The sequence below is a fragment of the Lycium barbarum genome, chromosome 7, assembly GCF_019175385.1.
Source record: "Lycium barbarum isolate Lr01 chromosome 7, ASM1917538v2, whole genome shotgun sequence".
Lineage (NCBI taxonomy): Eukaryota > Viridiplantae > Streptophyta > Magnoliopsida > Solanales > Solanaceae > Lycium > Lycium barbarum.
The window spans coordinates 67,844,932-67,917,020 of record NC_083343.1 but is presented as its reverse complement, the minus strand read 5'-3'; the positions used below and the strand labels follow the sequence as shown (position 1 = coordinate 67,917,020).

The window sequence follows — 72,089 nt, the reverse complement described above, 5'->3', positions numbered from 1 at the left end:
ACCTTAGCCATGCCGGGAATTCCTAGATTGAAGTGGAAGGATGCTCTTAGTCAGTATCCGAAGAGGGTTGTTGTCATACCCCAAACCTGAATGGGACAGGCCCTGTTCTATATGTAACTACTATGAACCTGTAACAGACTGTATGATGTACTATGAAAGTTAAATGAGAACTGTAAACAATTTCAATAAAAATGTGGCCTCAGGCCTATGATATGCAACTAATATACAACTGAATACAAGTAGACCCACCAACACTGTCTATGAAGCCTCTACAAGTACCTACAACTAGACAATTGTTAGAGATTTCGGGACAAGGCCCTGACCTACAATTAATCTCTATACATAAAGATACTCGACTTGACTCGGATCTAGATAGAAGTGGAGCTTACAAATATTCCGCTGAATGTTTGTACTATCTAGCGAGAAAGACTGCCAACCTATAAATCTGGACATGCAATGTGGAAAATAACAAATGTAGTGTTCCCGATAAAAGAGACATCAGCACAAAAAGATTGTACCGAGTATGTAAGGCAGACAGGAAAGCTTATTCAAATGCTAAAACTAATATATATACACATGAAAAATAATCAAGATGTACACATCAGGAGGCCAAAGAATACCCTGTGAATGTTACATGACACATCTTACTGCACTGATGTTATTCTGAACATTCTTCTGAGTCATTGTGATGGTATCTTAGGGTTGTTATATGTAGCAACTTTTTGGGATCGTTCATTGAAGCACTTGGGGTCATTGTACATTAGATTTCTTTGTTACTTCCTTTAGAACAAGTGAGCCATATATGCCGTGTGAGAGATTCAACATACAATATGAATGAAACCATGTACATCTGAAATACCACGAGATGGTACCTATGTGTATCATAGATCATCCAGAGGAATCACTTTACTTGGGTTGAACTATGTGTTTCATCATTTGACTGTCCATAGTCAACTTTTACTACGCACTATTATTCATATGTTGCATGCCCTATGGACGGACCATATATGTGCACATTTAAGGTTGAATTGTCACGACCAACCCCGTGGCCGTGACTAGTGCCCGAGCTGGACACTCATGCATATTCGGCATATCAATGACTTATCCATATCCAACATATATTAATTTATACAGATACTGAGAACAGATGTCGTCTTAAGCGGTCACATGTAACATACATATCATACAAAAGCCACCAAGGCTGTCTAGAACATATCGTCCAAAACATATATATACGTATATACACATACAAGCCGTTAAGGCTGTCATAGCAAATGGAACCGCTTAGACGCAAGCCACACAGACATAACTGAACCATAATGACCCATGACCCACATACATGTCTACAGGCCTCTAACAAACACAACAGAATCATATGACGGGACAGGGCCCCGCCGTACCCTTAAATAGCCATATATGCATAAACATGTACCACAGAAAGATCTGTACAAAAAGTATAGGCTCCGGAACGAGGGAGCTCTTCAACACAGCAGAATGAATGTCCTAAGCTGACGGACCACTCACGTGCGCGTCTGTACCTGCGGGCATGAAACGCAGCCCCCGAAGAAAGGGGGTCAGTACGGAGTATGTACTGAGTATGTAAGGCATGGAATACAGAAAACAGAGACATAACCAGAACAACGGTACAAAAAGTAAGTAGATTAGTCAGAATACCAAGGTGCTTATTTTCCGAACGTAAATCATGCTTACCGATGTCATATGTCAGAAAAAGTACCGAAATTGAGTAAAACATCCAGAGTACCAAAATACTTACTTTCCAAACACAGATCATACGTGCCGACATCATATGTCACCATATACATATACATCTAATCGATCCCTATGTAATATGAGAGTGCCGAGGAATGTACGGCCCGATCCATATATAACATATTAGTGCCGAGGAACGTACGGCCCGATCCATATATATAACATATTAGTGCCGAGGAACGTACGGCCCGATCCATATATATAACATATTAGTGCCGAGGAACGTTCGGCCCGATCCATAAATATATTGCTGCGGAACGTGCAACCCAATCCATAAATACATATATTATATTGCTGCGGAACGTGCAGCCGATCCATATATACATATATTATATCGCTGGGGAACGTGCAGCCTGATCCATATATACATATATTATACTGTTGCGGAACGTGCAGCTCGATCCATATATACATATATTATATTGCTGCGGAACGTGCAGCCCGATCCACATATACATATATCATACTGCTGCGGAACGTACATCCCGATCCATTTATCAATTCTAAGACTCGATGGACAAGTATACTTACCGACACCTGAAGGCTCAGAAATAAGTTTCGGGTCAATCCGATTTAGTATAAGAAAGTTATGAGCGTTTGAAGTACAGAACCTTCTACGAATGTTTCAGAAGCCGTTTTTGGAAAATCAAAGCAACAATCATATCAAGTACCTTTCGGATATCGTTATGGATCAAATCAAATATAACTTTTGGAACCATATGTACATATCAAAGACTCAATGGAATAATCGAACGTGCTTGCATTTGAGGGTCAACACTTTAGTCATATCAATTATATTTCGAATGCCATTCGGAAACATATCAAACAAAACTTTAGACATCATCGATACGCATCAAAACCATGTGAAACAGCTTATGGAAATCAAGAACGTTAGCCATCCTAGTAGCTCTAAGAATGGGAGTTTCTTTGAAATCATACATATACGTCATTTGCTCGTTTCATAAAGATCATGCCAAAAGAAAGAAAGGGTAAGCCTTACATACCTTGCCCGCTTCCTTAGCTAATCCAACTTAGGTCTTGGCCTTTCCAAAATCTATAACAACGTTAGTGAATAACAAACATTAGCTATAGATATCCAAGAATCTCATCCTAAACTAACACTTTGTCTACAAAAATTTCGGCAGCATTTCCCCTGTAAATACACCATCCCCGAGAATCCAACTCGGCCATATCATCAACAACAAATCCGAGAATTTAACTTGGCCAAATTATCAACAACAATATCAACAGTCATTCTAACAATATCCACAATCAATTCAAAACGCATACTAACGTTAGCAACTTCTTTCTACAAACTTTGACGACTTTCCATTTACGTTCAATTCATAATTGCTTACATATTCAAGTACTAATCCGCAACCATTTAAACAATGTTCAAGAATACTTCAAACAATCCGTACAATATTCAAACAATTCAACCAATACTCTACTTCATCCGAAACCTTCCAAATGCAAGTAGAACAATAACAACACATTTCCTTCCTTCAAATTCATAAACTATACTAACAATTCACACACTAACAACATTGTTTTCCATAAATACAAGAAATGGCTTTTAACGTCACATTAGCTTCAAAACAACTCTCCAACGCTTACAACTTCAACTAGAATCATTAAACTTTCATTTTCATCATAGATTCCATTACAACAACAACCAAAATGCTAGATAAAATTGATTCATTCTCTTCTATACCACATAACCACCCCACGGCCACAACACTACATCCATATTTTCATGAATTTCACTCATTTCTACGCACTACAACATACACAACCATCCATAACATATAAAAGAAGATTAATTCTTACCTTTTTCCCTTAACTTCTCACTTGGCTATGATTATGAACTTGCAACAAAGAGAGGTATTCTTGCTCTTACAATTATACCATGTTAAAGAGGACCTTCAAATTAGTAGGAATGCTAGAAGAAAATATTTTTTTGATTAAGATTTCCAAGGGGTCAAATTTTTGCTCTATGGCCGAATGGCCTCTTGTTCCTTTTCTCTTCTCCAAATTTCTTGAATCTTCTTAAGTTGAAGATGAAAATGATAAATGGGTCATCTTTTTATTTACTTATTTTAAGCCTCCATATGGGCCTTGGCCCATACCCCTTTGGACGGCCACACTTGGCCCTTTTATTTCCCAGCCCATTTTTTTTTTGGTCTTGCAATTCATGAAAAATTATTTTCCAAATCCCGAATTTGCCCTTAGCCTTCCTCCATATTTCTATGAGTCATCTTGCGAATTTTCCTTTCTACCCCTAGCCATTCTTAATATTTCCACATCAAAAATTTTATAAACAACTTATGTACCAAACAAGATAAAAAATATAGCCTTGCTCTTAACTTCCCGCAATTATCTTGAATTATCCGAATGTACAAAATGCGGGATATAACATCCTCCCTCCTTTAGAACATTCGTCCTCAAATGTTGAATTAGTCTTATGGAGTATTATAATACTTCGGGGAGGTCTCCTCTATAGTTGTCACATACGATCATTTAACATATCCGTTTTAGAAGCTTAGATTGCCTGTGACGTAGAAAACAATTAGAGATACTTCCTCTTCATTTCTTCTTTCGGCTTCCCAGATCGTCTCCTCTTTATTATTGTTTGGCCGCAATACTTTAACCGGAACCACGTCTTTGGCATATAACTTTCTCACCTGACCATCCGTTATGGACACAGACTATTCCTTATAGGGTAGCCTCTCTGTTACCTGGATATCATTTATAAGGGTATCCATTTCCAGCACTTACTTCTTCCTAACCACTTTCTTTTTCCTTCGATCAAGCCATCAATATCCTTAATCTTTCTTAGGGAGTAACTTTCTCCTCTTGTTGGTTTAGCATTGACTCCGAAGTTCGCAAGGTATTCTTTTATACGCGCGAATCGGTTCCACTCTTAAGTCACCCTCCAGAAGGCTTCCCTATGTTCAAAACAACTATACCATTATGGCTACGCAATTATCCTTTTGTAACTATATCCTTCCACAATAGAGGATTCGGCCAAGCTGTCCTTTTCTTCATGCCCGTTCCTTATCTTTCGTCCTGTTTTCTTTGTATAATCGAACCTCTCGGTCTTCACATGAATTCTTATTCCATGTCATGGGTTTTCTAGTCGACTGCGTCAACTTATTATCTTAGTCCTTCCTTTGATAAGTAATCAGTTAGCTATCACCAACTTATTAAAGTATCCTCCGTACTCCCATATACTTGTCCTATTTTCACCGTTAACCTTCCCCAAGCTTGTTTCTCTTTTTGTCCTATACTATCACATTCTAGTTCTTTTATAGAATTGTCCCTTAAATTTCTTCTAGTTAATGTCTTCCATACGTCGCAACACTGGTTGCTAGGTTTCATCTATCGATCGATACAGTCATAAGTGAAATGTCATATGCATACATATACATTCACTACCACCTCGCTTACAAAACATCTTCAAACGTTATTCAAACTTACTCTGATTCCAGAGCTGTGTTGCGCTTTCTTCCTTTACACAATCTTTTTTTCCGGGCCTCGCGCCACTTCAAAAGTCAAAAGAGAGGATTTTTAGCTCTCTCTCCGAATCCTGGACCTGGTTCACGCTTGAAAGCAGCAATTCCCCCATCTTTACATAAGTAATTTCTTGAACGGAAAAAATAGATGCTTTCATGGACTACTTTGAGGCTCATGACATGGATGTAAATTCTGTGCAATGGAACACTGGGGTAAGTCAATGGAATACCGCAATGCTCGGATTTTTGAATTTTACATGTTCATCTATCATTGCTTTAACTCTGCATTAGTCTGCTTCAAGATGATTTGTGGACGGGTGCGGAGAAAAGATAAGGCCTGCCAACTAAGCTCACAACAAAAAATAATCATTATCTCTATTTTTTTTCTTAACCAATTTAAGTTATGTATAACCAGGGAGTCTCTGACTTCCTTCCCCTATTTTTTTGATGCATTTCATTCTCTATTTGGCCCGCTTCAAACAATCTAGTCCGTCTTAGCCTACGCGACCTCTTTAAGGTTTCTAACCACTCCACATATTCTAATTGCCTTTAGATTACCCTAATTCCACATTTGTCTCTTATATCTACATTTGTGGGAATTTTGGTACACTTCCCAGGGGGTCACCCATCCTAAAATTTCTCTCACCCTAGCACGCTTAACCTCGAAACTTTAATACATTTCGATGCGTTAATGCTGGTATAATTGCATCCACTACCCCGCACGACCTTTATCACGTAATCTAAGGCAAGTCGGGGTATTAACAATTTCCAAAAGGTCCTCATAACGGGTCCCACTCCGATCTAGAGAGGATCCTTTTTACTTTTCTGACCATACAATTACTGTGTTGCCCTTTTGAATCCTCAATATTCACTTCCATCTGTACATATGATTACCTTTCATCCGGGGTTCCTAGATTCCCACTGGTGGCGGAGAGATCTCAGTCGCCGTTACTTATAACCACTGGGTCATCAGCCCTTTTTAATTTCCATTCGCCGTTATCAAATGGTACTTTACAGAAGTTACACATACATAGAAGATTCCAAAGAGAACTCATATACCTGTAGCCGATCGGTCTCGGGTCTGATCTGGGGAGCTGCCATGTGAAGTGTGCTCCTTATCATCGTCTGTCCGCCATCCGCTCGTCTGACTCCCGTCATTGCTCGCATCTGAATCGGAGGAGTATAGATAACCAGACAATTCCTGGTTTACTGACGGCCAGGATAAGGGACTGGAGTAGTCCGTAACACTCACCGGGGAGGCCTGTCTAACATAGTGCTCCACCACAGGAGCAACCAGCATGGCCCCGGAAAGCTCCTCCTCCAGTGTCCCAGAGAAATGCTCGGATAGATATGTATCATAACTATCCTCCTCCCTAGAGGTGAGAAACTGTTACACCTCGGAAAATTTCCGTTGGTACGCAAGTAAATGAACTAATGACGTGTGCGAGGAGTGCGAGTGTATAATGTTTCATGGGAAATGTATGTAAAGGGATGTGGATGATTAGTCGACGAGAACAAGTCTCGGATAGCTGGACATATACGGCTAGACATACTGGCCGTAAAAAATACACGGACCGTATGTCCAGCCGTAGGTTCAGCCCAGAATGGAACACTTCACTGGACCAAACATACGGTCCAGACATATGGTCAGTGAAAAATATACGGACCGTATGTTTGTCCGTATGTTCTGGTCGGGACAAATTGTGAATTAATATAAGGGACCTCTCTCTCATTTCATTTTCATTTCATTTTCACCCCACAAGTCAAGAAACCTCTAGAATATTCTCTCCACTCTTCATCCACAAAAATCCAAAGGAAATTGATGATCAACTTCATCAAACCAACAAGAATCAAGAGTGTGAAACCCATTAAAGTCATCCAAGCCAAGAAATCCCAAGAGAAGTGAAATAGGGTTTTGGTGCTAGAAGAGTATCTCCATTCAAGGCTTGTTTCTACACTATCTAAGGTAATTTTCATGGTATTTTCATGATGTTTGAAGTATTGATAAGTTGAAACACTTGGATTGTAGAAGAGTATAGAAAATGGGTCATAAATGAGTGAATAGTGTCATTGTTGAACAATAGTTAGATTGAATTATGAATATTGGTATGTTGTGATTGTAAACATGTTATGAATGACCTATAGACCATGGAATAAGTATTATATATGAGACAACGCGATAATGAGCTATGACCATAATTGTGGAGAAATTGAAGGGAAATGGTGAATTGTGGTAAATGTAAATAAATGATGAATGTTGTTATGAACGTTTGGGAGTTAATATAAAATATGGGGAAAGTAGTATAAACAAGGGAAATGTTGCCCAATTTTCCCTAGAAATAGTAACACATTCTTATAGTCGATTAACTAACGTTAATGCGAATTCTCTTGAAGGTAGAAGCGTATATATTTGAGTGGAACGTTCAAGCGATAGAGTAGCTAGACGAAAAGGTATGTGAGGCTAGTCCTTTATTTCTATGGCATGAATCTTATGGTATGAATTTCCTCCTTCTTCAAGAATTTCCTATCTTCAAGAAAACTAATAGTCTATGTTCATGAATAGCTATATGAGATGAGAGATACATTATGAGTCCAATGATGATGATGATAAACTTGAGTCTAAAGACTCTAGAGTGCATGATATGACGTTCCTATAGCGCTAATGATGTCGTATGTTGTATACACTCACCTCATACATTATTCCCTTCGAGGTGAGGCAGAATACCATTAAGTTAAATAGGTCATGTATTGTATACACTCACCTTATGTATTGTTCCTTCAAGGTGAGGCAGAGTACCATAAAGTCGATGATGTTATGCATTGTACACACTCACCTTATATACTACTTCCTTTAAGGTGAGGCAGAATGCTTGTGAATGCGTCATAATGAAATCGGGGGATCACGACCTTACGTCACTCCGATAAAAATAGTTGTCCTGGAGGCTTCATGCATGTATTATGATGAGCATACTATGATGAGCATATTATAATGAGCATATGATGATGATATTACACCGTACCTATATGGTCGGGCAGATATACATACCACTATAGTGGGCAGCTTATACCCCGGACGCGGGAGGCCTGGACGCAGGTTACTTATTATTACACCGTACCTACATGGACGGGCAGCTTATACTTATACATTTATGCATATATGATATGATGATGAGTGTGAGTAAGACAACATCATTTATTTCTTTTATGATTCACAGTCAGTTACATATTGCTCCTCATTTGATGCCTCCTCATTTCATTGATGTTTCATTATTGTTTATGCCTCTCATACTCAGTACAAAGTTCGTACTGACGTCCGTTTTCTTTGGACGCTGTGTTCATGCCCACAGGTAGGCAGGGAGGCGATCCTGATCCAGACTCATAGGAGCTAGCAGCTGATTTGAGAGCACTCCATTGTCCGGAGGTGCTTCTGATTATTCTTTTGTGTATATGTATTTTGGGCATGACGGGGTCTTGTCCCGTCCTTATGTGTAGCACTCCAGTAGAGGCTCGCAGATACGCAGTGTGAGTTATATGGTCTCACGAGATTGCTACTATGTATATATATTATTTTGATGACCGAGAGGCATACGAATATGAAAGTATTTATGTTTTCAAATGAAAGATGTTTTTCTTATAATTTGAGTGTGAATTTGATAAAAGAGCGTTTAATGAGCATGATAAGTAGTAGAACGAGTGGTGCTCGGTGGTTAGCCCCGGGTACCCATCACGGCCCCTAGTCGAGTCGTGACATTTGGTCCAGTGAAATTTGTCATTCTGGGCCTGATTATTTGGCCAGACATACGGCCAGTATAATTTATATGGCTAGTATGTTGGGCCGTATAATGCCCAGTTTGTCCGAACTCATTCTCGTCGACTCGTTTGATCTCCAATCCTTATGGAACCTTCTTGACACTTGATTAACACCTCAATACCAATCTAAGAGACGTTATCACTCTTCTCCAAGACATCATTACGCCATCGTTAACTCGTCGCTCATAATTCTTACCCGATACGCGACATATCCCTTACGTCAAATATCTTTGAATCTCGATTGGGATCATCAAATGCTATTTCTTACTTGTCAAATCATCGTATACGTCGTGCCCTTCGCTAGAATATTCACTGTACGCTAACGGGGAATTTTCCAAGTTGTAACATTCATCCCCCCTTTTGGAACATTCGTCCTCGAATGTTAAACACACGGGAATTCTACGAAAATTTCACCAGAGTTTCCCTTGTAATATGGCACTACCATCCTGTCACAACAACCCATAATAATATTGCCTCACAGGGCCACAACACAATAGCAATGTAAATGTGCCACACACGACAAAAAGCATGAAAAAAAAGTATACATACCTCAAAATCTTGGTGTTTCACCATGAACCTCTTCTGGGGGTTGGAATAAGTGCGGGTACGTGGATTTCATACTCTCTTCCGCTTCCCAGGTCATTTCCTCTTGGTTGTCATTTCGCCACAAGACTTTACCTGAAGCTACTTCCTTATTTCGAAGTCTTTCGTACTTGCCTGTCTAAGAAGGCAATGGGCACTTCTTCATATGCTAGCTTTTCTGTCACTTGCACATCATCTGTTGGAACAATTTTCGTGGGATCTCCAACACACTTGCGGAGCATTGAGACATGGAAGACTGGATGAACTGATTCAACCTCTGAAGGCAAGTCCAATTCGTAGGCTACATGACCCACCTTGCGGATAATTCTATAGGGTCCAATGTATCGAGGACTTAATTTCCCTTTCTTGCCAAATCTCATCACCCCTTTCATTAGCAACACCTTAAAAAATACCCAGTCATCAACCTAAAATTGCAAGTCTCGCCGGCGGTTGTCCACATAAGATTTTTGGCGACTTTGGGCTGTCAACAATCGATCTCGGATCACCTCGACTTTTTCTACCGCTTACTGAACCAATTCAGGGCCTATTAGCTGTACTTCTCCTATTTCAAACCACACAATTGGGGTTCTACATTTCCTTCCATATAAAGCTTCATATGGAGCCATTTGAATACTGGAATGGTAACTACTGTTGTATGCGAACTCAATCAGAGGTAAGTGGTCATCCCAGCCACCATCAAAATCTAGTACACATGCTCGTAGCATATCTTCCAAGGTCTGAATAGTACTTTCGGCTTGTCCATCGGTCTGCGGATGAAATGCTGTACTAAGTTTTACTTGACTACTTAGACCCTCTTGGAAGGACTTCCAGAACTTGGCTGTGAACTGTGCTCCTCTATTTGTGATAATGGATATTGGAATATCATGGAGTCGCACAATTTCCTTGAGATACAACGTCGCATAATCTTCTGCTGAGTATGTGGTTCGGACTGGAAGAAAATGAGTTGCTTTCGTGAGTCTGTCCACGATCACCCATATAGAATCATACTTGCCTTGGGAACGAGGTAACCCCACAATGAAATCCATGTTGATCACTTCCCATTTCCAAGTAGGGATTTCCATTACTTGCAGTAATCCTCCTGGCTTTTGATGTTCGATTTTCACTTGCTGGCAATTTGGACACTGAGCTACAAATTCTGCTATGTCTCTCTTCATGCCATCCCACCAATACATCAACTTGAGATCATGATACATCTTCGTTGCACCTGGGTGAATAGAATACCGAGAGTAATAGGCTTCTTCTAAAATTCTACGATGTAGTTCTGCAACATTCAGAACACATAGCCTACCTCGGTCTCTAAGAATTCCATCCATGGAAACATCAAATGGGGACTCTTCTCTTCCATGAGATGTGTCTCTGTAATGGCACAAGTGAGGATCTTCATACTGACGCTCTTTCACTTCTATATTTAGGGATGAAACTGTGGGATCATTAATACAAATCCCTGTACTACCCGAATCACTTACACGCACCCCAAGATTAGCTAATTGGTGGAGCTCATGGACCATCTCTTTCTTTTCCGGAGGAACTTCACATAGGCTGCCCATTGATCGACGGCTAAGCGCATCAGCCACTACATTTGCTTTTTCGGGGTGGTATAAGATGCTCACATCATAAACTTTCAATCACATCATAAACTTTCAATAATTCTAACAACCGCCTTTGTCGCAGATTCAACTCTTTTTGTTTGAAAATGTATTGAAGACTCTTGTGATCTGTATAAATATCGACATGCACTCCATACAAGTAATGTCTCCACATTTTTAATGCATGAATAACCGCAGCCAATTCAAGATCATGAGTTGGGTAGTTCTTTTCATGTTTCCGCAGCTGTCTCGAAGCATAAGCAGTGACTCTACCGTGCTGCATTAACACACATCCTAACCCAACACCGGAAGCATCACAGTACACAACATAACCATCTGGCCCTTCTGGAAGTGTTAAGACTGGAGCTGAGGTTAATCTATCCTTCAACTCTTGGAAGCTGCATTCACAAGCATCATTCCACTGACTTCTGGGTTAGCTTTGTCAATGGGGCTGAAATAGAGGAAAATTCCTCTACGAACCTTCTATAGTAGCCTGCCAATCCCAGAAAACTACAGACTTCTGTAGGCGGCGTAGGCCTTGGCCAAGTCTTCACAACTTCGATTTTCTGAGTGTCGACTCGAATGCCATCATCTAAAATAACATGGCCCAGAAATGTTACAGAATTCAGCCAAAACTCACACTTTTTGAAAATTTTACATATAATTCCCGGGCTCGAAGAATTTCAAGAACAATACGTAAATGATCCACATGCTCTGATTCTGTGTGAGAGTATACCAGAATATCATCAATGAATACTTTCACGAATAAATCCAAGAGTGGCCTGAATACATTATTCATCAAATTCATGAACACTGTCGGAGCATTAGTCAACCCAAACGACATCACTCGGAACTCATAGTTGCCATAACTCGTTCTGAAAGCTGTTTTGGGAATATCTTCCTCTCTAACTCTCACTTGATGATAACCCGACCTCAAGTCTATTTTAGAAAATCACTTGGCACCCTGTAGCTGATTAAAAAAATCATCAATCCTTAGGAGAGGATATTTGTTCTTTATTGTCACCTTGTTCAACTGCCTATAATCGATGCACATTCGTAGGGAACCATCTTTCTTTCTCACGAACAAGACTGGTGCTCCCCACGGTAATGAACTGGGTCTAATAAACCCCTTCTCAAGCAAATCTTTCAACTGTGCCTTTAGCTCTTTCAATTCTGCCAGAGCCATTCGATAAGGAGGAATAGAAATAGGCATGGCATCCGGTAACACATCAATGGCAAAATCAATCTCTCTTTCTGGAGGAAGACCTGGAAGTTCATCCGGAAATACATCCGGAAATTCATTCACTACCGGAACGGATCGGAAAGTTGGTGACTTTGCTTCGGTGTCATGAACTCGGACTAGATGATAAATATAGTCTTTACCTATCATCTTTCTTGCCTTAAGGTAGGAAATAAACCTACCTTTCGGAGAGGCTGTATGACCTTTCCATTCAAGCACGGGCTCTCCCGGAAATTGAAATCGAACCACTTTCATTCGACAATCAACATTAGCATAACATGAAGCCAACCAATCCATACCCATAATCACATCGAAACCTAACATTTCCAGCTCGATTAAATCAGCTTTGGTCTGGCGATTGCATATCACAAGTACACAATTTTTATACACTTGTCTAGCTATCACGGGATCACCAACCGGAGTAGATATCTCAAAAGGTTTAATTGGCTCAGGTTTCACCCCAATACAACCAGCAACGTACGAAGTAATATAGGAGAGTGTAGAACCCGGATCTATCAACGCATACACATCAAGGGAAAATACAGATAATGTAATTATAACCACATCTGGGGAGGACTCCAGATCCTGTCGTCCGGCTAAAGCATACACACGGGGCTGAGTGGCACCTGAAGTAGATGCTCCCTGTCTGCCTCTACCTCGACCTGATGAAATCTGGGGAGTCTACCCTACCGGGCGCACTGAAGAGGAGCCAGTTGCTGATCCTGTGGGCTGAACCCCACCTCTACTCTACCTCGAGGGACAATCTCGCATCAAATGCCCAGTCTATCCACAAACATAGCAAGCATCTGTGCCTTAGCGACATGGCCCGGAGTGTAATTTTCTGCACTGGCTACATCGTGGAACTGGTGGTCTCCTCTGACTATAATCACCCCCAAACTGGGAACCCGAAGCTCTCGAACTCTGACCTTGTCTTGAAAGAAGGAAGAGATCAAATCTCCTATCTGCAAATCGTGGAGGCGCACTAGTCACTGACTGGCCTGAATGTCGGGAATAAGTCTGCCTCGATCCCCCTCTATAATCGCTACCTGCCCCCATAGATCTAACCCTCTTGCTTTTCCTTCTATCACTGTCGCGATCACCCCTTTGCGGATGTCGTTGTCCTTCTAAATTCTGGGCATGGGCTTGTATTCGGGAAATATCCATCCCTTCTTGTAACGAAGCCGTCAAACAGTCCTCGAACAAATATGGCCCCAAGCCACTCACAAACCTGTGTACCCTATCTCCCATATCGGCTACCATATTCGGGGCATATCTAGCCAATGAATTAAATTGAAGGCTACATTCTCGGGCACTCATATTTCCTTGCTTCAAATTTAAGAACCTATCCGCTCTAGCTCGGCGGACCTCGGGTGGCAAATAGTGATGGATGAAAGCATCTACAAATTCTTGCCACACGGGAGGAGGCGCATTTTCTTTTCTTGATGCTAGCCAATTATTTTACCACAATACCGCCACATCTCGGAGTCTATAAGATGCCAACTCCACAGATTATGTTTCAGAGGCATGAATAATCCTCAATGTTCTCAGCATCTCATCAATAAAACCTTGCGGGTCTTCATTCGGCTTTGACCCGAAAAACTCTAGAGGATTCAAACTCATAAAATCACGGGCTTTGGTACTAGCTGCCCGATCACTTGAACCCGCATTCTGCCGCTGTGCCTGGGCGACAACTAACTGTGTCAATAGATGAATGGCCTCGGTCACTTGTTGACCCGAAGCAACCGGTGGAGGAACTGGAGCTGAAGCTCCTCCTTGTTCTTCTACATTAGGCGGGGTGGAGGAAGTATTAGATGGGGCCTCATTATGTGATTCACCCTCTTCTACTTTCATTGGCGGCTCTCTTTCCACCCGCCTTTTCATCGTAGTCTTGCCCTTCTGGGCGGCTGTAGCTTTTCCCTTTGGCGGCATTTCTGAAATTATAACACACTATTAGGGAGGAGAAAATCTTATAATACAGCTCTATCGCACGATCTCATAAGATGAAAGATGGTCATTTTTCCTAAATGCCCTATAGCCTCCTGTTTATTAGTGTGGCGCACAACACACCATAAACAAGACTCTACTAGACACGGCTCGTAGACACTTCCTAGGACTGAACTGCTCTGATACCACTTTTTTCACGACCCGGCTAGGGGCCGTGACGGGTACCCGGGGCTAACCACCGAGCACCACTCACTTCCTTACTCGTCATAGTCATTATACCCTTCTTTCCCATTCGTATACTCATAATCATAAGACAACCATTTTTCATTTGAAAACATAATTAATTTTATATACATAAGCCCTTCGACTACCAAAATAATAATATATATATATATACACAATCGTAGCATTGTGAGACCATACTACCCACACATGCATATCTACGAGCCTCTACTAGAGTACTAGACATATAGACGGGACATGACCCCGTCGTGCCCCAAATACATATACATATATATATACACAAAAGAATAAACCAAGTAGCACCTCCGGAACAATGGAGTTCTCTCAAGTCAGCTGACAGCTCCTACGAGTCTGGATCAAGCTCACCTCCCTGTCTACCTGTGGGCATGAACATAGCGTCCAAAGAAAACGGACGTCAGTACGAACATTGTACTGAGTGTGTAAGACAAGAACGAAATAAACATAATAGAAGAATCATGAGCCATAAGAGAAAGGTATAACCTGCATGAGTTTCATAGGTGAATACGTTTCATACATATATCGTATATTTATATAATCATGGTAGATAAGTCGTCACAGCGCATATATCATCACATCATAATCCTCATCGTTAACCCGCGTAAGGGTAACCATCATATGCCGCCCACTAGTGGTGATCATGTCCGGCCTTCTAGGCGCGGTGTATGCATAGCAGCCCGCCTTAGCGGTGACATGCCCGGCCATTTTGGCACGGTGTATACATAGCAGCCCATCTTAGCGGTGACATGCCCGGCCATTTAAGCACGGTTGAATCGTATCGTCACATACCCATCGTAACTCAACATTTCCATACATGGCTTAGGCATATTATAAACTTACTTTATTGATCATCTCATAGACATATCATGATTTAGCATCATTATACATTTATCGTTAAAACATACATTAGAACTTGAAGACAACTATGGCTATGTCAGGGTGACATAAGGTCGTGAACTCCCAATTATATTATGGAGTAATCATCAACATCATATCTCACCTTGAAGGAACTAACAATTTAAGGTGAGTGTACGCAAAGAAAAGCATCGACGAAATCATACTTAGAATTATTAGCTTCATGAACATCTTATATTACACTAGGATTCCTCATACTTATATTCATCATCATCATTATCATGCTCGTATCGTATTTCCTTTCTTAATCATGTGCGTATGTAGCTTTGCATATTCATGGACTCATAGTCTCCATCTTATAGGATGATCATGGAAAATTAGGAAGACTCATGCCTTAGAAGGAAAGGATTAGCCTTTCAAACATTTTTGTTTAACTAATCTATCGCTTGCTTGTTCTCCTTCGATGCCCACGTTTCTGCCTTCAAGAGAAGTCACAAGAACATTAACTAATCGATTACTTAAACGTGCTTGCTAAAGCTAAAGAAACTTGGGCAGCATTTCCTTTGTTTATACAACTTTTCCCATATTCTATATCAACTCCCAAACATTCATAACAACATTCACAATATAACAGACAACAATCATCATTCATCTACATTATCCGCATTTCACAATTCCTCTTCAATTTCTCCATAATTGTGGTTATAGTTCACTATCGCGTTTTCTCATATATAATACTTATTCCATGGTATAAATGTCATTCACAACATACTTACAACCACAACATACCAATATTCATAATTCAATCCAAACCTTCACCCAACAATGTCACTATTCCCACATTTATGACCCACTTTCTATGTCTTTCTACAATACATGTGTTTTTAACTTTCAACACCTTAAACAACCAAGAATGATCATAAAACTCACCTTAGATAATGGATGAATAAGACTTGAGTGGGAATCCCCTTCTTGCACAAAAACCCTAGCTCACTTCCTTTGGGATTTCTTGACTTAGATGAACTTTGATATGTTTTCTACACTTGATTTTGTGGGTTTGATGTATTTGATCATAGATTTCTCTTGGTTTCTTGTGGATGAATAATGGAGAGAGTTCTAGAGGCTTTTTGTAGAGTGGAGAGTGAAAATGAAATGAAATAAAGTGAGAGAGGGTCCTTATATTTAACACTTAAAATCTGTCCCGACCGAGATATACAGACCAACATACGGTCCGTACATTTTATTCGGGCCGTATGTCTGGCTGTATGTTTGGTCCTGTGAAATGTGTCATTCTGGGCTGATTATACGGCCAGACATACGACCAGTATAATTTATACGGCCAGTATGTTGGGCCGTATAATGCCCAGTTTGTCCGAACTCATTCTCGTCGACTCGTTTGATCTCAAATCCTTATGGAACCTTCTTGACACTTGATTAACACCTCAATACCAATCTAAGGGACGTTATCACTCTTCTCCAATACATCATTATTCCATCGTTAACTCGTCGCTCATAATTCTTACCCGACACGCGACATATCCCTTACGTCAAATATCTTTGAATCTCGATTAGGATCATCAAATGCTATTTCTTACTTATCAAATCATCGTATACGTTGTGCCCTTTGCTAGCCTATTCACTGTACGCTAATGGGAAATTTTCCAAGGTGTATCAATGTCGACCATCCTTTCGTATACCTCCTTAATGTTAACGGGCCGTGGGGCCACTCCAAATGGGGAGGAATAGGCTTTGAAGCCTATGCCCCACCAGGTGGGCTCGAAAGGGCAAGCCATCCCAAAATTCTTTGATGCCATAGTAGAGGTCGCGGGTACCATTATGGGCGACGGTGCATAGAAGCCAGATACCTCGTCGGTTGGGGCATAGTAGTCAGATTCATCATTCACATCGTTCTCTTCTTCTTGAAACTCGGGAAACATCTTAAATGGATCCTCTTCTCCCTCGAATTTTATGTCGACATGCTCTAATTCTTCTCCCTCCATATCTTGGGGCTCTTCTTTTTCCATTTCTTCCTCTAGGGGTTCTTCCCCCTCAATGGGTTCAGAGGCTTCCTGTTAAGGCTCCGACTCTTCTTGCGGGTCTGTTTCCATCACCCATAGGTCTGATTTGGCTCCTTGTTTTCATTCAGTCCTTCCGGAGTCCCCCCTCTAGGCGCTACAGGCCTCGTCTCTAAGGGTATATAGTTCGGCACTAATTCCCTTACTTCTTCTGGGACATTCCCATTATATTGCTCTTGGGGTATGCCCTCTGGCGTGTTCCCAACCATCTCCAACAATCTGTCTACTTCCTCAATTTTCTTCCCTATTTCTTGGAGGTGCTTCTCCATCGGTAGCACTTTATCTCTCAGCATATCAGCTGTCTCTCCCAAAGTCTGAGTTTTTTGTTCTCCTTGATTTGCCATTTGTAAGTCAACCTTTTAAATGGAGATAAATTCAGGTAAGTTTTAAGCTTTGTGGTTTTTCTTTTGGGTACGTAGTTTAGATCATAGGATCAAATGTATTCAAGATTTAATATATGATAACACACGTAGCAAGTAGGCATGTGAAGCACGTAGGAAGTATTCATGTAATTTGCAGATATTTATACTACTCGCGTTCCTAAGGCCTTTTTGAGTTAAGGCTCTCTTAATCGCTTGAAACATGTAAGTGCCATTTGTGAAGATGAACCATTGCCCCGAAAAATCATCATTAGTTAATAAATAATAAAGATATCTTCCCCGAAGGGATTACAAAGATAATGAAGCCGATATGGGGCTTGATATAAAATAATAAATCAGCAGGGTTCTCCTCCAACGATTGATGTCGAGGCCTGGCTTGTCTTGGCCTTCCAGACCCTCCGAAGGGTTGTCTGAATCTGAAGTCATGCTTGGTACATCTCCATCTTGATTATCACCGGATCTGTTTCTTTTAAAATCCTGACCAAATGCTCATCCGTGCTTTCCAAACATTCCTTCAAACACTCTTCCTCTCGGGCGTTGTGAGGCAATGTGGGCCCGGGGATGGATGCACCGGCCAAGTGTCCCTGTACCCTGGGTCACACCCTACCTCGAACCTATTCGGAGCCAAAGTGTTTAGACCCCAACTTACACGACCATTCCATTACCTGAGGATCACCTCGGCGTTCTTGATTTTCTACTCTGTGTGCTCAATGATGAATTGTTTAGGGTTCCCCATTTAGGGTATTACTTGCCTTCTACCAAATTGCCTTACAATCCCGAGATGGATAATAAGGACGGAGTCCTCCAATTCCAACTTATGGAACAAAAGGACAATTTTTGCCCCGAACCACTATGCTCTCAGAAATGAAGTCAGGAAACATCCACTGGATCCTATCTTCAGTCAACTCTTCAAAGAAGCGGGCCCATGCCCCTTTGGATATGTAACCAAGGTTCAGACAATAATTTTTAAGGTGGTCTGTCCTGTTGTTGTTGCTTAGATATTGGAATTCTTTAGCCATGTTGATGTGTTTAATAATCCACCATTGTAACAACATGTTACATCCTTGGAAGTATTAGAAACAATTCCAGCATTTGTCTAAAGCCCAGAAAATGTCTGCCAGAATGATGGGTGCCATGTCAAAATACCTCGTTTCCTGATCCTTAGTTATACCATAGAAGATAACGTGGGATAAGTAGATCACTCGGGTGTCTACGGCCAACAATTCATTCTTTAGGAATACCATAGTGCCAAGTAGGGCTATGGCAAACGCCAAAGGTCTGATAGCTTCCCATTCTTCTCTACTCCTGAACACCCTCTGATACAGAGTACACCCAGTGACATCCCCGAACCTCCGGTATAGATCCCTAAAGACTACAGTGGGTCCTTGTGCCCAGGGCGCCTCAGTCAATGCAAGAAACTTCATGATTTGGCCGATCGTGGGCCTTTGTGGGAATAACAGGTTGTGATCTGGCTTGTGTCATCTCCTTAGATAGGTTCCATTGCTGTCTATGGCATCCTTGATCTCTTCCAGGGTTAGAGTCATTTCGATATCACCAAAACAAAACAATATTTCTTTGTCGTCCCAATACCCTGCTAATACCTCTATTAGTTCTAGATGACCCTTCATTGTCATGATAGAGGGTAGGTAACCTAGAGTGCAGTTAACTGTCCTTCGATGGGTATCACCCAACTATTCCCACCAGGCCCTCAACAAGTTCGGAGCCTCAGTAACTATGTCAAAATAGATTCTGCCATCCATCTACAAAACAAAACACGGTTAAGATTCCCCCATCCCCACAAGGTCAAAGGTTCATCACATAGGCACAAAACATGCTTCCACATAGCACACAAATGAAATGTGGTGCTCTTCAGGTTATAGACCATCCGAACACAGGGTAATCTCTCTTATTGAGCTTTAGGTAGGTCTGAGATACCCAAGGCACGTCTAGGTATGAATGCTCTAGTTCAGTAGGGATTTGGCTTAGCTCCATCCTAGTTTTACTAGAGTGGGCTTTTTACAAAAAACCGGAACCCGAGCGGACAACTAGGGCTGAACTGTTAGGGCTGTTGGACGACCACGAACCAATCCCGCCTCATAACGGTTCCAAAAGAAATATATTGATTTTACACTGAAGGTACGACCGCGTGATCCGAAGTAGCCTTTTGAACAAAGTGTAAAACAAATGCTAGGGGTGGCAAAATTATGATATGCATGCGATCACAGTTGATAATTGCAAGAAAGTAACCGCACAAAGATTTAAAGAAAATATACCCACATTATATTGGAATCCTTATGGTTAGAACCTTTAGGTCCCTAGCAGAGTCCCCATCTGTGACGGTTCATATTTTTTAGGGCGGGGTTAGTGCTCGGAAAAACTACTTCGAAATCGTTGGTGCTCTTTCGGACTTTGTTTTAAAAGAGTCACCACCTAATTTTTAGGAAATTAGGAAAACCAGTTTCGAAGGATTTACTCATATACAATGAAAAAGCCTTCGTAATCCAGAGTTCTAGGTAAGGTTTCTGGTGATCCCCTAGAGGGTATTAGGCACCCTAGTATTAAGGATCCGTACTATATGGTTGACCTTCGAATTCCAATGTGTGAGTATTTGCATGAGCTGTTTATTTGGTGTTTATTTCCCGTAAAAGTCTGTCATTATGCATATCATTTTTCGAAAAGAATTGAATGTATTGTCTTTGCATATAGGGTATTTAGGTTCGGATTTATAATATCCAGATACAATTAGCTCCTTTCAAATATAAGGATAGTGGTAGTTTTTTGTGAAGATAAATAAGGGTTCATTTAAAGTATGGGATAAATAATTCTGTTCATGCTTGACTCACACATGATCCGAGTTAATCCATTTAGTATGTTTTTTAGAACGTCCTTATCTAAAACTTTATATTTAAAAATGGTTTTTACTGGTCTAATTTATAAGAGGTTTGTTTATATAATCCAATTATCTTTCTTGGACATAAAGCCCAATTGTTTGTAAAATAAGAGGAACGTTTTTTACATGGGTTTTGGCAAATATTTATGTTCTTTTTTCTGAAAAAATTGGTTAAGGTCTGTTGGGTTTTTGGCCCAAAATCTTTTTTTTTTCCTTTAGCTACTGGGTTCAGGCCAAAACGTGTTTTCCCTCCTCTTTTTCTGATTTTTTTTTTTGGTTAAATGGGACTTTAAAAAATGTGACTTTAGGTTGGGCCATAACCCTCAAAATCGAGCCTAGCCCAGAAAATACTTGCCTTTTTGGTGCATGAATACACTATACATGAGTTTAAAATCGTTTTTTCTGACTGGTTTAATCGTTTTTTCTGACTGGTTTGTAGTACAAAGAATGAACTTATTAAAAAGCATATTACATTTACACGCAATTTTGAAATCTATTTTTTCTTCCTGGACTTAAAAGAAAACTTTAGGAAAACTGAGTTAACAAGAAAACTTTCCTTTGTTTTAAAGAAAAAATGTCAAGCCTGGTCTTTCTTTGTTTAGGGAAGATGATAACAATATTTTTTAGTAAAATGAAACTAATCCTTTTCATTCTTTTACTGATTTGCTTAGCCATTTTTATTTTTTCAAAATCGTTTATATTAAGACGGGCTTTGAAAAACCGGTGGAGGAGCCTAAAGTCGAACTAATCGGCATATGTACCGTTTACCTAAGATGCCTAGTTCAAACCACGAATGATTCAAATAATAGTGTGAGTTTGTTTTACAATATACAAATATAGCAGTTTAAACAATAAAAGAACTGGCATGATGAAATTTAAGGAAGGAGGGATAGGCTAGGGGTGTACCAAACCCCTAGTGGACTATTTTTACCCATGGTTTGGCCTTCATGTCTTTCTCACACATGACTGAGCCTTCAATAATATTAGCTTCTCTTTTCTCTCGTCGGACTCAATAACTTTTGAAAGAAAATTTCCTATTGGGCCTTTGGCACAACAGGGTGGCTGGACTTCGGCCCAAATGGCCATGCAGTAAGAGGAGGAAAAGAAAAAGGAACCAAATTAGTCTATGTTTACTGAACCTATCACTAGCATATTATATATATATATATATATATATATGGGTTACAAAGTGCATGATTAAAGGACAAGGACTTGATTGTATACTATTGGCCTCACTGAACTGTAACTCATACCATACAAAGGGAAAAAGTTGTCACCACTTTTATTCCCGATGCCGCATAAGTTCCAAGGGGTTTCATGAACCCCAAGCATGGATGAACATCGGGGAATGGCTAAGACCTGTCCCCCCCCCCCCCCCCCCCCCACACACACACCCCAGACCACCTCAACTCCCAAACCAATGTTGCCATAGGATAAAATCAAAGTCCCATAATTGTGCACAAGTGTCACCATATATGAAAGTAATTTAATTACAAACAATACTAAAAATAAACTCACAGTCATAATAAGGAAAATAATTGATACAAATATGGCAGTGCAATGATATATAAAGATAACATAACAGCTTTGAAATACTTAGTCAATTGGTGATATAAGCAAAACCGTCCTTTTTTTCCTTTGCAATTGGGGTTTAATGAAAACTGGCCCATTTTCCAATTAATCCTGAGTTGGGCTAGGCCCAACAGCCTTCTAAAAGAGAACCCATTTGAAAGTTTAGAGCTTAGGTGGAGTTTCTATCTCTTTTACTCATGTATACATGCAGTCTATAACTAGCCCAGTCCCTTATATACACATGGTATACTTATGATATACACATGTGATGTGTATACCAAGTGTATACCATATGTATATTCCCCTTCCTTTTCATTAGCCTATGCATATTCTGTGCATATTCATACTCTATGTGTTTAACTTTAGGCCTCAAGATCATTTCATTCACCTAATTAATCCTTATTCCTCAGAACAGTGTTCAAAGATAAAACTAAAGCTATTTCAAGTCTAACTTAACTCTTATTCATATCAAATAAATGATTAGACAGCTTCACATGTTAATAGACCTCATAGCAGTAAGTGCGAGAACTACTCGATGCAATTATCAGAAACACAACAGGAGATACAGGTAAAGAGAACAAATCCTATAATCTTATGATTACCAAAAACAGGGTTGGAACACCAAGAAATTTGAATTAAAACAACATTAAAGGAAATCAGACTGTGCAATTTATATTCTCAGGAAAAACCCATAGAAATGAACCTTTATTTTAGTCAAGCAATAGTAAGAGCATGTACTCAGCAAGATTTCATGTGAATTGCCACTTGAGTAAAAAAGAGAAATGAGCAGCTATGCATGTCATCAAGTCTCACAAGAAAAAAGAATGGCATAAGGTTTTAAAAACAACTCATTGCAACCCAGAATTTTTTTAAACGCCTAGAAAGGACACTTATTATCAACAGCCTTAAACTAGTCCATTTCCCTTAGAAAGAAAGCAAAAATCACCCTATTGAAATAACCAGTTTCTTTTTCCTAACTTCCCTTTAGACATTTAAACTAGTTAACCTTTCCCACCCTTTTCTTTTTCCAACCTTTGATAAAATGGTGAGATTCAAGGAAGATCAATGCATCCTCATACCCCCCCCCCCCAAATGGTCCATAGGCTGTATCATGACACCTCTCATTTGGGAGGTAGGTACTATGAGTCAAGATAAACCTGACTCTTCGGTGCCCTCTCTTTGAGGTGTCTTTGAAAAGACCGCCCTAGGCCAAGTGGTTCTAAAGCTGCCTGAGAACAGCTCCAACATCCTTAAACAACAACATCTAACCAGTCCTAACTTGTCACTTATTCATTTTAAATACAGACTCAACATTAAGTTATTTCATCCCATAATTCCAAACATGATAAGACTTCAAACACATCAACCATATAGAGACATATCTTATTAAGCACAGTGTAACTTTATCCTCTTAATCCAGGTTACACCACAATACACAATAGAGTCTGAATGTAACAGTTAAAGTTCAGAAATAAGAGTTCCCACCAATCTTATATTAACTAAAAAGTCCTCTTCCCAGATTCAAACTTTAGCTAGAACCACCACACAGACAATCTACAAATAAATATACCATACAGGTTTTATTGAACATATCCATTCTTAAACGAACATAAAGCAAACAAGTTGAACTCTGAAACATGGATCTAGGTTCAGATAGATAACTTACTCCCAGAACTTAGTTAATAGAAGTTTTTAATCCCTTTAATTATGACAGAAAATGTGACAGACCCGCACACTTTGTTTTAACTTGGTTTTTATAGCATAACTCTCAAAGGTTCCCTCCCAGGCATTGTAAACTACTTATAACCAAATATAAGGTCCCTGTTAATCCCACATCCATGGGAATAAGGTTTAGGAGAAAAGGAAACCTCAGGGTCCAGAAAGAAAAACAGGGTAGGGTGAGGTTATCACCTCCCCATCCCTCTCCTGAATCTTTCTTTTAGTAAAAAGGGAACAAAGGCTCCACTGGTCATTACCGCCAGTTCAAACCTAAGCTTACCCTTTACTCTCCCAAAGTAACCTCAACCCTTTACCTTATCCTCATACCTAATGGTAGCCACCAAAGCCTTGTGGTTAAAACAAGTGTGACACTGCCCTTTAGATTAAATCCCATCTAAACACCTAGTTGACGGTACAAGTAAACAATTTTAATCAATTCAGTCTAGGGTCTCAACTATGTAAACTATTTTGAATTCCTTTTAGATATTACCACTTTGAAAAGATTTGAGCTTTAACAATCAAGAGCATATTAGGACTATATTGGCCTTTTTGAATCTCACTAGACCTCTTTTGAAGACTAAATCATGAACTAGACATGAAAAGGGGAGGGTCTGATAACATGAATAGTCAAGACTAGACTCTGCTTGAATGAACAACCATGACACACAATCACCCTATTTGCATCTAGGTATCCTGATTCATTTTAGACGATTTTACAACTTTATAAATCTACATTAGCTTCTAATGGACCATTTGGGAACCTATTATAAAATAAATGAATCTTAATCTCAACCTTCATTTTAAAACTTCTATATCAGATTCTAGAGTGTTATTGCTTCAACTTACCTTTAATGTATAGCCTACAACTACTCAAAGTTATTTTAGGATAATCCAAAACATATTCAAACACACTTAGGTAGACTCAAACCCATTCAAATTCAAACAAACCCCATTTAATCTTACTCTAGTGCCTTAACCACATTATGAGACTCATATAAGTATGCCTAGACTCTTTTAAGCTTTATTTTAATCCAATCATGATCCTTATCCTAATCATGAATTATGCTATCTAATTGACATAGACAAAGCATACAGATTTAGGAAAGCAGATTGAAGATTCAAATTTGACATAGTCTCATCAAGGAAATAGCAACTACCTTAAATGATTCAAGATAGATCATCATAGTACCTTAGCAATCTATTACATTCAAATAGGATTAGTATTGGTGTAAAAGTTCACTAAGTTACTATTATGAATCATGTAATCACATTTTTGTCATGTTTAAAGGTTGAGCAGCCAAACAGGAAACTTAAACATCTAATAAAGCACACAACAATCTGTTCATCCCTATCTATAGAACAACATCAATACATTATCTAATATCATACATTCAGTCCATATTAAGGACCAATATTAAGGTTTAAGCGTGTATCTTTTGAAAATAAGGAAGTAATCTCTTTTTCCAAACATCTAATGAACATTAAGCATTACTTGGAACAACACACTACCATTTAATTGAACCAAAATAATCTAACAACAAACTGACATCAAACAAACCATTATCACATAACAGGCTACTAAATAACAAAAATAAGCAAAAAAGATGAAATGTTACCTTTTTAAAGTGCAGCCGTGGTAAAAATTGAACTTGAAAGCATTTTTTGCTTCCAAAACCACACTCAGCCACACCAGACTCAAAAACAAGAAAGAAACAATTTTTTTAGAACTAAGAAAACCTCAGCGTCAGTCAAAGTCTTAAAATTTTTATACTAAGAGGCTTGAATTCGAAGTTTCTAGCCTCTTTTAATTTTTCCCAATTTGTTCGACCTTTTTTCATGGTGAGGGTGGGGATCTATTTATAGAACCCTAGACATTTTTCAAACTCTCAAAACATCGATGTGGGACAACCAGTTCTTCCCAGAAAGTCTTATTTGACTTGATCCAAACCCTTCACCTCCAACCAATGGAAATCAAGAAAAATGAACACAATACAACAAAAATCAGACATCAATAATCAACTTTGACTTAATAATTTCAAAGAAAAGCAAGAGGAAAAGGGTCCATTATCGATCTTGGAAAGGTTTGGGTAAAACCTGCCTTAAAATTAATTCATTGCACGTAAATGATGTTCTAAAGCTGCACATCTTACACTTGCTCTGTGATTTTTCAATTTTTGGGACGAGAGAGAGAGAGCAAGCAACGACTTAGAGTTTTGCGAGAAAGAGGAAGAGAGAGAAGGAGAAGGTGTTACACCTCGCACCTTCAGAGCATGAGCATGCCATGTACATTACTGTATTAATGGAGTATTGGAGATATCCCATGAAGTTTATGAAGGTACAAGCCATAGGAAATACGTAACAATGAAGTAAAGGATGAATTACGATATCGTAAGTCGTACCCGAAAGGATAACCTTGGAAACAAAGGACATGACTATTATCAAGTATGATTAATGATAAATATCATGTATGGAGAGTTTCAAAAGATTTCGGGACCAAGCAAATAGAAGAAAAAAAATTGTCGAAATTTGGAAAACGTTGGCAGAATTTTGGATCAAATTTAGAGGGGTATATCTCTGGGTATATCAGGAGTTTTGAGGTGTTTGAAGAGCCTAAAATGATGTTCATCGAGTCTAGTTTCCAACGCAAAAAACCGTTCGTCAGTACAACATCGAAGTAGGGAGTTATGGGCGTTTTAAAATGTACAGTCAGAGGAATACGGACCTGGGCGGAAAATCCAGAAAATTCACTTAAAAGCCCACTTATGTGGTGGCCCAGCCCAATCCGAGTTTGGCACCTATAAAAGGGCCTCTACACTTCATTTTATTCATTTTTTATTCAACTCCACCACCCTCTAGAATTCTCGTAACATCTCCCCACCTCTCTAGAACTTCCTACACTTCTCTCTCCATTATAAGAGCTTTCTTGAATGTTCTCCACCATTCCAAAACATTCTATACCATCACAAAAGAGGATCAAACTCCAAAACCCGAAGCTAATTCATGGAGAAGGATTGTTCTTGTCTCTACTTAATGTTGTGATGAATTTGGTCTTGGAAGAAGTTGAGTGGGGTGATGTTCTTATAGTGTAAGGTGTGTTCTCCATCCTATTTATCATGATTAAGTTGATTGAAGGCTTAGCAAGTCCTATAAAAGAAGAGAATCATAGTAGAGAAGTTCCAAAGTATTAAAGTGAAGATGATGACTATGGAATGAATTTGAAAGGAGATTTTGGATTAATTTGAGATTAAATTGAATATAATTCTTTGATTATGGTATTATGGATATTGTTATGGTTGGTTGATAAATTGGGAAAAATATAGTGTCGGATGTTTTATGGAGTATATTGGTGTTGATGATGATGTTGTTGATATTAGTATTGCTATTGTTGTTGTTTCGTTGTGTTATATCCCGTATTTTTATACGTCGAATTATTCGCAAGCTAATCGACATAAGTTAAGGACGGGATTATTTTTGGATATGAAATGAGAATTTAATTCTCAATTGTAATTAGTACACAAATTGCTTATAAATTTTATTTAGTGTAGAAATATTATTGGAGATTAGGGACAAATTAATTATGATTAGATTATTAAGTAGGGATTAGTAATTAAATAAAAATTAATTAATTTTATTATAATTTGTGGGCCCCACCCGTAATAAAAAAAAAAGATAAATCAAGAAATCAATTGGTGAGTCATAAGGGGGGGGGGGGGGGGGGGGCACGTGTCCATTTGAGGGGCACCATATATGGATAGTTGGATGATGAAAAAATTAGCAAGTTAATTTCATTTCACAAGTTAAAAAAAAAAATAGAAGAGAAAGAACATTGCCATGGCTGCCAAGCTCTCAGCCAGCCATGGTTGTTGAGTAAAAATATTTTGTTGCTCATTTTGATTAAGTTCCAATTGATTTGGAAGTTCAAGGAGGTGATATCAACATTGGATATTGAATTGAAGAAGAAGAAATAGTGAAATTGAAGCAAATAAGTGTAGAAATTCCTCCAAGTAAATTAAGGTAAGATTTTATTATTTTGTGGTATAATTGTATTAATGGTGTTGTAATGGAAGGATTAAAATTGGATTGGATGAAATTGGAAGTAAGAAATTGCATGAAATTGTTGATATTAGGAGCTGTAGTTGTTATATGGAATTGTTGAGTTGAAAGGATTAAAAGTATGATTTATGTTCGTAGGTTGTTGTTCGTGTTGTGGTCGTGTTGTCGTTGATGTGGATTCTAAATTTGAAAGAAAGAAGTGTATAACGCATCGTATACAAAGCATATGTTGGTTTGTTTGGTGTATAATCTTAAAACGTTAATGATTTGGATTGGAAAAGGATTAAGAAGGGTTGTTGGATTGTTTGAGTTGTTTATGGGCCGAATTGTAAGGGTTTTATATGCATATCTCTATTACTGTCATTGTTGGTATTGCTGTGATAACAGGAGGTTAATTGGAAGTTCGGGTTAGGCGAGTATATAGGGGAAATGCTGCCCGATTTCCGTTAAGTTCTTAACTAATGAAAATCCTAATCAAGAAAGTATGAATTAAAGAATGAGTCCTATAAGTGATTGGTTACAGATTTATAAGCTAGGAAGTATAGTTTACTAACGATAGCGTTACTTTTATATTAAATAGGCTAAAGGGGCGACGGAGCGAACTTGATTACGATTAACCTTTAACAGGTATGTAAAGTTATCCTTTCTTTATTTTTGGCATTGTCACGACCCAGCCCCGTGGGCCGCGACTGCTGTCCTATTTGGACACCCAAACGAACTTACGTACCAGATCGACATATCAAAGGTTTATTCAAACTTATCATACGTCATTTTAAACAGATACTGAAAACAAATATCATCTTAAGCGGTCGCCCGTACAAAAACATCATATCAAATCCGGAAGGTTGGCGGAATACACATCGCCCAGATATACAAACATATATAAACATATGGGCCGTTTTGGCCATAATATCAAACGAGACCGCTTAAGGCTCAAGTCACAGACATAATCGAACAAACACGACCCATGACCCACATATATGACTACAAGCCTCTACAAACCATAACAGAACATATGACGGGACAGGGCCCCGCCGTACCCCAGATAGTCATACATACATATACAGAGACATATACAATGAAAGGTCTTTACCAAAAGTATGGGCTCCGAGTCAAAGGAGCACTCCAAAGTAGCAGAATGTATCCTACATGGGCGAGTCACCAGAAAAAAACGTCTGTACCTGCGGGCATAAAACGCAGCCCCCGAAGAAAGGGGGTCAGTACGAAATATGTACTGAGTATGTAAAGCATGAAGTACAGTAATCCAAATCAGAACTGAAATAGGGAGTATGGAAAGCGGTTACAGAATCAGTATATCAAACCTGTTTTAAAAACATAAATAATGCAAATAAAATCATGCACAAGGCTCAGGAACGTGGTCGCCACTCCGACACTGGCGCCACAACACATCATACTCCAGAAGGTTTCAAATCTCCGTACAATCCCCGAACATATCATATCATCACATCATATCAAAACATCAGAACATATCATATGCCATATCACATCATAACGCCGTATATAAGCAGTACCCGGCCCTATGGCGAGGTCTCGGGAACCGCAACACATCATACTACCGAATATAGATAGTGCGCACGATCACAAAACCGGCCCGGGATCCGGCGAGCGATATCATAGTAGTAGACACGAGCAGAGTACTGCGGAAACCATATGCATATAAATAAATAAATTTCAAAACTCGATAAACAAATATATTTACGGCATCCGAAGGCTCAGAAATCAGTTTCGGATCAATCGGAGTTAGTATACGGAAGTTACAAACTTTTGAAGTACAAAACTTTCTAAAGGCATTTCAGAAGCTCTTTTCGGAAATTCAAGTGACATTCATATTAAGGGAACTTTAAAATAACATTATGGGTCAAATCAAATAGAGACTTTAGGACTATATCTACGTATCAAAATATTCATAAAAGACTTTAGTCATATCGATTCTCTTTCGAACAACATTCGGAAACATAACAACTAGAATCTTCGAACATCATAAATACGTATCAAGACATATGGAATAGCTTATGGAAGTCAAAGATATTAGCCATCCTAGTGGCCCTAAGAATAGGATTTTCTTTAGAAGCATACATATACGTTATTTGTTCATTTCATAAAGGTCATGCCAAAAGAAAGAAAGGTAGGCCTTACATACCGTTTGTCGTCTGTACCAATTCAATAATTTAAACTCGTCTCGATTGACACTTCAACCTATAACAATGGTAGCATGTCCGTCAAATTGGTGGTTGCTAGTAAACGATAACTCGTTCTTGTATAAAAACAAGTGGGCAACACTTCCACTACTTGCATACATCCACAACTCACATACGAGGTCAACAACATCAATAACAAGACACAACTCAAGGACATAACAAAATCAGCCCCATATGCACTACATACACCATTGCTATCATTCTTTCTCTTTACATCCATGGAGTACAACAACCACAACAACAAGGTGATTAATACACTAATTCCTTATGTTTATCAAGCCCCTTTAACAATGTTAGACCAGCCATCAAGAACAGCCCATACTCCAGAAAATATACTACATATATTGTACATAATCATAACTATAATCCCTGCATTTCGACTCAATAAGAGCAGCCACGAAAATTACAACAAACAGCCCCCAAAATGTCACTACAAAACAGCCACGAAATTTATAACAAGCAGCCCCAAAAAAGCCACAAAATTCATCACAAAACAGCCATGAAATTCATCACAAAACAGCCACGAAATTCATTACAAAACAGCCCCAAAACAGCCCTTAGTTACCACATAACAATGACCGATAATCTCACGAACATCTAAGAATATACCAAGCAGATCGACACACTTCGCATACGATATTTTATACGCTTCTTTCCTCCAAGTTTAGATGATTCACATCAGCAACAACACAGCAACAACATCAACCTCTATATGCAAGAAAACTATCGTAACATTACAACAACTTCTAAAACAACCCCATCCATTATAACGTCACAATACAATTCTTAACTATCCTTAGTTCTCCAATTCGTCAAGAACAGCCCCTAACTACAATTTAACCATAACAATGACAACCTCAAATAGCCATATAATCACATGAGAGTTTCCACCAAAAACCTTATCAAAACAGCCCACAACAACAACAACATCAACTATTATATGCAAGGAAACTGCTCTAATTTCACAACAAGTTCTAACATGATTTAAACTTTCCTTTCACCTTTTACACATAATCCATAACATTAATAACAACAACCATCCATGTACAAGAATTACTTCAATTTTGTTTCAATAGGAAACCCAAAACAGTCCATCGACACTACAACATCGAAATACAATTTTCGACCTTTATTCCACAAAATCACAAACACATGGAATCAAGTATAATTTTTACCATTGACAACAGCCCCTATACATGTCAATAACCATATTTCCAGCCCTTCAATATAAACAATTATCTACAAATATCATAACATAATAGTGACAACACTAATCAAACTCAACCCAATTAAAACAACTCCAAATCTGCCCATTTTTAATGCCAACTTTAATCAAAAAAATTCTTACTTCCAACTTCACATAATACAACTTAATAGATCCATTACAACATCATTAACTCCAATCTTATAACAAAAGAAAACGAAATCTTACCTTAATTTGGCTAGAAGTTGTGAAATGAACTAATACTTGTTCTTGTTGCTCCAAATGACTAATCCACGTTATTATAGCCTTCCCAACTGGTTGGAATACTTTGAAAATATGATTTTTTTGATCAAGAAATTCGAGCTCCAATTTTGCTAGCCATGGCCGAATGCCATGGCTTGTGTCTTCTCTCTCTCTAGCTTGTTGTGGAAGATTAAATGAGGGTTTGGGTGGACTTGTGAGTCATTATTTTCCCATTTAGATGCAGCTCATGGGCTGGGCACGTGGCCCACCCAAGGCTTGAGCCAATAAAATTTGGCCACATGTCTTGGTGGGGCCTACTTTGTGCACTAATGACTTGTTTAGTGAAAAATTTAAATTTTAACCCCCACTTAATAATCTAATCATGGTAAATTAATCCCAACTTTCCATTAATATTTTTACACTAAGTAAAATTCATAAACAATTCATTTTCTAATAGAGACCGAAAATTAAAGATTTTCTGTTTCGTGCCCGAAAATGATCCCGTCTTTAACTTGAGTCGATTCTCTTGCGAATAACTCGACGTATAAAAAAACGGGATATAACATCCTCCCCCCCCCCCCCCCTTTAGAACATTCATCCTCGAATGTTAAACTAGTCCCATAGGGTCTTATAAAAATTTCGGGGGAATCTCTTTTATTGCTATCACATGTAGTCTCTTTTTTAGCATACCAATATTCTTGTACAACTTGTATAAAATATATCCAATCTTAGTCGTAGTCTTTCCTTCTCTTGGTTCATTCTGCTTTTCATATCTCATCCTCCTTTTATTTCTAGGAAAATTTTGGCAGAGTTTCCTCTGTATTTCTTACTATCCCAAAACCTGCATACAGGAAATACCAACAATGCCTCACAAGGCCAACATATATATGTATACATTATATCGTATCATAGCCGCACAGGGCTCCCAATTTCAAGTAAAAGTATAAAGATGTCGAAACTTACCTCACATATCACACCCCGAGACGTACCTGATCCTTAACGATCTGTCCTGTTATACCTTCCTATCTACCTTTCCTTTCATTCCTCAACTTTACATTTCAATCATGCTTCAATATTCTTACCTTATTCGACATGCGTCTTTCATACCATTGCTTACCTGTGTACTTTGTAACTTCCAATATCATCAGTCACTTTCGTCGGACGATGCCGTTCTTCAGCTGAAATCGAGGGTTAGTATAAGGAATTTCATTTCCTATGGCTGGGCTCTATCGCACGATCTTAGATATGAAAGAAAGGTAACATCCTAAATGTCCTGTAGCTTCCTGTTTATAGATGTGGTGCACAACACACCGATAAACAAGACTCTACTAGACACGACCTGTAGACATTCCGAGGACAAACCGCTCTGATACCACTTCTGTCACGACCCAGCCCCGTGGGCCGCGACTGGTGTCCTATTTGGACACCCAAACGAACTTACTTACCAGATCGACATATCAAAGGTTTATTCAAACTTATCATACGTCATTTTAAACAGATACTGAAAACAAATATCATCTTAAGCGGTCGCCCATACAGAAACATCATATCAAATCTGGAAGGTTGGCGGAATACACATCGCCCAGATATACAAACATATATAAACATATGGGCCGTTTTGGCCATAATATCAAACGGGACCGCTTAAGGCACAAGTCACAGACATAATCGAACAAACACGACCCATGACCCACATATATGACTACAGGCCTCTACAAACCATAACAGAACATATGACGGGACAGGGCCCCGCCGTACCCCAGATAGTCATACATACATATACAGAGACATATACAATGAAAGGACTTTACCAAAAGTATGGGCTCCGAGTCATAGGAGCACTCCAAAGTAGCAGAATGTATCCTACATGGGCGAGTCACCAGAAAAAAACGTCTGTACCTGCAGGCATGAAACGCAGCCCCCGAAGAAAGGGGGTCAGTACGAAATATGTACTGAGTATGTAAAGCATGAAGTACAGTAATCCAAATCAGAACTGAAATAGGGAGTATGGAAAGCGGTTACAGAATCAGTATATCAAACCTGTTTTAAAAAAATAAATAATGCAAATAAAATCATGCGCAAGGCTCAGGAACGTGGTCGCCACTCCGACACTGGCGCCACAACACATCATACTTCAGAAGGTTTCAAATCTCCGTACAATCCCCGAACATATCATATCATCACATCATATCAAAACATCAGAACATATCATATGCCATATCACATCATAACGCCGTATATAAGCAGTACCAGGCCCTATGGCGAGGTCTCGGGAACCGCAACACACATCATACTGCCGAATATACATAGTGCGCACGATCACAAAATCGGCCCGGGATCCGGCGAGCGATATCATAGTAGTAGGCATGAGCAGAGTAGTGCGGAAACCATATGCATATAAATAAATAAATTTCAAAACTTGATAAACAAATATATTTACGGCATCCGAAAGCTCAGAAATCAGTTTCGGGTCAATCGGAGTTAGTATACGGAAGTTACAAACTTTTGAAGTACAAAACTTTCTAAAGGCATTTCAGAAGCTCTTTTCGGAAATTCAAGTGACATTCATATTAGGGGAACTTTCAAATAACATTATGGGTCAAATCAAATAGAGACTTTAGGACCATATCTACGTATCAAAATATTCATAAAAGGCTTTAGTCATATCGATTCTCTTTCGAACAACATTCGGAAACATAACAACTAGAATCTTCGAACATTATAAATACGTATCAAGCCATATGGAATAGCTTATGGAAGTCAAAGATATTAGCTATCCTAGTGGCCCTAAGAATAGGATTTTCTTTAGAAGCATACATATACGTTATTTGTTCATTTCATAAAGGTCATGCCAAAAGAAAGAAAGGTAGGCTTTACATACCGTTTGTCGTCTGTACCAATTAAATAATTTAAACTCGTCTCGATTGGCACTTCAACCTATAACAATGGTAGCATGTCCGTCAAATTGGTGGTTGCTAGTAAACGATAACTCGTTCTTGTATAAAAACAAGTGGGCAGCACTTCCACTACTTGCATACATCCACAACTCACATTCGAGGTCAACAGCATCAATAACAAGACACAACTCAAGGACATAACAAAATCAGCCCCATATGCACTACATACACCATTACTATCATTCTTTCTCTTTACATCCATGGACTACAACAACCACAACAACAAGGTGATTAATACACTAATTCCTTATGTTTATCCAGCCCCTTTAACAATGTTAGACCAGCCACCAAGAACAGCCCATACTCCAGCAAATATACTACATATATTGTACATAATCATAACTATAATCCCTGCATTTCGACTCAACAAGAGCAGCCACGAAAATTACAACAAACAGCCCCCAAAATGCCACTACAAAACAGCCACGAAATTTATAACAAGAAGCCCCAAAAAAGCCACAAAATTCATCACAAAACAGCCATGAAATTCATCACAAAATAGCCACGAAATTCATTACAAAACAGCCCCAAAACAGCCCTTAGTTACCACATAACAATGACCGATAATCTCACGAACATCTAAGAATATACCAAGCAGATCGACACACTTCGCATACGATATTTTATATGCTTCTTTCCTCCAAGTTTGATGATTCACATCAGCAACAACACAGCAACAACATCAACCTCTATATGCAAGATAACTATCGTAACATTACAACAAGTTCTAAAACAGCCCCATCCATTATAACGTCACAATACAATTCTTAATTATCCTTAGTTCTCCAATTCCTCAAGAACAGCCCCTATCTACAATTTAACCATAACAATGACAACCTCAAATAGCCATATAATCACATGAGATTTTCCACCAAAAACCTTGTCAAAACAGCCCACAACAACAACAACATCAACTATTATATGCAAGGAAACTGCTCTAATTTCACAACAAGTTCTAACATGATTTAAACTTTCCTTTCACCTTTTACACATAATCCATAACATTAATAACAACAACCATCCATGTACAAGAATTACTTCAATTTTGTTTCAATAGGAAACCCAAAACAGTCCATCAACACTACAACATCGAAATACAATTTTCGACCTTTATTCCACAAAATCACAAACACATGGAATCAAGTATAATTTTTACCATTGTCAACAGCCCCTATACATGTCAATAACCATATTTCCATCCCTTAAATATAAACAATTATCTACAAATATCATACCATAATAGTGACAACACTAATCAAACTCAACCCAATTAAAACAACTCCAAATCTGCCCATTTTTAATGCCAACTTTAATCAAAAAAATTCTTACTTCCAACTTCACATAATACAACTTAATAGATCCATTGCAACATCATTAATTACAATCTTATAACAAAAGAAAACGAAATCTTACCTTAATTTGGCTAGAAGTTGTGAAATGAACTAATACTTGTTCTTGTTGCTCCAAATGACTAATCCACGTTATTTTAGCCTTCCTAACTGGTTGGAATACTTTGAAAATCTAATTTTTTTGATCAAGAAATTCGAGTTCCAATTTTGCTAGCCATGGCCGAATGCCATGGCTTGTGTCTTCTCTCTCTCTAGCTTGTTGTGGAAGATGAAATGAGGGTTTGGGTGGACTTGTGAGTCATTATTTTCCCATTTAGATGCAGCTCATGGGCTGGACACGTGGCCCAGCCAAGGGTTGAGCCAATAAAATTTGGCCACATGTCTTGGTGGGGCCCACTTTGTGCACTAATGACTTGTTTAGTGAAAAATTTAAATTTTAACCCCCACTTAATAATCTAATCATGGTAAATTAATCCCTACTTTCCATTAATATTTTTACACTAAGTAAAATTCATAAACAATTCATTTTCTAATAGAGACCGGAAATTAAAGATTTTCTGTTTCGTGCCCGAAAATGATCCCGTTTTTAACTTGAGTCGATTCTCTTGCGAATAACTCGACGTATAAAAATACGGGATATAACATGCATGATCTTTATGAAACAACAGACGACATGTTTATGATTCCAAATAAGTTCCTATTCTTAGAGCCACTAGGATGGCTAATGTTCTTGATTCCCAGAACTTACTTTATTATGTCTTGATACGTATCTGTGATTTCTGAAGTTCTATTTGATATATTCCCTAGTAACAATCGAAGGATACTCGATATGACTATTGTCTTGATTTTCAAATGATGGTTCATTTTGATTATTCCATTGAGTCTTAGATATGATTTAATTTGCATATGGTTGCTCACTACTCTGCTCGTGCATGCCTCAATATGTCTTTCACCGAGTCCCGGGCCGGGTATGTTATCGTGCATAATTTCACTGCATTGTTCACCGAGTCCCTCACTAGAGGGCCGAGTACGGTATATATATATATATATGATATGATGATATGATGATGGCGGCCAGGATGGTATATGATGACTTTATTCACCGAGTCCCATAATGGGCCGGGTATGATATATGATATTGACATGCATGATATATGGTTCAACAGGCAAGCGTTTTGGTATTCTGGATGTTATACTTGTCTCTTGTACTCCCTATTTCAGTTATGATCCTCTTTACTGTATTTCATGCTTTATATACTCTGTACATATTTCGTACTGACCCCCTTTCTTTGGAGGGTTGCGTTTCATGCCCGCAGGTACAGATAGTCAGTTGGTGACCCTTGAGCATAGGACTTCTGCTCAGCTATCTTGGAGAGCTCCGTTGTTCGGGAGCCTAGACTTTTGGTACAGATCTTATGATATATATATATATATATATATATATGTTTATCCAGGGGTACGGCGGGGGCCCTGTCCCGTCATATTTCGCTATCGGTATTCTTAGTGGTCTGTAGGCATATGTGTGGGTTGCGTATAAGTTCTGTTCAGCTGTGTCTATACGATGTGCTATGATATGATGTTCGTCTGTAGTGGCAGCCTTGTCGGCTTACATATGATATTGATATGTCGTGGCAGCCTTGTCGGCTTGCGAAACATTTTATGATTTTATTAGTTGTGACTCCTCAAGAGACAGTTTATCTGGATATATATATATATATATATATATATATATATATATATATGACGACGTTATGAACCTTGGAGTTTTTTTGCAAGTTTCCATATTGTTCTTAGATTCAGTTTGATTATATCTAACTGGTACATATACGAGTGTCCAGGTCGGGCACTAGTCATGGCCCACGGGGTTGGGTCGTGACACGTTGGTATGGTAATTTCGGGCTAGGAATATAAACATGGGAGATGTAGCCCGAATTCTTGCAGATTCTAAGGGAGTTTAGTTGAAGACTTAAGATAGGCATATGACAATAAGTCTAACAATAGTATGATTTCTCTTAAATGTAGATTTACGAGCTTGGGAGGATAAACGTTAATTAGTAGGAGACCAAAATGGTATGTTAAGGCGAGGTTTCTTTCAAAAGCCATGATTCCTTTCTTATGAACATATATATGTTTTCCGCAACATTCCTATTCCCAAAAGCTAGAAGTTCATGATTCTCAAAGTTCCTATAATACTAAAGATAGATGTTTTCTAAGACAATAACGATGACAATGATGATCCCATTCCTAGAAAACCCAAAGCTTATGGAATTGATGCTATTATGAGATTATGGATTTTATCTCTTAAGTTCTTGATTTTATCCATTGTTATTGATCTCACCTCAAAATACTTGTTCCTTTGAGGTGAGATATAGTGACGATGATAGTTCCATTTCTAATTCTATCCAAGTTCATCGTTCTTGATACTGTCATGACAGTATTGATCTAATCTTACAATAGTTGATCCTCTAAGGAAAGATGTGGTGATAATGATAATGAAGATGATGATGTGCTTTTATTTATGTACTCTTATATATGTATATATATCTAGTCATGTGTGATATGACTGAGGCTTGAAAGGGCCAGGTACGTATATGAACGAGTCCGGAAAGGGCCGGGTACGGATATGACTGAGTCCTGAATGGGCCGGGTACAAATATTACCGAGCCATACTATGGCCGGGTACGGATACTACCGAACCATACTATGGTCAGGTATGGATAATACCGAGCCTATACGGCTGGGTACGGTATAGTGTGGTATTGTATTGTATTGTATTTTTTGGGTACGTATGTAGATATATGAAATGTTTCTTTTTGAAAAAGGTTAGGTTGGCATGATGAATGTCTCAAAATGTATCATGAGGTATAAGCAGTTCTTTTATCTTACGCTATTCGTCCTGCTTTTATCATGTTACTATTCATGCCTTACATACTTAGTACATTGCTCGTACTGACGTCCCTTCTTGTGGACTCTGTGTTCATACCCGCAGGTAGACAGATCTGACCCATAGGAGCTTTATCAGTGGAATCTCAGGAGCGCTCCATTTGTTTCGGAGCTGTAGTATACTGGTACTAGTCCTTATGGTCACTTGTATTCTATGTAGAGGGTCGTAGACATGGGTGTACAGTTAGACGTTTTATAGCCTTATCAGTTCATATTGTTGTGTAATATTATGGTAGCCTTGTCGGCTTATGACGATGGGCATAATTGTTGACGATTATGCAGAAATGTTCCGTTATGTTGTGATATATGTCCTTACAGATTATGATATCCATGAGCTATCTTTATGGTCTACCCAGAAATGATTATGAAATGTATGTTTAGGGGTGCTCGGTGTGTTAACTCAGGCTGCCCGTCATGGCCCTCTAGTTGGGTCGTGATAAAAGTGGTATCATAGTAGTTCGTCCTAGGGAGTGTCTACGAGCCGTGTCTAGTAGAGTCATGTTTATGGGTGTGAAGCGCGCCACACTTATAAACAAGAGGCTGCGGGGCATTTAGGAATGATTGACCTTCATTTCTTATCTTAGATCGTGCCGTAGAGCTTAATTATAGGATGTGATGTGCCTAATTCCAACCCTAAATATTTTGATTGTGGATAAGCAGTTGATTATGCTGCTATGAGGTAATTGATGAGAATTGAAGTTGATACTCCGAAAGGTATGTTTCCTGCCTTATTGATATTGATAGAATTTGATATAAGAACTTGAACTGGATGTTACGAGCGTTTATGATTGCACTGTGAGGCATTGGATGTGTTTTCTGGACTGTGTGCAGGAATGAGGCAGTAAGAAGTAATGTTGAAACTCTACCGAAATTCTTACAAATTGAATTGTTTGAACGTGTATGCTATAAAGAAAGAATAAAGGGAAAATGTGACAATCGGATGTTTGGTAAGTTATGATTGAATAAACCGTTTAAAGAGAAGTTTTAGAATGATTTGAATTTAATTTAAGGGAAGAACCCTGGAGGGGAAAAATGATTAGCGATTAAAGGAACTGAATGAGTTGCATTCGAGATTTTGGAGAATTGAGACTCATTGAAGATATAGGGAAAGTTGACACTAAGAATTCAAATACGGTATTATGATTTATAGATTGGTGAGTAAGAGATAATGAAGAGATATTGATATGAGAAAGGAAGTTAACGAGTAAGGGGAGAAAGTACCTCAAGAAGAGATTTTTAGTGTCAAAAGGGATTCGCACACGTAACGAAACACTCCAAAGTCTTCTAAGCTAAGAGTATAGGATGATTAATGGAAACAAGCATTTTACAAGTAAAAGAAAGCAAAGGAAACTATCAGGACTAAAGGAAGGAGGAGGTGTCAACGAAATGGTTAAAGGGAATTATGTGGCCGCTGACAACAAGGAGAAGGTTAATGAGTCAGTAGGCTTGCCCAATGGAAAACAAATTGAAATTCTAAGACAATGGTTGTGTGAAAGATGAAAATATATGATCATGAAGAAAACCAAGAAAATTTGAGATATATATATATATATATATATATATATATATATATATGTGTGTGTGTGTGTGTGTGTGTGTACAAGTTGTAGTATCGTAAAGGAAGATGAAGACTCGACGAAAGAAGAAAGGAAATAGTGTACTTTGTGAGGATTTCATGATAAGAACAAGAATCGACAGAATACTAGAAGGACTATGATGCATAGCTGGGATGCAAACAAGTAGTTACGAAGAATGACGAGACAAAATGAGCTAAGATAATGAAAGGACGAGTCGTGGGAATGGATGGTGTGGAATATCAACTTTTACTGGTATAGTACAGGCATAAATCAGAATTGGGAACCTAGAGCAAGGAGAATTTCAAGGATATTAAGAAGATAGTCGTGGAGGAAGACTAGGGCTAAAGGAGCGCGGTATAGTCAGACATTGCATAAGGGGCGTAATGAATTCCGATGTCCCCATTAATTCATTAGCCTAGGGGACTACTAGTCATGAAAGGAATCAAAATGGTATGCGATACGTATAAGCATTTTTATTTGATACAAGAACTCAACTAGCAAAAAGAAAATAAGTTAAACCATGCGATGAAAAGAACTCCGGCATTATATGGAATAGAGGAGTTGAAGGATCGCTAAGGTCAGCCAGATGACTATCAAAGACGATTAACATTCAAAGGTTACAGGTATATGAGAACATCCTTTAAAAGGGGGGAAGAGCAAATTCAGTTTTAAGATGTGCTAAAATATTCCCAAGTAAAAAGAGGGAAATGTATTGGCTTGAAGGAGCCAAAATTCGAGATGAAACAATATATCAAGAATACGCTAAAGACAAGTGAGAATGGATGAAAGGCAGGTATATCATGAGACAAATATGGGAAGGAGAATAAGTTTTGCCAATGCGATACGTTGTAGTCCGGACTATGGCTCGAATCACTCGAGCCGAATTTTTTTTAGGTACATTTAGATATGCAGTAAAGTACTCCAAAGGGCAGTAGATGAAGTGAGAAAGGCTGCATGTGACCAGGGATAAGTATAAGGGACAATTGAGATAACAAAAAAAAAAAAAAACTTGTAGCACTAGAAGAGATGAAAGCTTTAAAAGAGGAATATTTATAGGAAGTTCAATAATCTTCAATGGAAAGGAAGATAGTGTGCCTATGGATAGCAAGACAGCAGTACTGCCTGAGATCAGGGAGTACCTCATAAGTCATGAAATTCCAAGCTGCTGATTATATCAATTGTGAGAGTGTATGATATAGAACCATATAAACAATCTCTATGATGAAATGGCTAACAGAATAGTGCAAGGACGATGATAAGGAGCCGAAGAAGAATGGAGGTTAGTTTAAGTCTCAATTAGTCACCGGTATAAGAGAGCCAAGGACTTAAGGAGGGAAGCATACTTGTATTGGGAGGAAATTATGATTAAGTTGGATTTTATCTTAGTTCCATATTCATGAGTTTATTTTGTAATTATGCAAAAACTGAGAAGAATAAATTAGAGGAAAAGTTCAAATATGAATATGATGATATTGTAAGGAATTAAGGGAGGTCCAACCAAAGAATTAAAAGGAGATGATATGGTATGTATATAAGGCCGACTAGTACAAAAAGGGATAATCTAAAATAGCACCAAAGAAGCAAGAAAGGAAATGTGTCATATCCGAACAAGAGAATTTGTTTATTAGTAGAGAAATAAGGAGCAAGGAAAAAGAGTACAACGATTAAGGATGCTCACAGATTGGAAGGGAGCCATAACAATCATGAGTTAAGACCATCTTAATGGCAACAGGTCCCATGATGGTAGCAAGATATCAGTCGACCACTGAGTACATACATAAGAACAAGAGCATATGGAACTAATGAATGAGTTCGACAAAGAATTGGGAGAATATGAAAGAAGACTAATGAGCCTATAGTATAAGAGCATGGAGATGAGGAACTAAAGGAGGACAACCATTTCAAGAAATTAATGATCGGAGACATCCCATGAATTTTTAGAAGGTACAAGCCATAGGAAATACTTAACAATGAAGTCAAGGATGAATTACGATCTCGTAAGTCGTAATCGGGAAGGACAGCCTTGAAACCAAAGGAAATGACTATTATAAAATATGATTAATGATAAATATCATATATGGAGAGTTTCGGAAGATTCCGGGACCAAGCAAATAGAAGAAACAATTTGTCGAAATTTGGAAAAAGTTGGCAGAATTTTGGATCAAATTTAGAGGGGTATATCTCTGGGTATATCAGGAGTTTTGAGGTATTTGAAGAGCCTAAAATGAAGTTCATCGAGTCTAGTTTCCAACACAACAAACCGTTCGTCAGTAAAACATCGAAGTAGGGAGTTATGGGCGTTTTAAAACGTACAGTCAGAGGAATACGGACCTGGGCGGAAAATCCGGAAAATTCACTTAAAAGCCCACTTATGTGCTGGCCCAGCCCAATCCGAGTTTGGCACCTATAAAAGGGCCTCTACACTTCATTTTATTCATTTTTTCTTCAACTCCACCACCCTCTAGAAATCTTGTAACATCTCCCCACCTCTCTAGAACTTCCTACACTTCTCTCTCCATTATAAGAGTTTTCTTGATGGTTCTCCACCATTCCAAAACATTCTATACCATCACAAAAGAGGATCAAACTCCAAAACCCCAAGCTAATTCATGGAGAAGGATTGTTCTTGTCTCTACTTAATGTTGTGATGAATTTAGTCTTGGAAGAAGTTGAGTGGGGTGATGTTATTATAGTGTAAGGTGTGTTCTCCATCCTATTTTTCATGATTAAGTTGATTTGAAGGCTTAGCAAGTCCTATAAAAGAAGAGAATCATAGTAGAGAAGTTCCAAAGTATTAAAGTCAAGATGATGACTATGGAATGAATTTGAAAGGAGATTTTGGATTAATTTGAGATTAAATTGAATATAATTCTTTGATTATGATATTGTGGATATTGTTATGGTTGGTTGAGAAATTGGGAAAAGCATCGTGTGGGATGTTTTATGGAGTATATTGGTGTTGATAATGATGTTGTTGATATTAGTATTGCTATTGTTGTTGTTTTGTTGGTATTGTGATTTCGGGCAAGGGATATAAACCGGGAGGAGCTGCCCGAATTTTGGCAGATTCTAACGGAGTTTAGTTGAAGAGTTAAGATAGGCATATGACAATAAGTCTAACAGTAGTATGATTTCTCTTGAATGTAGATTTACGAGCTTAGGAGGATAAGCATTAATTAGTAGGAGGCCAAAAAGGTGTGTTAAAGCTAGTCTCTCTCTTTCAAAAGGCATGATTCCATTCTTATGAACATATATATGTTTTCCAGAACATTACTATTCCTAAAAGCTAGAAGTTCATGATTCTCAAAGTTCCCATAATCCTAAAGATTGATGTTTTCTAAGACGATAACGATGACAATGATGATCTCATTCCTAGAAAACCCAAAGCTTATGGAATTGATGCTATTATGAGATTATGGAGTTTGTCTCATGAGTTCTTGCTTTGTCCATTGTTGTTGATTTCACCTCAAAATACTTGTTCCTTCGAGGTGAGATATAGCAACGATGATAGTTCCACTTCTAATGCTATCCAAGTTCGTCGCTCTTAATACTCTCATGACACTATTGATCTCATCTTACGATAGTTGATCCTCTAAGGAAAGATATGGTGATAATGATAACGAAGATGATGATGTGCTTTTATTTATGTACTCTTATATATGTCTATATATAGTCATGTGTGATACGGCCGAATCCCGAAAGGGCCCGGTACGGATATGATCGAGTCCCTGAAAGGGCCGGGTACAGATATGACCAAGTCCCGAAAGGTCCGGGTACGGATATGATCGAGTCCCGAAAGCCGGGTATGAATATTACCGAGCCTTACTATGGCCGGGTACGGATACTACCGAACCATACTATTGTCGGGTACAGATAATACCGAGCCTATATGGCCGGGTACGGTATTATGTGGTGTTGTATTGTATGGGTAGGTATGTGCATATATGAAATGTTTCTTTTGGAAAAAGGTTAGGTAGGCATGATGAATGTCTTAAAAGGTATCATGAGGTATAAACGGTTCTTTTAGCTTATGCTATTCTTCCTGCTTTTATCATGTTACTATTCATGCCTTACATACTCAGTACATTGCTCGTACCGACGTCCCTTCTTGTAGACTCTGCGTTCATGCCCGCAGGTAGACAGGTAGAGGAATCTGACCCATAGGAGCTTTATCAGCGGAATCTCAGGAGCGCTCCATGTGCTTCAGAGCTACAGTCCATTGGTACTAGTCCTTATGGTCACTTGTATTATATGTAGAGGGTCGTAGTCATGTGTGTACAATTAGATGTTTTATAGCCTTATCAGTTCATATTGTTGTGTAATATTGTGGTAGCCTTGTCAGCTTGTGACGATAGGCATAGTTGTCGACGGTTATGTAGAAATGTGTTGTTATGTTGTCATATATCTCCTTACAGAATATGATATCCATGAGCTATCTTTATCGTCCACCCAGAAATGATTATGAAATGTATGCTTAGAGGTGCTCGGTGTGTTAACTCCGGGTGCCCGTTATGGCCCTCTGGTTGGGTCATGACAGAAGGGTATCGGGTTGTTTGGAATGAAAATGAATAAGGGAAAAGGGGTTTGACCACTTAAGCTAATGCAGAAGAGGTTGGGCCGGGTCCTGGTCCGTTTGGGCTGGACTCGGTCCAAGTCTTAAGATCATAAGGATGGCCCTTTTTTTTTAGTGTATACATATATATGTATACCAAGTGGCTGCACTACAAAAAGGTAATATTCTAATCCCGGCAAGTGTGAAAATCTCTCTTCTCTCTCCTAATATTTCATGCTAACCCTAGCCCACCATTAACCTAAAATGGTCGGCACAGCCACTGGCGGCTGGTTAGACCATCCCACTCACTTCTACCACTCAACATCCACCCCTACCACAACTGTCTAAACCCGCATTCCCACAAAACTCCTAAAATATTCCCATGAAAACTGTTAACAATGCTCAAACCCTAGCAAGCAACAATGGTGACATGCAGGCGCAAAAATGTGATCCAATTCCTATAAAGAAGATTACTTACGTTAATGGAACCCCCATGGTTAAGTGAATAGCAGTAGAAGTTAAATGAATGGAGATTATATAGAATCTACAATATGCTGTCGTTGGTAAATATTCTCATGGTTGGCCGGATCTGGAAGAATTACGTACCATTCTTCCACAATAATGTGAAGTGAAAGGTAAATGTACTATTGGTCTCTTTCGTCATTGACATGTTCTTATCAGGTTGAATTTCATAGAAGATTTTGTTACATTAACTTCTAAGGGTGCTCATTATATAAAGTCAAAGGATGGTATTACATATCAAATGAGGTCTTTGATATATGATTCCAACTTTAAGATTGATAAGGAAACCACGAAAGCTATGGCGGGGATCTCTTTTCCAAATTTACTGCCTACTTTCTTTGTTAAAGAAGCACTTTTTACTTTGGCCTCGGCTGTTGGTAAACCTTTGCAACTTGATATGGCGACAATTAATAAAACAAGGCCAAGTTGTGCTAGAGTCAAAGTGCAAGTTGATTTGTTAGTAGATCATCCAAATTCTGTAACCATGGAATTGGAAGACGAGGTCACAAAAGAAGTTAGATTGGAGAAGGTTAAAATCTAATATTGATGTTTCGCCAAAATATTGTACTGAATGTATGTTGCAAGGCCACTCCACTGATGAATTTCATATGTTACACCCTGAGTTGAAGGTTCACATAGAAGAAGGTAAACATGATGCTATGTCACAAGAAGGGTAGAAACCTGTAAGATATCCATCTAGGTTTCATGGTAAATATTTCCAACAAAAGTCTTTGCCAAAAATTGGAAGTGTTGGGAATATGGCACCAACAGTGTTGAATGAAGGTGAAACTAGTGTTCCTTTGAAGCAGCAACATAATAGTAATGTTGTACATGGTGTGAAGGCTAAGGTGGTATTGGAACACAACAAAGTTTCAACTCAAAACAAATTTGATGCTTTTAGTGAAATTGGTGAAAATGGTCATAATGAAGGTGAACAACAGGAAGAAGTGGAGAGTGCTGAACAATTAGGTGCTGCTAATAAAAAAGTAATTATGCCTATTGCTGAGATAGTTGGAGAACCTGTTCAGCAGTGTGAAGAGATCCCAATTGTTACCACTCAGGTTATGAATGAAAAAGAAATTGTTTGTCAAAATAAAAGTGAGATACAAGATGGTAAGATCATATTTGGTGAGGATGCTATGAAACAACTAGCTGTTATATTTGTTATGCAGACTAGTAACAAAGAGGAGAATAAGCAAGAGGTCAAGTCTGATTTGATAAAGGATACAGAACAGGTGTCAGTTGAACTGGAGCAGGATGGATGCAGAGAGGTCAACTTGAAGGCTGATTCTTTTGATTCTGTGGAAGATAGCTTTGATCACTAAAGGGTTGATATGATGAAAGGTGGTGACATTTTAGACACTACCAAAAAATATGCTGAAAATGATGCTCTTCTTATTCTCAAATAGCCTCCTGATGTTTCTGAAAATTGTGCCTTAGAGCATGAAAATGCAGTGGTAATTTATGAAAATATTACTCCTCTGAGTGTCTCAATTCCAAAGAAGGTTTGTCCCAACAAGGTGTTGCATGATTTGGTGTCTCATAACATAAATATGGTTGTGGAGAATATATATTCAGGCCAGAAAGTGAATAACAAGGTAGAGGGTGGATTAGCTTATTCTGTGATAAATGAGAATATATCCAATAATAGTAAGTCTACTGAAAAATCTTCCATAAGGGGTGCAAAGAAAGGTAGTAAACAGGCCAACATGGAAAATCAACTAGCCATCAGGGTGATGCCAAAGAGAGCTACTGCTAAATCTAGTTTTAAATGATGATTAAATCATTCATTTGGAATATAATATCAGTGAAAACTCAGCAAACCTTTCATAGGCTACAAATGCTACATAGGCATCATAAATTCTTCTTAATAGCATTGTGGAGCTTTTCCAGCAATCTAGAAATATTGAGCAATATAAGAGAAAGCTTCACATGCAATCTGCAGTTGCTAATTATAATGGGAAAATTTGGATTTTTGTTGCAGATAACATTGAGGTGGAAGTGATACTTGACACCAGTCAACAAGTGACTTTGAAACTATTCTTTTATGAGTTTAATCAGGCTATTGTTACTTCTATTATATATGCTAAGTGTGATGCTTCAGATAGATTGGAATTGTGGGACAGTATTTACAACCTTGCCAATACAGTCACTATACCTTGGATGGTTGGTGGGGATTTCAATGTTAAATTGAATCAAGAAGAAAAGATTGGCGGTTTTCCTATTGACATGAATAATGCTGAAGACTTTGCCTTTTGTATTAACTCTTGTGAATTAGAGGAGGTGAATTTCAGGGGTAGTCCTTTTACTTGGTGGAATGGAAGAGCTGATAATGAATGCATCTTTGAAAGACTAGACAGAATGCTGATCAACTCTCAGTTTTTGAACTGGGTTGGTCATATTGAAGTAGAGCATTTGGCTAGGACAGGGTCTGATCATGCACCTCTTCTGTGTTCTTATGTGGAAGTAGCCACTAATATCCCTAGACATTTCAAGTTTCTTAATTTCTGGACAGATCATGAATCTTTCCTTGATACTGTCAAGCGGAATTGAATCTACTATGAGCATCTTGACCCTTTTATTAGTTTTAAAATCAATCTTAAAAGGTTAAAAGGTGTTTTGTCAAGATAGAGTAGGGATGTTTACGATGACGTATTCAACCAGTTGGTTATCAGAGAGGAGATTGTCAGAATGAAGGAAGAACTGTTTGAAGAAGTTCCTTCACCTTCTAATAGATGTGTTCTCCAGTGTGCTCAAGCTGAATATAAAACATATTTGAATTTTAAGAAGGAATATTGGAGGCAAAAAGCAGGTGTAGATTGGTTTGCTGAAGGTGACAGGAATACGAGGTTTTTTCATAATCTAGTCAAGGGTAGAAGAAAAAAGTATATGATTAACAAGATTCAAGGAAGTGATGGTACCTGGTTAGAGGATGAAACTCAAATGGCTGCTGAGGCTGTTAATTTTTATCAGACTCAATTTTCACAGGAGGAAGAGAACTCACAAAGCACTTTACTTGATAATGTTCCTAATCTGATTGATCAGCAGACTAACATTGAGTTGTGTAAGATGCCAAGTTTAGAGGAAATCAAGCAAGCAGTGTTCAACCTCAATGGTACAAGTGCAAGTGGTCTTGATGGTTTCTCTGGGAAGTTCTACCAGTCATGTTGGAATATCATAGGGGCTGATGTGTACAAATTGGTATTAGAATTCTTTAAGGGGCAAACTCTTCCCAAATCCATTACTCATACAAATCTGGTACTACTCCCTAAAACGGACATTGTGCAAACTTACTCAGATCTCAGACCTATAAGTCTGAGTAACTTTATAAACAAGATCATTTCTAGAGTAGTGCATTACAGGCTAGAGAATGTATTGCCATCATTTATCTCTAGTAATCAGGCTGGTTTTGTCAAGGGAAAGAGCATCATTGAAAATGTGTTATTATCACAAGAAATTAAGACAGACATCAGCAAGAGGGGTAAACCTGCAAATGTTGTCATTAAGTTGGATATGGAAAAAGCCTATGATAGAGTGTCCTAGAATTTTGTCACTAAAGTACTGCATAAGATGGGTTTTGCTTAGCAGTTCATTGATTAAATTTGGAGGTTGGTGGCAAATAACTGGTATTCTATATTGTTCAATGGGCAGACAACTGGATTTTTCCATTCAACTAGAGGAGCTAAGCAGGGTGATCCACTATCATTTGCTCTTTTTATCATTTCAGCAGAAGTTTTATCTAGATCATTAAATGCTTTGTTTGATGATTCTAACTATGTTGGGTATGGGATGCCTTAGTGGAGTCACAATATTAATCATCTTTCATATGCTGATGATACTATAATCTTCACATCAGCAGAAAAGGAATCCCTTCAGAAGGCGATGTTTGTGTTGAAGCAGTATGAGGAGGTATCAGGCCAGTTGATCAATAAAGAAAAAAGTGCTTTCCATATGTTTCACAAGGTGGCAACCAATTTAATTCAGCAAGTGGAACAAGTGACTGGATTCTCAAGAGATTCATTTCCATTAAAGTATCTAGGCTGTCCTATCTTTCATTCTAGAAGAAAGAAAGTGTTTTATAATGATCTTATCAAGAAAGTGAAGAACAAGCTGCAGAATTGGAAAAGAAAGCTCTTAGCATATGGGGTAAGGTTGTGCTAATAAGTAATGTGTTACAAAGTATTCCTGTGTATTTGTTATCTGCAGTTGTGCCTACTAAATACACTATCAATGAACTGCACAAGATATTTGCAAGATTTTTCTGGTCCAACAAGGAAAAAGGGAGAAGCAAGCATTGGGTTTCATGGGGTAAGATTTGTCTTCCAAAAGAAGAAGGAGGTTTTGCTTTTAGATCTCGATATGATGTGTCAAAAGCATTATTTGCCAAGCTATGGTGGAAGTTCAGGACGGAAAATACTATGTGGGAAACTTTCATGTGGAACAAGTATTGTAAGAAGCATAGGTCAACTGAAGTGCAGTGGAGGGGTGGTTCTCAAATTTGGAAGAGAATGCTTGAAGCAAGGGAACTGGTTGACCAGCATATTTGGTGGGAGCCAAGAAGTGGAGAATGCAATGTGTGGCAAGACAATTGGACTAAATTAGGATGTTTAAAACATATTATGCCACTACAGGATGACATTGCTGAGCTTAACGTCTTCATGACAGATGCAAGATGGGATTTTCAGAAATTACAAGCTGTCTTTCCTTTGGACATAGTGAATCACATTAGCTCAGATTTAGGATCTGGAGAAAGGTGTGATGAAAAGGATAACCCTTGGTGGATGTTGACTGCAGATAGTAAATTCTCAGTTAAAAGTGCATGGAATACTCTCAGACAACATAGTCAATATTCTGTATACTTTAAAAGATTATGGAGTAAAGGTGTTCCTGTGGATGATGTTTTTAAGAGAATGCATATATCTATAGTTTCCAAATGCAGATGTTGTGGTAACTCTAAAAATGAAGAAACCATGTAGCACTTGTTTCTAACAGGAGAGTTTGCTATGTCATTGGTTATACTACAATGTAGCAGCTGGTGTCACAGGTCCTTTAGTGCAAGTTCATCAAGCAGTAGTGAAATGATGGAATATGCAGGTTTCTCCTATAATCACAACTATTTATCTGGTTGTTCCAGCCTTCATTTGTTGGCAGATTTGGAAAAGAAGGAATACAATCATGCATGGTGGTAGTATGAGCAAGGCTAAGGTTATATATGGGATTAATCAAAATCTATATAATCTGGTTAGATCCTTATATCCTTGGTTGAAGAATGTTCCTCAGGAATGACCCCAGCTGGTCCAATACTTAGAAGGATACAAACTTCATACCAAGATCAGACTTGTACATTGGAAATGTCCTCATGAAGGGTGCTTTAAATACAACACAGATGCTGCGTCAATGGGTAATCCAGGACCAAGGTCAGCAACTTTTTGTGTGAGAAATGAGTGTGGAGATCTGATATATGCTAGTACAAGGAAGCTATAAGAAACAACAAACATTGGTGCCGAGGCAACTGCAATCCAGGATGGTATTGCATACCGTATTACAAATCATCTGGTTCCTGTGGTTATAGAGTCAGATTCATTGACCATGATCAATATTTTATAAGGGATATGGGATAGTCCATGGAAGATCAGTATGGAAATAAGAAAGATTCAACAATGGTGAGATAAGGGCCATGTGCAGTTTGCTCATATCTTGAGAGAAGGCAATGAACTGGCAGATTTTTTAGCTAACATGGTTTTTGATTTTTCTGGTTCAATCCAAATACATAGATTTCAAGACTTACCATCTCCTGCTAGGAGGATTCTGAATAGTGATAAGAGTGAAATGCCATGTATTAGGTTTTCAACACATAAGATCAGAGAGCCAGATTGATTTAAGATGATGATGATACAACAGGCTGAATAGAGTTGCAACAGTTAAGACTGTATATGTCACGACCCAGCCCCGTGGGCCGCGACTGGCACCCTACCTGGGTACCCAGACCAAATCGCATATTCGTTTACCAAATCCAAACTTATTTCAAGATTTCATAAAAATCATATCAAACATAACTTATATCAAAATATGTCTTAAGCGGTCGCACAAATCAAAATATCATATCGAATCCAAAAGGAGCGGCGGAATGGACATCGCCGGTCGTAAGTGCAAATATAAGCATAAGGGCCATTTAGGGCCATCATAACAAACGAACCGCTTTAAGACTAGAAAACAAAATCAAACAAACATATATAGGACCCTCGCCCCACACACATGACTACAAGCCTCTATGAATCCAAAACAAAGACATATGGCGAGACAGGGCCCCGCCGTACCCAAATAATCAAATGTACAAAATATACATAGCAAAAGATGTCTGTACCAGAAGTAGACTCCGGATCAAGGAGGAGTACTCCGAAATAGCAGAAAAGTGAAGCCTACAGTGGAGGATCACCAATGTCTGTACCTGCGGGCATGAAACGCAGCCCCCGAAGAGAAGGGGGGTCAGTACGAAATATGTACTGAGTATGTAAAGCACGGAGTACAGAAATATGGCCAAAACTGAAAGCAAACCGGATAACAAAGGGGAGTACAAATCAAGGTGTCAAAATCCGTATCAAAATCATATACATATACATAATGCAAACGAAATCATGCAACGCTTAAGAACGTGGTCGCCACTCCGACGCTGGCGCCACACACAGCATAACACCGGAAGGTTTCAAATCTCCGTACATCCCTGAACACACATACACATGGGAGCGTATCGCATCACCGGCCATATCACAGCATAACTCCAAATGGAACCCGGCCCTATGGCGAGGCCTCGGGAACCGGAACACAACATACGGCCGAATTATCAAAGTGACCCGATCACATTTCCATAGGTTTCGGATATTTAGTTGCATTCTAGCCAAAATAGGGCCCTTAGGCTTCAATTGAATTGAATGAATAGTAGCCGTTTTATAGATCGGGTTTCGAGGAGCAGAATTGCTCCGGGGGCTCCGATATTCACCTAACATACTAAGACATGCCAAACGAAGAAGTGGGGAGCTTTACATACCTTATGGACGTCTTATGCTTTCCTTAAAATCAAATCCCGTTTCGTCCAGAATCTGCAAATGGTCAAAGTTACCAATTAGAGATTCTTAGGCTTAAGATTTCCATTAACTTCATTTTTGTCTACCGAAATTTCGGCAGCATTTCCCCTATAAATCTAACACCCCCGAGACTTAGCTCGGCTCAAAATACATCAACAACAACAACCCAAACATCATCAAACAACATAAACCATAATCAAACCATTCTAACTTCAATGTTCTTCCTTACTATATATGTTGGCAACTTTTCATTCAAACTTCACAATTCCAAATCTATGTCCACATTATTGTATTCATTCAATCACTCAAAATTATTCAATCACACCCCAATTATGCTCCAAACCATATACAAAATTTCCCAAAGTTCATTACTTTCCATATTTCATTCAAAACATCAAAAATTACGACGAACGTTCTAACTCTCATTGTTTCACTCCAAATTCATTAACATCAACCATAAGTCATATTTAAAGTCTTTAGCATCATAGATATACAATGATATACACAAATATACCAAAGGTATACACTTTCCCATAATGTTCCGAAATCATTTTCCAACACCAATTCAATTCATTAAACGATCATTTACGTCATAAATGTCACAACGACGCCACAAACCAACTAACAAGATCAAATTCACATGGCCTTGCACTTCATGTAGCTCACGGCTACAACACCAAACACACACACACCCACGGTTTTCTACACATATCAAAACTACGGGATTCTCGTCTATTCTCAATCCTTATCACATTCATACAAATTCCATAACAAAAGAATAGCAAAATTCTTACCTTTTCTTAAATTTCCGACTTGTCGCAAACGCGCGCCTTTCACCAAACTAATTGTACCCCGTTGAAGAGGGTCTCGAGTACTTCACAAATATGTGAAAATCAAGATTTTTAAGGCTAGAATCAAGCTTGCAATTTTTTTTTCTTTCTCTTCTCTATGGTTCGGCCGAGAGGTATATTTAAGGTGCTTTCTTATCTTTTTGTTGCTTTGATGATTTTTCTTGAAAATTCCTAGGCTAAGTATGATATATATCCAATTAAATTCATGTGCCTAGCACATGACTTGCTAAAATGGGCTTGGACCTAGCCAATATGGCCGGCCACCCCATAGACTTTGGGCCTAAAGTTTTCATCAATTTTCTTGGCCCAATCCATTAAAAGTCCCGTTTTGTAATTCCCGAAACTAATTTCCGAAATTCCAAATTTACCCTCGGCCTTCCCCAATGTCTTAACATTAATGATTTCATAACCAACATAGTCATATCCACTAAAATCAAAATATTTCCTTATAACACACAAGTCTTGATTATTTCCCGATTTTGAATTATACGAAAACACGGGACATAACATTCTCCCCCCCTTAAGAACATTCGTCCCCGAATGTTAAATAAATCTTATGAAGGCTCACAAACATAACGGGAAATCCATCTTTATAAATAGCACACATGGTCCATCCGTTCATTAATACAACAAATTCAAAAGTTTAGATTACAAGAGGCGTAGGGAATAAATGGGGGTATTTCTTCTTCATCTCGTCCTCCGCCTCCCAAGTCATCTCTTCCCGGTTACTGTTGCGCCACAGAACTTTAACGGAGGGCACTTCCTTAGTGCGTAGTCTCCTCACCTGTCGATCCAGAATAGATACAGGTTGCTCGTCATAAGACAACTGCTCAGTTACCTGAATGTCATCCACTGGAAATATCCTGGAAGGATCACCAATACACTTCCGCAGCATGGACACATGAAATACTGGGTGTACGGCCTCCAAGTCGGATGGTAAGTCTGGCTCGTAGGCGACTGCGCCTATCCTCCGAACAATCTGATATGGCCCAATGTACCGCGGGCTCAACTTACCCTTTCTACCGAATCTCATGACCCCCTTCATGGGCGACACCTTCAGAAACACCCAATCGTCAATCTGGACCTTTAACGGTCGACGTCGTCGGTCTGCATAAGCTTTTTGCCGACTCTGACCAGCCAATAATCGTTCCTGTATAAGTTTTACCTTATCTACAGCTTCTTGGATCACATCTGGCCCAATTAGCTTAGTCTCGCCCACGTCAAACCAACCAATAGGAGATCTGCATTTCCTGCCATAAAGGGCCTCTTACGGAGCCATCTGAATGCTGGAGTGATAACTGTTATTATAGGCAAACTCAATAAGCGGCAAATGATCATCCCAGCTGCCCCTGAAATCAATAACGCAGGCCCGCAACATATCTTCGAGCGTCTGAATAGTGCGCTCGGCTTGCCCGTCGGTCTGAGGATGAAAAGCTGTACTGAGGCTCACCTGAGTCCCTAATCCCTCCTGAAATGACCTCCAGAAATTTGTTGTAAACTGGGCACCTAGGTCAGTAATAATAGATACAGGGACTCCGTGAAGTCTGACTATCTCTCTGATATGCAATCTGGCATAGTCCTCAGCCGAATAAGTAGTCCGAACCGGAAGGAAATGGGCTGATTTCGTCAGCCTGTCTACGATAACCCAAATAGAGTCGTACCTGCGTAGAGTACGCGGCAACCCAACAATGAAGTCCATATTAATCATCTCCCATTTCCAGGCTGGAATTTCCATCTCCTGTAATAATCCACCGGGCTTCTGATGCTCAATCTTAACTTGCTGGCAATTCGGGCACTGACTAACAAACTCAGCAATATCTTTCTTCATGCCGTCCCACCAATACAAACACCTGAGATCCCGATACATTTTAGTGGAACCCGGATGAACAGAATACCGTGCATTATGCGCCTCGCCCATAATCTGCCGCCGTAAGCCCGCAACGTCCGGTACACAGAATCTGCCGTCATATAATAATACTCCTTCAGGCGAGATCTCAAACTGAGTCTTTGCTTTATTAAGGGCCACATCTCTGTACTGAATCCGGAGAGGATCTTCAAACTGGCGCTGCTTTACCTCCTGAATAATAGATGATTCAGCAACTGGACGAACAGAAATCCCAGTATCTCCAGAGTCCGCCAAACGAACTCCGAGGCTGGCCAGCTGGTGAATATCACGAACCAAATCTCTCTTATCAAATGGTACACCAGCCAGGCTGCCTACGGACTTGCGGCTAAGCGCATCAGCTACCACATTGGCTTTCCCCGGATGGTACAGAATATCAATGTCGTAATCCTTTAGTAGCTCAAGCCATCTCCGCTGCCGCAAATTTAGTTCCTTCTGCTTAAAAATATACTGAAGACTCTTATGGTCCGTATAGATATCAACATGGACCCCATATAAATAATGCCGCCAAATCTTCAAAGCATGAATTACCGCGGCCAACTCAAGATCATGAGTGGGATAATTCTTCTCGTGCGGTCTGAGCTGCCGGGAAGCATAGGCTATAACTCGACCGTGCTGCATCAATACGCAACCTATCCCAATACCAGAGGCGTCACAATAGACAACATACCCGTCGGATCCCTCTGGAAGAGACAAAACTGGTGCTGTAACCAATCTTTCCTTCAGCATCTGAAAGCTGCGCTCGCAGGCATCGGTCCACTGAAATTTTGCTGCTTTCTGGGTAAGCTTCGTCAGTGGTGATGCAATAGAAGAAAAATCCTCCACGAACCTGCGATAATATCCGGCCAATCCCAGAAAACTGCGCACCTCTGTCGGTGTAGTAGGCCTGGGCCAATTCTGTACAGCCTCAATCTTCTGCGTATCGACCCGAATACCATCTGCGCCGACAATATGGCCCAAGAATGCCACAGAAGTTAACCAAAATTCACATTTAGAGAATTTAGCATATAACTTCTGCTGACGGAGAATGCCAAGTACCATCCTCAAATGATCTGAATGCTCCTCGGCTGATCGCGAGTAAATCAGGATGTCATCAATAAATACAATAACAAACATGTCCAGAAAAGGCCGAAATACCCGATTCATCAGATCCATAAATACCGCTGGAGCATTAGTCAGCCCGAAAGACATAACTCTGAACTCATAATGCCCGTACCGGGTCCTGAAAGCAGTCTTCGGGATATCTGTCTCACGCACTCGCACCTGATGATAACCTGAGCGCATATCTATCTTTGAAAAATGTTTAGCACCCTGCAGCTGATCAAACAAATCATCAATCTGGGGGACGGGAAATTTATTCTTTACAGTCACCTTATTTAGCTGCCGGTAGTCGATGCACATCCGCAGTGACCCATCTTTCTTTCTTACAAACAAAACCGGCGCTCCCCAGGGTGATGTGCTGGGTCTAATAAAACCCTTATCCAACAAATCTTTCAGCTGCTCCTTCAACTCCTTCAATTCAGCCGGTGCCATCCTGTACGGAGGAATAGATATAGGCTGCGTATCCGGCATCAACTCTATGGAAAAATCAATCTCCCGCTCAGGCGGAAGGCCAGGAAGCTCGTCAGGAAATACATCTAGGAACTCGCTAACGACCGGAACAGACTGAAGGGTAGGTATCTCCGCTGCAGTATCGTGCACACGAACCAAATGATAGATATAACCCTTCTGGATCATCTTCTTAGCCTTGAGGTATGAAATAAACTTACCCCTCGGCGATGCGGTAGATCCGAACCGCTCTATAACTGGTTCCCCTGGAAACTGAAAACGGACTACCTTTCTCTGGCAGTCGACATTAGCATAACAGGAAGACAACCAGTCCATACCCATAATGACATCAAACTCAAGCATGTCTAACTCTATCAAATCAGCTTTAGTGCAACGATCATAAATAGTCACAGAACAATCCCTATTGATCTGTCTTGCTATAACAAAATCCCCAACTGGCGTAGCTACCTCAAATGGCTCTATAGGCTCAGACACTATCCCAATTTTACTAGCAACGAGCGGTGAAATATATGATAAAGTAGAGCCAGGGTCAATCAATGCATATACAGATCTGGAGAAAACCAGTAGTGTACCTGTGACGACGTTTGGCGAAGCCTCCTGATCCTGGCGGCTGGCCAAAGCATATATGCGGTTCGAGGGACCGCTAGAACCTGAAACGCCACCGCGGCCTCGATCGCGTCCTGCCGGTGCCGGCATACCTCGCCCTCCAGGGCGTGCAACAGATGGAGCAGATGATGAACCGGCGGCTGACCCCGTCGGCTGAGCCACGCTACCAGAACCGCTCGCCAACGGACAATCTCTCATAAAATGGCCCTGACCACCACACGAAAAACAAGCTCCAGTAGCTCGATAGCACTCCCCAGGATGAGACTTCCCGCAATGAGAACAACGGGGCCTGGGTGGTCTGGCCTGGCTGGGGCCTCTGGATACCTGTGAACCTGCCGCCCTGGAGCTCTGACTGGCCCCAGACGGTCCTGCACTGTCAACTCTCCGGCTGCCTGACTGAGTACTCCGCCGGACGGAGGAAGTTGTCTGCCTGATTGCTGCTGCTGAGGCTGTCCGCCTCGAGAATCTCCAGAATAACCTGCGGACCTAGCCCTCTTGGGCGGCCTCCTGTCCCGATCTCTACCAGAATGGTCAGACCTGTGACGACCCTCCATACCCAACGCATAGGCCTGAAGTCGGGCAATGTCCATATCTGTCTGCAATGACACTGCCATACAGCCGTCGATCAAATACCGATCCAATCCCATAACATATCTGTGCATCCGATCGGACATATCTGCTACTACGGCGGGTGCATACCGGGCCAGGGAATCGAACTCAAAATTATACTCGCGAACACTCCGACCCCTCTGCTGCAGATGTAAGAATCGGTCAGCCCGCGCCCGCCGATACTCTGGGGGCAGAAAGTGGCGGGTGAAAGCAGTCACAAACTGATCCCACGTAGCTGGAGGAGCACCCTCACCCCTGGATAACTCCCAAGTCTCATACCAGTGAGTGGCAACATCTCGAAGTCTGTGCGAAGCCAGCTCGACCGACTCGGTCTCTGAAGCCCTGACCAAGTCCAGTGAGCGCCGCATCCCCCGAATAAAGTCATGAGGGTCCTCGTCGGGCTTAGACCCGAAAACCTCTGGAGGGCCACATAATAAGAACTCCCAAACTCTCAGGCTGTCCCGCCTGTCATCATCATCATCGTCCCTCCGCCCGCGTCTGCGAGCCTGTCCTGCTACCAGTGTAGTCAGCAACTGTACAGCCTCTCTCAGGGTCCTGTCCTCCGCCCCTGGCTGAGGAGCTGGAGTCTTAGGAACGGGTACTCGGGCCTCTGGAGCTGCTGAAGGTCCTGCTCCAGGCTGTACTAGTGGGGGTGTAGCAGACCCCTCAGAATGAGGCACAACCTCAGGAAAATCATAAACACGAGCCCGGGTAGCTCGCTGTGCCTGACTAGTCTCTCCCATCCATGCCTTGCCCTTCTGGGCCGCCGTTTCCTTCTTCGGAGGCATCACTGCAAACACAATAACGGGTCAGATCAGAATCACCCTAATAGCACAGCTCTATCGCACGATCTAAGATTCCAAAGAGGGTAACATCCTAAATGCCCTGTAGCTTCCTATTTATAGATGTGGTGCACAACACATCGATAAACAAGACTCTACGAGACACGGCCTGTAGACATTCCGAGGACAAACCGCTCTGATACCACTTTTGTCACGACCCAGCCCCGTGGGCCGCGACTGGCACCCTACCTGGGTACCCAGACCAAATCGCATATTCGTTTACCAAATCCAAACTTATTTCAAGATTTCATAAAAATCATATCAAACATAACTTATATCAAAATATGTCTTAAGCGGTCGCACAAATCAAAATATCATATCGAATCCAAAAGGAGCGGCGGAATGGACATCGCCGGTCGTAAGTGCAAATATAAGCATAAGGGCCATTTAGGGCCATCATAACAAACGGACCGCTTTAAGACCAGAAAACAAAATCAAACAAACATATATAGGACCCTCGCCCCACACACATGACTACAGGCCTCTACGAATCCAAAACAAAGACATATGGCGACACAGGGCCCCGCCGTACCCAAATAGTCAAATGTACAAAATATACATAGCAAAGGATGTATGTACCAGAAGTGGACTCCGGATCAAGGAGGAGTACTCCGAAATAGCAGAAACGTGAAGCCTACAGTGGAGGATCACCAATGTCTGTACCTGCGGGCATGAAACGCAGCCCCCGAAGAGAAGGGGGGTCAGTACGAAATATGTACTGAGTATGTAAAGCACGGAGTACAGAAATATGGCCAAAACTGAAAGCAAACCGGATAACAAAGGGGAGTACAAATTAAGGTGTCAAAATCCGTATCAAAATCATATACATATACATAATGCAAACGAAATCATGCAACGCTTAAGAACGTGGTCGCCACTCCGACGCTGGCGCCACACACAGCATAACACCGGAAGGTTTCAAATCTCCGTACATCCCTGAACACACAGACACATGGGAGCGTATCGCATCACCAGCCATATCACAGCATAAGTCCAAACGGAACCCGGCCCTATGGCGAGGCCTCGGGAACCGGAACACAGCATACGGCCGAATTATCATAGGGCGCACGAATCATAACCGGCCCGGGAACCGGTGAACGAAGTCATAATAAGGCACGAGCGGAGTCGTGAGCAAACAAATGCAAATTATATTTCAAAATAGCCTTTCAAAACTTAATAATTTCATAAGTCATTTCGTAGACCAAAATAGACAAATGGTTACTTGATACGAAAGTTTAATTCAGGAAATGTTTCCAAAGCGGTACGTATGGCTCAAACGGAACTTAACACATCATACTAGTCAAAACATATTTCATAGAGGGAAGTTTCAAAGTCGAAGATCTCATATCGAAGTTCATCCAAAAAGAGAGCCCGATAGGACAACTAGGGCGTCTCAGGGTTAGCGGGCCCACCTCGGGTCAAATCGAGGTGGCGAACATATTTTACGAACATTTAGAGGCTAACAGATCATACATAATGATTTCAAAGTGACCCGATCACATTTCCATAGGTTTCGGATATTTAGTTGCATTCTAGCCAAAATAGGGCCCTTAGGCTTCAATTGAATTGAATGAATAGTAGCCGTTTTATAGATCGGGTTTCGAGGAGCAGAATTGCTCCGGGGGCTCCGATATTCACCTAACATACTAAGACATGCCAAACGAAGAAATGGGGAGCTTTACATACCTTATGGACGTCTTATGCTTTCCTTAAAATCAAATCCCGTTTCGTCCAGAATCTGCAAATGGTCAAAGTTACCAATTAGAGATTCTTAGGCTTAAGATTTCCATTAACTTGATTTTTGTCTACCGAAATTTCGGCAGCATTTCCCCTATAAATCTAACACCCCCGAGACTTAGCTCGGCTCAAAATACATCAACAACAACAACCCAAACATCATCAAACAACATAAACCATAATCAAACCATTCTAACTTCAATGTTCTTCCTTACTATATAAGTTGGCAACTTTTCATTCAAACTTCACAATTCCAAATCTATGTCCACATTATTGTATTCATTCAATCACTCAAAATTATTCAATCACACCCCAATTATGCTCCAAACCATATACAAAATTTCCCAAAGTTCATTACTTTCCATATTTCATTCAAAACATCAAAAATTACGACGAACGTTCTAACTCTCATTGTTTCACTCCAAATTCATTAACATCAACCATAAGTCATATTTAAAGTCTTTAGCATCATAGATATACAATGATATACACAAATATACCAAAGGTATACACTTTCCCATAATGTTCCGAAATCATTTTCCAATGCCAATTCAATTCATTAAACGATCATTTACGTCATAAATGTCACAACGACGCCACAAACCAACTAACAAGATCAAATTCACATGGCCTTGCACTTCATATAGCTCACGGCTACAACACCAAACACACACACACCCACGGTTTTCTACACATATCAAAACTACGGGATTCTCATCTATTCTCAATCCTTATCACATTCATACAAATTCCATAACAAAAGAATAGCAAAATTCTTACCTTTTCTTAAATTTTCGACTTGTCGCAAACGCGCACCTTTCGCCAAACTAATTGTACCCCGTTGAAGAGGGTCTCGAGTACTTCACAAATATGTGAAAATCAAGATTTTTAAGGCTAGAATCAAGCTTGCAAAATTTTTTTCTTTCTCTTCTCTATGGTTCGGCCGAGAGGTATGTTTGAGGTTCTTTCTTATCTTTTTGTTGCTTTGATGATTTTTCTTGAAAATTCCTAAGGCTAAGTATGATATATATCCAATTAAAGTCATGTGCCTAGCACATGACTTGCTAAAATGGGCTTGGACCTAGCCAATATGGCCGGCCACCCCATAGACTTTGGGCCTAAATTTTAGATCAATTTTCTTGGCCCAATCCATTAAAAGTCCCGTTTTGTAATTCCCGAAACTAATTTCCAAAATTCCAAATTTACCCTCGGCCTTCCCCAATGTCTTAACATTAATGATTTCATAACCAACATAGTCATATCCACTAAAATCAAAATATTTCCTTATAACACACAAGTCTTGATATTTCCCGATTTCCAATTATACGAAAACACGGGACATAACAGTATAATCAATCAAGGATATCCTATCTAGTGAGTGGTATTAACAGTTTCACTGTTCAAGCTGCTAGAAGGATTTCATTAGCTGATTGTTATAGGATTCATTCAAGTTTTTAACCTATTGTCTACATTGTATACATGTTTTCCCATTCATAAGCCACTTGGCCTACCTTGCTTATAATCTCATAAGGTCCAATCTCATGACGCCCTTCTTGCCCTTTTTGCCAAATCTCATGACGCCCTTCATTGGCGACACCTTCAAGAATACCCAATCTTTCACTTGGAACTCCAAGTCTCTTCGATGATTATTTGCATAGGATTTCTGACGACTCTGAGCTGTTAATAATCGATCGTATATAAGATTGGATTTATCTATAGCTTGCTGGACCAAGTCTGGCCCTATCAATTTGGTCTCTCCTACTTCGAACCACCCAATTGGAGATCTACACTTTCGCCCATATAAAGCCTCATACAGTGCCATTTGGATGCTAGAATGATAACTATTGTTGTAAGCAAATTCAATAAGTGGTAAGTGATCATCCCAACTACCTCCAAAATCCAATACACATGCCCGTAGCATATCCTCAAGAGTCTGAATGGTACATTCAGCTTGCCCATCCGTCTGTGGGTGAAATGCCGTGCTAAGGCTCACCTGAGTCCCCAAAACTTCTTGGAAAGATTTCCAAAAATTGACTGTAAACTGAGTCCCTCTATCGGAGTAATAGAAACTGGAACACCGTGAAGTCGCACTATCTCTTTAACATAAAGCTTTGCAGAATCTTCTACTATATATATAGTTCTGACTGGTAGAAATGAGCTGACTTCGTGAGTCTATCCACAATCACCCATATAGAATCATACTTACGTCGAGAACGGAGTAAGCCTGTAATGAAGTCCATGTTAATTACTTCCCATTTCCAAGGTGGAATTTCCATAGCTTGCAACAATCCACCAGGCTTTTGGTGCTCAATTTTCACTTGTTGACAGTTCGTACATTGAGCTACGAATTCCGCTATATCTTTATTCATCCCATTCCACCAATATATAGATTTAAGATCATGATACATTTTCGTTGCTCCTGGGTGAACAGAATAATGGGAACAATGGGCTTCTCTCAATATTTGGTGGCGTAATCCTGCAACATCAGGAACATATAACCTGCCTCGGCATCGGAGAACTCCATCTCTAGAAATCTCAAATGATGACTTGTCCTTCTGAGGGAGTGTATTTTTGAAATGAATTGGCATGGGATCTTCGTATTGACGCTCTTTCACTTCCACTACTAGCGACGAGACCGCTGCATTTTGAATGATAGCTCCCATACTGCCTAAGTCTACTACTCGAACTCCTAGGCTAGCTAACTGCTGGACCTCACGAGCTATCTATCTTTTCTCTGGCTGAACATCACATAAACTTCCCATAGATCTACGGCTAAGAGCATCAGCCACCACATTTGCATTCCCGGGATGATACAAGATATCAGCATCATAGTCTTTCAACAATTCCAACCACCGCCGTTGCTGTAAATTCAATTCTTTCTGCTTGAAGATGTACTGAAGGCTCTTATGATCTGTATAAATATCAATGTAGACGCCATACAAGTAATGTCTCCACATCTTCAATGCATGAATCACTGCAGCCAATTCAAGATCATGGGTCGGATAATTTTTCTCATGTTTCCGTAACTGCCTCGAAGCATACGCAATCACCTTACCATGTTGCATCAACACACAACCTAACCCAATGCCTGAAGCATCAAAATAAACAACATAACCTTCCAATCCCTGAGGAAGTGTCAGGACTGGGGCAGAAGTTAACCTATCCTTTAGCTCTTGGAAACTACGTTCACAAACATCTATCCATTGAAACTTAGCTGATTTCTGGGTTAGCTTCATGAGTGGTGCAGAAATAGAAGAAAATCCCTCTACAAATCTCCTGTAATAACCTGCTAAGCCCATAAAACTACAAACCTCCGTAGGTGTTGTGGGCCTTGGCCAAGTCTTCACCGCTTCAATCTTTTGGGTATCAACCCGAATACTATCAGCTGAAATAATATGCCCCAAAAAGGTCACTGAGTTCAACCAAAATTCATACTTAGAAAATTTTGCAAATAACTCTCGAGTTTGAAGAACCCTAAGAACGGTACGCAAATGATCCGGATATTCTGCCTCGGACCTAGAATATACCAGAATATTGTCAATGAACACATTCACAAATAAATCTAAGAAGGGCCTGAACATATTGTTCATCAAATCTATAAATACTATCGGTGCATTAGTTAGCCCGAATGACATTACCCGGAACTCAAAATGGCCGTATCTGGTTCTGAAGGCTGTCTTAGGAATATCGTTCTCCCTAAATCGCACTTGATGATACCCGGATCTCAAATCTATCTTTGAAAACCATTTGGCACCTTTGCAATTGGTCAAATAAATCATCAATCCTTGGAAGCAGATATTTATTCTTTATTGTCACCTTATTTATCTACCGATAGTCAATGCACATTCGCAAGGTGCCATCTTTCTTTCGCACAAACAACACGGGTGCTCCCCACGGGGAAGAACTAGGCCTAATAAAACCTTTTTCAAGCAAGTCCTTCAATTGTTCCTTCAGCTCCTTTAACTCTGCGGGAGCCATCCTGTAAGGAGGAATGGATATGGGTTTTGTGTCCGGTAGCACATCAATAGCAAAATCAATCTCCCGTTCGTGAGGGAGAGCTCGAAGCTCTTCCGGGAATACATTCGGAAACTTATTCACCACTGGGACAGACTGCAGAGTTGGCGATTCAGCTTCTACATCTTGAAACAGAACTAGATGGTAAATACAACCTTTTTAGATCATTTTCCTTGCCTTGAAATAGGAAATAAACCTACTTTTCGAGGACGCACTATTTCTTTTCCATTCTAAAACTGGTCCTCCCGGAAACTGGAAGCGAACCATTTTCATTCTACAATCAACATTGGCATAGCAAGAAGCCAACCAATCCATGCCAATGATAACATCAAATTCCACCATTTTTAACTCATGTAAATCAACCATCGTACGATGGTCACAAATAAAAACTACACAATTTCTATATACTCGACTAGCTATTACCGGTTCACCAACGGGTGTAGATACCTCAAAAGGTTTGATCGACTCCGGTTTGACCACAAAACGACCCGCAATATATGGAGTAATATATGATAACATGGAGTTCGTCTATCAAAGCATAGACATCATGAGAAAATACCGATAATATAACTGTGACGACATCGGGGGAAGACTCAAGATCCCGACGTCCAGCCAAAGCATAAATACGGTGTTGAGGACCACTAGAACTGGGGGCTCTCCCTCTGCCTCTACCATGGCTGACTGGCACATGTGAACCTGGCCCCATAGGGCGTATAAATGATGAAGACCCAGCTGTCGACCCTGAAGGCTGGGCCCTACTCCTGCTACCAACCGAGGGGCAATCACGCATGATATGGCCTGGCCGACCGCATGTATAGAAAACCTCTAAACCTAGTCAAAACTGGCCCTAAAGTAACTTCCTACACTGGGAACATCGTGGTACAGGTGGCCTTGCCTGACCCGAATCACCTCTGAACTGAGAACCTCAAGCCCTGAAACTCTCACTCGGCCCAGAATAAGTAGATCTATCAAATCTCTGGCCTGTAAACAGTGAAGGCGCACTAGTCATAGAATGGCCTGAATGCCTAGAAAACTGCTGTCTTGGCCCGCCTCTAAACTCACTTGTTGGACCCGAAGATCTAGCCCTCTTGTTATACCCTCTATCATGCTCACACTCACTTCTTTGCTGTTGTTGGATTTCTTCCAAATTCTAGGCATGGGCTTGAATGCGTGAAATATCCATGTTATCTTGAAGGGACGCAGTCAAGCACCTATCCATCAATTGTGGCCCTAGGCCTCTCACAAATCAGTGCACGCGATCACCCAAATCCGCTACCATAGCCGGAGCATACCTAGCCAAAGAATTTAAGTGTAGACTATACTCTAAAGCACTCATACTTCCTTGCCTATGATTTAAGAACTTATCGACTCTAACTCGCCGAACCTCTGGAGGCAAGTAGTGTCAGAAGAAGGCATCCACGAATTTTTGTCATACAGGGGGAGGTGCATTGAATCCCCGTGAAGCCATCCAAACCGTATACCAATGAACCGCGACATCTCAGAGTCTATAGGATGCTAACTCTACCGATTCAATATCTGAAGCATGCATTAACCGAAGTGTCCTCAACATCCCATCAATAGAGTTTTAAGGGTCCTCATCCGCCTTTGACCCAAAGAATTCCAGAGGGTTCAAGCTAATAAAATCATGGGCCCTTGCACTAACAGCCATATCACCTTGCTTTGTACTTTGCCATTGAGTTTGAGCGGCAACCAACTGAGTAAGTAAATTAATGGCCCCTTTCACATCTTGGCCTGAAACGTCTAGTGAAGGAGCTGGGGGTGCTAGAGCTGGGGCTGAGGTTCCTCCATTATCCTCAGAAATAGGCATTGAGTGAGAGAACTGAGATTCAGCCGCATTCTGGGACTCACCTTCCTCTATATCCATTGGCGGTGCTCTTTCAGCCCGCGTTTCTGCCACTGTCTTGCCCTTTTGGGCTGCCGTAGCTTTTTCTCTTTACCGGCATTTCTAAAATATATAACACACGGTTAAGGAATGAGAAATCCTTATATCATGGCTTTATCGCACGATCTTATGAAGAAAGAAGGTCATTCATTCCTAAAATGCCCGTAGCCTCCTGTTTATAAGTGTGGCGCGTAACACACCCATAAACAAGACTCTACAGGACACGACTCGTAGACACACCCTAGGACATAATTGCTCTGATACAACTTTTGTCACGACCCAACCAGAGGGCCATGACGGGCACCCGATGCTAACCTACCCGGGTACCTCTTATCGTACTCTCATATTCACATCTAGGTGAGCCACATGGCTTACTCATAATTTACATACATCAATAGTGTTAATATCGTTGCGCAACAACACATTTATATCATCATCAATAACAATGACCATATCCATATATACAAGCCGACGAGGCTATCAAAATGATATACAAAATATGAGCCGACAAGGCTGCAAGACATCTAATCATACACAACTGTCTACGAACCTCTAAGAGAGTATGTAACATCATATAGGCAGGACAGGACCCCGCCATGCCCATATGTGTGTACACAAAAGAATAATACCCAAAAGTTGTAGCTCTGGATGAGATGGAGCTCCTCTATGTAGTCCTTAAAAAGAAATCTACAGATCAAGCCTATCTCCCGGTCCACCTGCGGGCATGATGCAACGTCCAAAAATAAAAAGACGTTAGTACGAATAATGTACTGAGTATGTAAAGCATAATGAACATCATAATAGAAACGTAAGAAATAACATAAGATAGAGAGGTCATGAGATAATGAAGCCATTTATACCTCTAGCATTGTTCATCGCATTTACTTATCCCCTTTCTAATGGGAACCTTCCATTTCATATATTTATACGTGTAGTAGTATCATACCCGACCATAGAGGTTTGGTGACTTACATACCCGTCAATGATAAGGTTCGGTGTTATACGTACTCGGCCCTACCAAGGCTCAGTGTTATCCATACCCAACTACAGTGGTGTGCGCGTGATAGATATCATACCCGGCCATGAAGACTCGGTGCGCTTAGTAGTCATACTTTAATATATATATATATAATATATATATATATATATATATATATATATATATATATATATATATATATATATATATATATATATATATATATATATACATACATAGAAGCACATACACGTTCTCAAGATTATCATTGTCATCATCGTTTTCATTATATCCTTCCTTAGAGAATTAACTATCATAGGATGGGACTAATGGTATCATGATATTTATCAAGAATCATGAGCCTTAGTGATTCTAGGAATGAAGTCATTTGGAAGATTCTATGGAACTCATATGAAGGTATTTAGCAATGGGACCATGCCTTAATGAAAGAAGGGTTAGCCTTACATATATTGTCGTCTTCTTAACTACTTAACGTTCACCGTTGAAGCTTGGAAAATCTACATTTAAAAGGATTCATACCTTGGTTAAGCCTTAAAGATACTCTTAAATCCAAACTAGAACAATTCATGAGTTAACGAAAATCGGTCAGTATTTTCCCTAGTTCATCGACTTCCACCATATCACAAAACAACTCCCAAATAACCATAATAACATCTACAATATCATAATCACGGAGTCACATTCAATTAAGTCTTCCATATTCATTCTCACATTCAACTTACACTAGCAACTTCGCACCAACCCTTTGAACATTTTTCATAGAACATGTCTCATCATCATTATTACCTTCTATAGCAGTATTACATCCATATCATACTAAGAATCATAACTCAACTTAGCTTACTACTCAAAAACATCATAAAAACTACATTTAAAACTCATCTTCTACTTTCTCATTCCACTCTAGTTGTTCAACGACTAAACATTCTTGATAACATGTAATAAGCATGAAAACTAACCTTTTATCTCATAAGAATGAGCTTTGGATCAAGCTATCAACTTATATGAAAACCCTAGCTTCAATACCCAAAGAATTCATGAAGTCTAATAACCCTAGCATGACTTCTAACACATGGATATCTTGATTCTTGCCTCTTGATATTTAATCTCCCTTGGATTTTGGCTTGGATTAGATTATGGAGTTGAAGAGAGGGTTTTTGGAAAGATTTTGGATCTGATTTGGTAAAATAAACTGTCCAAATGAAGTTGAGTGAAATATATAAAGCGTAACTTAAAATCCCGTCGGGCAATTCTGTGCCCATTTTAACGGGCCGTCAAAATTCCTACGAACCGTCAAAATGATCTGTAGAACTGCCCAGTCAAATATGGTTCACTGTAACCATTTACACTGGGCTGGTGCAATTTGACGGGCCGCAGAAATTTCTGCGGTCTGTCAAAATTCCTGCGGGGCGTCAAACGGTCCGTCAAAATTTTCTACTCAGACAGTCTGTCTTGAAACGCCCATAACGTTTTACTCCGATGTCACATTGATGAATGGTTTATTGCATTGGAAACTATACTCGATGAAATTCAATTTGGATAAAAGAAACACACCAAAAATCCTCATATTCTAGGAGATATACCTCCCCCAGTTTTGACCAAAATCCTGTCCAAAATTTTTGCCAAGTTTTCCCAAAGTTCTGACAAACTCCATTCCTTAGTTTACTTGTTCTTAAATCCTTCCATAGCTTATTTCATGGGCTTAAACCCCCATAACAATAATATGGGATAATATATAATCTCATATATCCTAAGGTAACTCCAGTTTCCACGATTAGGACAACTAACACCTAACGAATCTCAACGGACGAAACCACGAGGTGTAACAGTCAGGGACTTCTCCCTTATCGTTAAGTCAAAGAAAACCCTTAATCACAATAAGATCTTTAAATCAATGCATATGAACACATCAACCTACATGGACGCTTTACACAACTGTCGACATCTCGACTCACTATCCATAGGACACTGTCTGCAAAAGCCTCTAACAAGGACCAAGATACTATAACATAAGTTGAGACAGGGCACCAACATACTCGTAATGCATCTGACTCGAGGACATACATAGGTACTCTGACTCGGCAACACTCCGAATAGAAATGAAGTTCACCAATTCAGCTGATAGCCTTAGAACATCCTATGGCAAGTGTCCTGTACTCAACTATCTGCACCTGTGTGGCATGAAACGCAGCGCCCCCAGGCAAAGGGACGTCAGTACGAATAATGTATCGAGTATGTAAGGAAGAACTGAAACAATATATCTCGACTCGAATGATAAAAGAATAACAGACTCAATCTGTACCTGTAACTAACACTGCGAATCATGTACGTGCATATGAACTTTTAATGCATCATGAGTGTGTGTGTGTGTATATATATATATATATATAATGCATGACTTCGCCCTGTTCGCAACCCCTTCGGGTATAATAGCATAATGGCCCCCTCGGGCAGCCCCTTCGGGCATCATAATCATCGTATACTAGTTGATCAGGTGGTTTGCATATGTAACGCCTTAGCCCTCTTTCCCCCTTCCTATGAAATGGTTTCATGCATGTATATAAGTATGAAAATTCATGATAATCTTTGTAACACATCAAAAGACTCCCTTCGGAGCAATCTTTAGTTTAAAGCGGGAACTTCTTCTCCTTTTCAAAATGGGAACTTCTTCCCCTTTTCATTTGTCTCCTTCAAGACTTAAAAATCAAATATGAAATGCATATGAATAAAGAAACCTCATGAATGTCCCCTTCGGGATTTAAACACCATTATGGAAACAAACGGCCTATGGATGCCCCTTCGGGACTTACCAAGTTAAGGAAAAATCATAAAGGGGCTACAGGAACATCAAAGACTGAAGCACTCCTCGTGCTTCTAAGAGTAGAGTAATATTGAAGCTCTCTTACTTATTTGTTCATTCATATCATAGGATCATGCCAAAATGAAAGAAAGGATAGCCTTAACCTACTTACTGTCTCACAATCTACATATAAAACCATTCGTACTATCGTTAGGCTCATCGGGATATGCTTGTCTTATGCCTTCAAAATAAATTCTCTTAAAATCTGCTAAAATTCGGGCAGCATCGCCCCTGTTTATATCCCTAACCCAAAATCACAATACCAACAACCAAAAACAACAACAACACTAACATCAATAACATTATCATCGGTACCCATATGCTCCATCAAACATCCCACATGATATTGTCCTAATTTCTCAACCAACCATAACAACATCCATAATACCATAATCAATGAATTATATTCAATTTAATCTAAAATTAATCCAAAATTCTCTTTCAAACTCACCTCATGGCCATTAACTTCAATTCAACACTTTATGATTTTTCTCCTATGATTCTTTCCTCCCTAAGACTTGCTAGACCTTTATATCATCTCAATCATGTAAATAATAGGAAGAACATACCTTATAGTATAAGAACTTCACTTTTATTCAACTCTTTCCAAGATCAAGTTCATCGCCATCTTGAAGAGAAACAAGAAAAATTACCTTTAATGGATTATATTTGGGATTTTGATGTTGATCTTCTCTCTTTATGATATGGAAAGGTTATGGAAGATTATGGAAGGTTATGGAAGACTATGAAAGGTTATTTTAGACTGTGGAAGGTTATGGAACCCTAAAAAATTCTCAAGAACTCTTTAGAAGTGTGGGGATGCGAAAATGGTGAAAAATGATGAAAAAAGATGAGTTAGAGGGGTATTTATAGGTGTGTGGGTCGGTTTAGGCTCTATTGGGCCGAATTAGTGGGCCTTAAGTGAGTTTCTAGAGAATTCGCATAAGTTCGCGGGCTTCTGGCAGTCCGATTTAAAATGCCCATAACTCCTTACTCCGATGTCCTATTGATGAACGGTTTGTTGCGTTGGAAACTAGACTCGATCAACTTCATTTTAGGCATTTGAAACACCTTAAAATTCCTAATATACCCCTCCAAAGTTGACCCAAAATTCTGTCTAGAATTCTGCCAACTTTTTCCAATTTTTTCGACAAACTTATTTTCTTCGATTCGCTTGGTCGCGGAATCTCCTGAGACTTTCCATACATGATATTTGTCATTAATCATACTTGATAATAGTAATGTCCTTTGGTTCCAAGGTTGTCCTTCCCTGT

At 39.6% G+C, this 72,089-nt stretch overlaps 1 protein-coding gene across 1 annotated transcript; it reads left to right on the top strand.

The window, feature by feature from the left end:
* The first annotated feature begins 48,530 nt into the window (after positions 1–48,530).
* LOC132601519 (uncharacterized) lies at positions 48,531–51,028 on the top strand. Its single transcript, XM_060314600.1, has 5 exons — positions 48,531–49,373; positions 49,491–49,571; positions 49,638–49,881; positions 50,046–50,786; positions 50,832–51,028. Exons 1-5 carry the CDS (start codon positions 48,531–48,533, stop codon positions 51,026–51,028), a joined length of 2,106 nt encoding a protein of 701 aa, XP_060170583.1.
* The last annotated feature ends 21,061 nt before the right edge of the window (positions 51,029–72,089 follow it).

Coding starts and splice junctions, on each gene's coding strand:
- LOC132601519 (XM_060314600.1), top strand. CDS start 48,531: ATGAAGGAAGAACTGTTTGAAGAAGTTCCTTCACCTTCTAATAGATGT. Junction 49,374..49,490: donor TGGAAAAAGCCTATGATAGA/GTGTCCTAGAAT, acceptor TTCAATGGGCAG/ACAACTGGATTTTTCCATTC. Junction 50,787..50,831: donor TTCCAAATGCAGATGTTGTG/GTAACTCTAAAA, acceptor TGTTTCTAACAG/GAGAGTTTGCTATGTCATTG.